Source organism: Magnolia sinica, chromosome 16, assembly GCF_029962835.1.
Source record: "Magnolia sinica isolate HGM2019 chromosome 16, MsV1, whole genome shotgun sequence".
NCBI lineage: Eukaryota > Viridiplantae > Streptophyta > Magnoliopsida > Magnoliales > Magnoliaceae > Magnolia > Magnolia sinica.
The window spans coordinates 35,331,701-35,403,789 of NC_080588.1; the positions used below are offsets into that span (position 1 = coordinate 35,331,701).

Consider the following 72,089-nt stretch of genomic DNA (forward strand, 5'->3'; position numbering starts at 1 on the left):
TAACTACGAATGGCTACTGCATTTGATTTGTAGTGAATGACATAACATCCCAATGCACCCTGGCAGTATAACGAGTGATACATAGGCACTATGAAATTGTACAGGTGACTAGTACAAATCAAGCCATCTATAGTTTTTTGACAAATGGATTTCCAATTATCGTAGTTTTAAGAGTCGTTCAATGAATACAACTTTTGGTCCCTGCAACCTCTCGTGTACAATTTTGGAGGCCTGAATATCTCAATCATCACTCCCCCTTGGTGTATCAAATAACTTTTTGACTTTACAAGAGCCATCACATGATTCCAGATTTGACTTTGATTACACTGTCGATCCTTGTCACAGAGGTGGTCTACTTACAGGAGAAATGGATAGCATGCAGGCTCGTAATGATGATTCCTTATTATAGTCACAGAATGCAGGCTCGTAATGATGATTCCTTATTATAGTCACAGAATGCAGGCTCGTAATGATGATTCCTTTATTGTGGTCACCGCATGCAAGCCATTCTCTCTCTCTCTCCCTCTCTCTCTCTCTCTCTCTCTCTCACACACACACAGCCAATAACCACATGAAAATAAAAATACGAAACTCAAAACAAAAAAGACCAGTAACCCCACTAGCCGCAAGGAAATTTAACATGAAACTTAATTAAAATGACCAGGGGTAACCCCATTAACCACATGAAAATTTTAAAACATGGTACTCAATTGAAATAAACAAAACAGTAACCCCTCACTAACCACATGAAAAGGAAGCACTAAACATCTGACTATCAACTTGCAGCAAAGGTTCCATCTCTTCTTCATGGCTCGATGACAAATAGAGGCTGCATCAGTCAAACAGGAAGAAGAAAAAAAGAGCATAAGAGAATTTCATTTTAAACGATGTGGTGCACCAAGTTTAAAGTATCATCTGAAACCAATAATACCAGTATCACCCCATGAATGATATGGCTGTATTGGCCCAGACAGCCCAATACAGGAGTGATACAGGGTTGCATCGGTGGTGTGCGATACGATACCTGATACACCGATTTAAAACATTGGTGGTGCATCTCCTGAATAGAATTATGATGGAAGCATGGGCCAAGACCCTGCAGCCCACTAATTGGCAGCATCACCACAACTGATAGCTGTTACATCGATATGCCGACACCAAAAGTAGGTGCAGGCATTTCACAATGGATCATCTTTGATGCAATAAGGGAAGCTGATGATGGTCAGATGGCAGCTATGGAAATGCCTCAAACCAACACTTGGTGCAGGATGTGAATTGGAGCATCCATCAAAAGAAAATGCAAAGGTAGGGAACGAAGAGGGAGAAAGAGACGCTCACCATGTCTATGCTAACTGGTTTCCCATCCTCAGCAAGTACCTCAACAATTGTTCCGGATTGATCAGCCTAAAAGAAGATTAAAGATAGACAAGGCGATGGAAAGAATTAGACCAAATATTGCCTCAATTTCACAAGTCAGTCAAATATGAACTCTATCAAATTTGGACTAATCAGATTTGAATAGCTCCCATCATTCATGATTCGAAGAATATAGTTTTCATTCCCTAATTAGTGCTTGTGGTGGCAGGCCGGTTGATTGGTCTATAGAAATAGAATCACTCCCACACCAATCCCTTAGTGCATGGAAGTCATGGAAGTCGACAATAAATCAATACAGGAAAACTCACTCCACTTGATAAAGTTTGATGACTGAACTGAATTTTCTGGAATATCTTATGAATTTCTTTAGTCAAATTTGACTCTCTTTTTTTCTGTTTCAAATTTCATGAAATTGAGAATTTCAGATAACTCAAGCACTCTATATGACTTCAGAGTCAACCAGATTTGAGTTTTAAGACCTTAACGCATGCACCATGCTTCCATCTAATGGGTAGCCGATCATCTTGCAAGAGATGGTACTTATTAGACTGACATCATTAACAATGGAGTACTTTCTCTATATTAGCATTTTGTGCTTCCATCTATGATAAATAGATATGGAAACAACGAAGCATGTGTACAGCTTCTTTAACTAATATTGAAGTATTAGACAGTGGTATCTGGTATGATATGATACGATACGATACTAATAAATTAGCTACATACTAATAAATTAGCTATTTTGAAGTATACATATGCATCATTGTTTTTCATAGAAACAAAGTTGTTATGCACCAGAACATAGAATTACAAAGAGAAACTAACAACAAGAGAGGAGCATAGTCTTACTTCAATCTCATTCATCAGTTTCATGGCCTCAATGATGCAAAGGACCTGGCCTTTCTGGACTTTGTCTCCAACCTGAACAAGCACGGATCCACTAAGTGAAATTAGCAAAAATAACACATGCATAAAGATTTCTCAGACCAAAGTGGTGGGTATAAAGGGAAAATGCCACCCAAAAGCGGCAGCAAAATCCAATGTAATTCCATGACCTGGAGCAAATTTGGTAGGAATGGTATCCTAAGAAAGATTTGTGCAACCATAATCCATGTGCATATATTCACATGTGAACATACATGTATACATGCACAAATAAACCATGTATCCTTCCATACATCCATGCATGCACACATATTTACATACAAGTGCTAGTTTGCCAGTGATGCAATAAACGGTGATTATTCCCCTAACCTATGCAAGTGTTTACATAGTGCCTAGAAGAGTTCGAACATGTTTTAAAGTCAATTTTTACAAAGATACATTACATGAAGATCACTCGCAAAAAACATGAAATACATAACAATCAGTTATGAATTAATCACATTATTGTATATTATTTTTTCTCTCATTAAAAATGAAACTACATTAGTCTGTTCAAAAAAGATGAATCCTGATTTCTTATTTCAAAATGACCTTCTAATATAATTAAGAAATCCAAGTCCAAAATCTCATCTTCTCAATCTAGTTAATAGTTCGGGCCTTCTATATGACTTTTAGAAGGGTTTTGCAGATTCCCACATCAGTAGTAAGGTATTTTTGCAAATACCCACATAAAAATATATGTTTTGCAAATAACCACATTGCTAATTCACCTTTATTGCAAATACCCACATTCTGCTAGTTTTTCATAATTTTTGTTAGCATCCGTTGGAAAACGACAGAAATGACGATATGGAACACACCTCAAGATTCACCTCCATGGGAAGAACATAAACCCATTAATTTTCCTCTATATGAAACATACTACCAAGGGACCTTGTTCGAGTGGTAGATCTCCATATCAGGATCCATCCAGGGCTAGCAGCAAGGTTCGATCGAGAGATCTCTCGTGAGGTTCGAAAAATCCATCAGTTTCAAGAAGTTGAGCCGGCACCTATGGGGGCTCGGAAGATCTGAATGGGGATTTCATACGAGACTACATATCCCATCAGAAGAGACTTTCTGGTTCTTGAAATGGTAAGGAGTTTCAAGGCATTAGCCGAAAAGGGAAGAAGTGGTGGTGGAGGAAGAAGCTTTTGGGGAGGAGTCTAGCTTTGGTACGAACCAATATCATAGCTTGAAATCTCAGGACTGTGGCCTAAGGGAGTTTTGGGAGTTTGAACTCCTCAACGGTTCCAAAGGACAGGTCAAGGTTGGTGCAAGGAAGAAGGTTAGTAAGCCCAAATCCCAGCTTGGTAACATTAATCCATTGAGAGAGCCCCCCCACCCTTTATGGATAGATTTCTTGAAGAATGGATGGAGGTTCATTTCCAAAGGGTTTTTGGGAGATTTGGGAAGTGAGGGAAGTGGTTGTCCCTAGGGAAAGAGGATTATCCTCCATAAGAGGATTTACCTTTTGTGAGGATGAACGATGATGAAGAGCTTCCGAGACTGAGAGCCATTAAAGTTTTGCATGGTCAAAAGTTCTAGGGGAAGGAGATGCGTTTTCATGTGGCTCGCTATGGTCCATAGAAGGTGAATCAAGAGAATAAAGAGCTAGGTCGTAACATTCTTCTCAAATAGCCCTTAAGGTACATTTCTGTAGCTGTGTCAGAGGGTGTTTTAGCCCCTGATGGTTCCTCGATATCCTACAAGGAAGCTCTTCTAGGGTGTGTGGCAGTTGAACCCGCCCTCCCACTAGGAGATCCAGACCCTGATCCTCCCCCTCCTTTAGTTATCCCCCCCCCCCCCCCCGGTTGGAGACTCCTAACATAGAAGTGTCTAGGAAAGCAAGTGAGGCCCCTTCAGTGGTTGTCCCTATTTCTGTGCTCCCGAAAGCTAGGGAGGCTCTCCAATGGAGTCTAGTTGTGACTCTTCATCAAGGTTTTTCCCTTCGCAATCCTTCTATATGGTTTCAGTTTTACAGCTACCTGTGTCTGAGAGATGTTATCTTAAGACACCTTAGTCCTTGGTTGTCTAGGTTTCTCTCCAGTCTTTCTTAGACATCGGCCAGATTGTGTTCACAGGTAACATGCATCAGGTTGGCCCAATGGAGGCAATTTGTAAATGGTCCAACTAGTCATTCTTTAGGACGGTCAATTCCTAGTTCATCTTCCCAGAAGTTCCCTTGGAACTTTGGTTTGAAGAGTTTTGTATCTCATTGGGGTCCTATGTTAGGGAGGTCGTTCTAGTCGATCAGGCAACCAAGCGCTAGGAATAGCTCCACTCAGTTTGGCTTTTGATCTGAGTGAAGAGGACGGCGGCGGTGTCTACCTCTGTGAAGATCGTCGTCAGAGAGGATTCTCTCGAGATTTAAGTGATTGAAGAGAATAGGGGTTCGGTTCAGTCTGTGGATGAAGTCTATAGGAGCTCTCATGGTTGTTTTAGTCACCCTCCTATAGCAGGGGCTCTGGTCGCCATGACTAAAGGAGCTCCTGGACTGGTGTCTCATGGATCACCTTTCCATTCAAGCCCTCCATGTGAACCATGTGTCTCCACCATTTCGTTTCCCACATGCGAGGTGAGGGCTCCCACATGTGTTCCAGTCGATGGACACCCAGTCTCAGCTCTTCAGATATCTGTCCAGGGTGATCTTTTTCCTCCTAGACTTAGCCCCAAGACCCCTTTTGCTCGGGTGATAATATCGTTTCTCGCATCCTGGGAGATAAGTTCAGGAAATGTCGGCTTCGCGTGATGTTTTCTCACATCCTCAAAATATCTTAACTATATTCTCTCCTCCCTTAAATGAGACAGTGGGCTCAAGACTTCCCTCAAGCATCACCCTTGCCACGTGTCGCGAGGAGCATATCCCTGTGCTTGAGGTCATTAGCAGATTGTCAACCAAGGTCGTAAATATCGATCCTCTCTAGATAGATAATATCTCTAGCAGTTAGGAAGTCATTAATGAGGGAGTGACGTGTCCTCATTTTAGCACAGCTGGAGAAGAGTGTGGGACAGTTGTCCCATAATCTTCTGTGGCAGGTGCCGATTCACCTGAAAAGGAAGAGGTTGCTTTGATGTTAGCTGATAAATTGGCCCATTCGACTATTTTTAGAGATGACATGTGTCAGGAGCAGACAGTTCTTGATCCCGCCAAATAAGGAGTCTTTGAATATTCCAGAAGAAGGTTTGGCCCTCTCTTGTCCCTCTGCAGGGGTTGAGAACTCTTCAGACTTAAGCTCGCATTGTTCAGATGATGTCTCGACGAATAGTAGCTTTGAAGAAGACTCCCGGTCCCTTGGAATATCTCTCCTCTGACGTCTTTCCCCTCCGGATGTCCTCTCTTCTCAGATCAGGTCAAGACCAAATGGGAGTGTTCTTTCGGGTTGCTTGATCTCAACCTCCCTTTCTCTTGTTCCAGTTGAGATTTTTCATACTCCTCCCCTCTTCACCTGTTTCTCTGGTTCCCCTCCATTCTATTCTAGTTTTGGTTTATCCCTGCCGGTCACTCTTCTCTTTCGATAGATCATTTGGCCTTGATAGCGATCCCTTAGGAAGCCCTCTCTCCTTATGTTCCTTGTTTACCAGAGGTAGGGGGGTTGGGAGGTTTGGCCTAGGCTTCTTTGGAGGGAGCTTTGGAGGTTCCCCCCCTTACGGCTTCTTTTAGTTTGGATGATCCTAGGAGTTTTCAGGTTTTTGTTCCCCTGTCTACCATTCCGGTGGAGGTTTTAAAGGGGTTAGTTTTGAGCGATCAAGAAAACGTGATGGGTTAAAGATGTTGTGTGCTATGTCGGAAGGTGTGTTGTTTGGAAACCGGGAAGAAGATTATATTGCTCTTTTCAAGTTAGTTGTTGATAGGGACCTTCGTGTTACAGTAGGTGGGGTTCCATCTCTAGGCTCCCCGAGATCTTTCCCCAGCAATAGAGAGCTTTAGAATTTAGGAATGTGTCCAGAAGGCCTTTTGGAAGATATTCCTGGGCAAGAGAGAGGGTAGAGGCGCTAGCATGGTTCTCCGATGAAGATCCTCTCTTGGTGTGAGAGGTTTAGGCTGCTCTCATAAGCGATGTCAGGTTAAGGAGGTGTTCTCACTCTAAAGCCCGCCTGATTATTCTTCAAGAAACTAAATTGCAATCTGTGGACAGAGATATTGTTAACTCTATTTGGAGAAGGAAAGGTAAAGATTGGGTAGTTATGGATGTTGTGGGCTTGGCAGGGGGATTTCTAGTTCTCTGGGATTCCTGCTATTGGGCAAAGGAAGATAGTTGGTTGGGTCTGTACTCAATTAATGTAGTGCTTCACAAAGTTTCTTTTGGGTTTCATTGGGTGTTCTCTAGAGTTTATGGCCCAACCAGACCGTCACCATCTCTGTACAAGGATAAATGGTTCTTACCTGGTTTGTTGGAGGTGATTTTAACGTTGTTCGGTTTATTCATGAAAAACAAAATGGGAATTGGGTTTCCTCTTCTATGAGGGTAATGCAGGACATGAAATTCAAATATAATATGCAAGATTTTCAGACTTTAGATCACACTAGTTCAGAAACAATTATACAAAATTCCATTTCCCACACAAAAGTTTAAGCACTCAATTAAGGGGAATCTATGCAAACCCAGGCCTACACAGGCTAGGGCTGGATCAATCAAAGTTATAGACGAAACAGTAATCAAAGGAGAGTAAATTTATCCACATATGCACAGAAATATTTTCCCAATCCAAGGGATTCACAGGTTTCAAATCGGGGAACCCTAGGATTAGAAAAGATGGACATAAAATTGGGGATTTGAGTAATTTAGGGTTAAAGTTAGGAATTTGGGTCAAAGAGGGGTGAAAGAGAGGAGAGAGACGTACCAGAGAAGCACCACATGCGTGGACAACGCTGAAGGCCCAGATGCACGTGTGCTGGAGGTGTCCCGCACGTGTGTGGGGCCCACAAATCAGAAAACGGTCAACTTGGCCCTGGTCGGCCAGGGGTGGGCCACAAAACCCCCAAGTTTCGCTACGATCCGACGATCGGTCTGTGCGCGGTACTCCGCCAAAGTTTCAGCCCTCCTGCAAGGCTAGATTCCAGAAATTTGTTGTAGAAGAGAAACGTCTGCAAAATACTAATGGATTTGCAAGGAGGATGGCTGTAGGAGGAGAAATATGGAAGGCAAAAGGTGGGGGCGAATCGGGATAAGTGTGGCTTCGCACCACGGTAATCAGCCCTTCGAGGAAGGGAGGGTTTCACACCCAATTGGATTTCCACAACTAAGAAACTCAGAGGAGTAGAAAAAACGCAAAAATTTTATTAATCTTCAATGAATAAAAAGACTACAAGGGGTGCCTATTTATAATAAAACCCCCTACCCCAAAACTCGTGCCATGTACGCAACCTATTACTTGGAGACGAAGTAATAAAAAATAACAATTAATCAAAGCAATCTAGTCCATGATATTCCTAATAACAATAATAAGCAAAACCCAAAGTACTAGATTAATTAGACTAGTGGGATTGGTGATATTTACATGACTATCGGGTCCACTCCAACGAACCAAAACACCGTCCTCTAACTAGGAGGCCCTCCCTGGACATCGTCATCGATCCGGATTGATGGTGGGGGCCTCCTCCTTGCGTACGTGAGTGGAGGGCGTGCGAGTGCGCGTGCGCGTGATGTCCCCATTAATTCTCCCCTACTGCGAAGATTTTGCCACTGGCGAAATAAAACTCCTAAACTACTCCAAGATGTCAGGATCAAGTCTCTAAAGCTCCTCCTCAGTGAGTCACGTACTGCCTGAAGCTGGGTGTGACTTCCACTTAATCAGGTACTTCTGAAACCCGTTGTCCGACATTGATACTATCTGATGGTCCAGAATATCCTCTATTTCCTCTCTGAGTGTGGGGAGGGTAGGTACGAGAGGAAGAGGCCAGGAAGAAGGGTCGAGAAGAGGCCATGGATCAAGGGACAGATCTGGGGAATCGGGACGGCAGGGTGAAAGGCCGGACAAAGTATCAGTGGTCCCCTGAAAAGTAACTAGATCCTCCACATTGAACGTGTAACTAATTCCCATGGAAGGTGGAAGATCTATCATATACGCATTGAGACCGTTTCATTTTATAATTTTGAAGGGTCCAGCGCTACACGCGTGTAATTTACGAACGGCCCCCTAAGGGTATCGCTCGGGCCTAATGCGAACCATCATAGTCCCCCACACTGAATTCCTTAAAACGTTTATGCTGGTCTGCAGAAAGTGTGTAATCTTCATTACTAGTCGTGATCTTCTGCCTGATTTCTTGATGCAATAAATGAATTTAATGCACAAAGGACACTGCATACTCTGATGGCCTATGGAATAGTGACATAAGGACAAGATCAATAGGCTTCCTAGGAACAACATCACACCAAATTGTGGCTTTATATGACCCAAACTAAATAGGAACAACACAACGGCGCCAATCATCAGTATTATTTGCTTGTGTAAAGGGGCGACGCACAACTGCAAGGGTCGCAAACTCTCGTGCTCCCTCTTCCTCGTCACTAGGGGCTTCTACTGGTTCATATTCTTCCTCCTCACTGTCACTCTCTGGGTGCACTATTTCTACTTGCCCATCAATAAGGAACACCTTGGTGCCCTCTCTCGTACCACACTGCTGGGCAAAGTGACCAAACTCCTGACACCTAAAACACCTAGTTGCCTCGCTTCTGCGCAAGCTAGACCCAACAACCTCTTTACCCTTATCATCCTTGGGCCTGGATTGAGAACTGCTAGAAGGTTTGTCTTGGTATCCAGTGCTAGGCTTAGCCCTAGAAGGGTTGGTCTTAGTACTAGAATCGTGAAAATCAAACCGCCTTCCCACAAATGCTTTAAGGTATTGCTCGACCTCCAACACTGCTTAGTACATCTGTTCAAGAGTGTCTATATCCTTGGCGAGCAACTCTCTCCTAATGTCAGAATGGAGGCCCATTTTAAATCGAGCAAGAGTGAGTACGGGATCCTCATCAACTTCACAACGGGTCAAGTACTCTCCGAACTTCTCAACGAATTCCGCCACACTCATGGAACCTTGTCGAAGAGACTGTCATTCCTCAATCAACCGTAAGCAATAAGAGAGAGAGGTACTTCTTAAGAGTTTCTTTCATTTCTCCCCAATGGACTATTTAGGGCTCCCTCGTCCTCTTTCTTTCGCTCGACAGTGGCCCAAAACCTCTTTACTTGGCCCACAAGCTTCATCTTGGCGAATTGGACTCGACGAGTATCCGTCATGTCATACCACTCAAAATAGTGGTCCATATCCGCCAGCCAGTTTAAAAAGGCTTTAGGGTCCAAGTGGTCATCAAACGTAGGGGCATCTACTCAACTCCCTTGATCATGGGTCATATTGATCATGATGTCCCTCGCGGGGTGGTGCACGGGTGTGCGCCCATGACCGGTTTCTTGCCCACCTCCATTCCTTAGTCTAACCTCTTAATCACCTGCCTGAGATTGAGCATCTTCCCCAATGGTGGGGGTTTGCCTGGGCGAAGGTCTCTAGTTGGGTAATGCACACATTAAACTGCTCAAAGCATTGGTCCATATGTTGTTCCAAGCGCTTACCCAAAGACTCAAACTTCTGGGTCAGCTTATTCATTGACTCTTGCAATTGCTCCATGATTAGTGTAGGGTGCAAGCCAAAACCACGACCCGTACGTGTGGGCATACAACTACTAACTCAAGGACCTTCTAATACGACTATATGTGCCTAGATGGGACTAAATGCTCCTATAAGACACTATATGGGGGAAACGACACAATACTACTCAATTTCCAGCAACTTATCTACCCAAAGAATCTGTCAAGAGACTCCAACAAAGAGATATGGGGATTTTCTAATAGCAGAAAATTTAGCAGCTTATATCAGGAATTATGAACCTCTAAACAGCTCTATATGATGATACTTGATGCATAATGGACACAAATAAACTAAACCCTAAACATGCAATGCATTCCCCTAAAAAAATAAACTTGTTCTCTGATACCAAATTTGATGCAGGACATGAAATTCAAATATAATATGCAAGATTTTCAGACTTTAGATCACACTTGTTCAGAAACAATTACACAATTCCATATCCCACACAAAAGTTTAAGCACTCAATCAAGGGGAATCTATGCAAACCCAGGCCTACACATGCTAGGGCTGGATCAATCAAAGTAATAAACCAAACAGTAATTAAATGAGAGTAAATTTATCCACACATGCATAGAAATATTTTCCCAATCCAAGGGATTCACAGGTTTCAAATAGAGGAACACCAAGATTAGAAAAAAAGGACATAAAATTGGAGATTTGAGTAATTTAGGGCTAGAGTTAGGGATTTGGGTGAAAGAGGGGTGAAAGAAAGGAGAGAGACATACCAGAGAAGCACCACATGCGTGGATAGCACTGAAGGCCCAGGCGCACGTGTGCTGGAGGTGTCCCGCACGTGTGTGGGGCCCACAAATCAGAAAACAGCCAGCTTGGCCCTGGTCGGCCAGGGTTAGGCCACAAAACCTCCAAGTTTCGCGATGATCCGACAATCGGTCTGTGCGCGGAGCTCCGCCAAAGTTTCAGCCCTCCTACAGGGCCAAATTCCAGAAATCTGCTGTAGAAGAGAAACGTCTGCAAAATATTGATGGATTTGCAGGGAGGATGGCTGTAGGAGGAGAAATATGGAAGGTAGAAGGTGGGGGCGAATCGGGGTAAGTGTGGCTTCGCACCACGGTAGTCAGCCCTACGAGGAATGGAGAGTTTCACACCCAATTGGATTTCCACAACTCAGAAACTCAGAGTAGGAAAAACGCAGAAATTTTATTAATCTTCAATGAATAAAAAGACTAAAGGGGTGCCTATTTATAATAAAACCCTATACTCCAAAACTCGCGCCATGTGCGCAACCTATTACTTGAAGACGAAGTAATAAAAAATAACAATTAATCAAAGCAATCTAAACCGTCCATGATATTCCTAATAACAATAATAAGCAAAACCCAAAGTACTAGATTAATTAGACTAGTGGACCATGATCATGAGAACCCATGATGGGATTCACATGACTATCGGGTCCACTCCAACGAACCAAAACGGTGTCCTCTAACTAGGAAGCCCTCCCTGGACGTCGTCATTGATCTAGAACGATGGTGGGGGCCTCCTCCTCCTTGCGTACGTGCGTAAGGAGGGCGCGAGTGTGCGCGTGATGTCCCCATCAGAGGGTCTTCTCGAATTGGGTGAGTAAAAAATAAATTGTTAGACCTACCTGTGGGAAATGTCAATTTCACTTGGTCCAACTAGAGTTCGAAATATCAGTATCGTGTTACATATCGCATTCTTGGGATAAGGATATGTATTGGTTATCGCATGAGATATATTCGTTGTATCGTATAATGTATCGCTGTTGTTGGGAACATGGGGAAACATTGGGACATTGGTTGAATTTTTTAATGAAACTTTGGTGATTGTTAAAAAAGATATCAATACACTTAAAAATCAAAACATTACAAAAACCAAGTACACATAATAGATTTTCTTTGTATGGGGTCCTAATTTATGCGTTGTCTAACTGAATTAATGCAAGTAGATTCAATGTCTATTCATATAATTTATAAATGTAAGAAGACATGTGGAAACACAAGCAATACATTCAAAAGCAAAAGAAGAATCACTAGATTAGGTTACATACATGTTTGATTTGATGTTTGACACAGATTGTAAACGATTTGCGAGAAATTGGGAAATTTTGATTCATTTTTTTTCAATTTTTCGCAACTCGGCCCATTTCCTCCGAATCTAGAAATCGAAGCTCTCAATCCATGATTTTTTATGCAAAACATGAAAAATCATGGATTTGTAACAATTTGACACTAATTTAACATGATTTACAGAAAATAAAAGGATCAAAATTCGAAAATGCTCACCAGATCGAACATGTGGGATATATCGCACTACTTGTGCGTTTCATATTGCACTGGTGGGATACAAGATATATCGTGGGATATATCGGCCGATACCGTCGATATTTAAAACATTGGGTCCAACCATCGTACACCCCCTGTTCGCCTTACTAGATAAATTTTTGGTTTCTCCAGATTGGGTCCAACATTTTTTGCTTGCTCGTTAAAGAGGCTTGCCCAAAATAGTTTCTGACCACTATCCTATTCTTTTGGAAGTTGATGAGATCAATTGGGGGCCAAAGCCCTTTAGATTCAAGTTTTCTCAACTCCAAGAGGGTTTCTGCTCTCTAGTTTCGGAATGGTGATCCTCTTTTGATATTGATAGTTTTCTAGGTTTTAAGCTTTTTAAATAGATACAGATATTGAAGATTAAATTGAAAGCTAAGCATCAGGAAATCTTTGGTCAAAGAGAATTTGGGATGTCATCCCTACTCTCTATTATTTATCTATCCAAGCTTTGTATGTCAAGAAGGAGGCGACTCATGGAGGAGGAGATCTCTTCTAGAGCTAAGTTATCCTCAAACTATTGTACTAGATTTAAAGAGGAAATAAAATGGCGTCAGCGATCCCGGGCTATCTGGCTTAAAGAGGGTGATCTTATAACACAGTTCTTCCACAGAATAGCCAGCATTAGGGCACTTGCTAATTCTATTTCCTCTCTGGTTGTGGATGGCAAAGGTATTTCTGACAAGGATAGTATTTGCAATTCTATTGTTAGTTTCTATTCAAATTTATTGTTGTCAGAAAATGTTTCTCGCCCTTGTATTGATGATCTGGTCTTCAATTGTGTTTTTTTTTTTTGTTTTTTTTGGAAAATGTGGCTTTCTGGAAAAGCCCTTCCTGTTTGATGAGATTAAAGGTGATGTTTCGGATTTGGGGAGAGGAATCTCCAATTTCTGATGGCTTCCCCATAGTCCTTCACCAGTCCTTTTAGGACCTGCTAAAGTCAGATTTTTCTAGTTTTGTAGTTGATTTCTTTGAAGCTAATCGACTACCATCTTGAAATGGGAAGCACCTTTTTAGCCCTTATTCCTAAGTTGGAAGGTGCTATCAATCTTAAAGATTTTTGGCCTATCAACCTATTTGGCAGTCCCTAGAATATTTTGGCTAAGATCCTTATTCAGAGATTTAGACTGGTGATCCCTAAGATTCTCTCCCTTTCAAAGTGCTTTTGTGCAAGGTAGGCAGATCTTAGACAGTGTCCTTATTGCCCAAGAATGTCTAAACTCTTGCAATTAGGCCGGTAGGCCGAGAGTGATTTGCAAGCTTGACCTCGAGAAGGCCTATGATCATGTGGGTTGGTCTTTCTTAAACTATGTTAGGCAGGTTGGGTTTGGGGGGTAAATGGAGCGCTTGGATCTGATCCTGTGTTTCCTTAGCTCAGTTCTCGGTCCTCATTAATGAATCTCCCTTTGATTTCTTTAACGCTTCCCAGGGTCTCTATCAGGGAGATCGTTTGACTCCTTTTCTTTTGTGATTCATTGAATCTTCAAGTTGTATGTTATCCAGGGGTCCGAAGGTTTTCTAGGTGGAGAATTACACCCAACATATCTATCACCTTTTGTTTGTTGATGATACCTTGTTGTTTTGTGAAGCTAACAAATCTATGGTGTTTTCTTTGAGCATGTTTATATGTTGGTTTGAAGTGGTCTCAGGTTCGAAGGTGAACTTGTCTAAAAGTGAGTTTTTTTAAGATCAATTTATCCTTAGAGGTTATCTCTAACTTGGTTGAGTCTTCTAGTTGTAAAGTTGGGTCCCTGCCTACTACATATTTGGGCCTTCCTCTTTGTATAGGTAAACCTACTCTATTGTTGTGGGATAAAATCATCAAAAGAATGGAGGGGAAATTATCTCCTTGGAAGAGGCAGTTTCTCTCCCTGGGGCGTAAATTAACCCTGATAAAGGCTTCTCTCTCAAATCCGCATGTTTATTATATGTCATTATTTCATTGCCCCAAGTCAGTTCTCCTCTAGATTGATAAAGTCCATAGGGAGTTCTTGTCGCAGGGAAGCTTTGTCTTGAGGAAAATCCCAATTCTTAACTAGAAGGAGGTTTGCTCCCCTTTATCAAAGGGAGGAGCGAGTATAGACAGGTTAGATTTGGTCAATGAGGCTCTGTTGGGTAAATGGGCCTAGAGGCAATGTTCGAAATATTGGTATCGTGTTACATATCGCACACTTTGGATACGGATACGTATTGATGATCACATGGGATATATCGGTTGTATCGCGTAATGTATCGCTATTGTTGGAAACATGGGGAAACATTGGGAAATTGGTCGAATTTTTCAATGAAACTTCAGTGATAATTAAAAAAGACATCAATACACACTTATAAATCAAAGCATTACAAAAAACAAGTGCACATAATAGGTTTTCTTTGTATGGGGTCCTAATCTATGCGTTGTCTAACTGAATTGATGCAAGTATATTCATATAATTTATACATGTAATAAGACGGGTGGAAACATAAGCAATACATTCAAAAGCAAAAGAAGGATCACTAGATTAGGTTACATACATGTTTAATTTTATGTTTGGACACAATGATTGCAACCGATTTGCGAGAAATTGAGAAATTTTGATTTCTTTTTTCAATTTTCCGCAACTCGGCCCATTTCCTCCAAATTTCAAAATCGAAGTTCTCAATCGATGATTTTTCATGTTTAAATCATGGATTTGTAACAATTTGACATTAATTTAACATGATTTACAAACAAAAAAAAAAAAAAAAAGGATCGAAAATCGAAAATGCCACTGGATCGAATATGTGGGATATATCCCACTACTTGTGCATTTCGTATCACACAGGTAGGATACAAGATACACCATGGGATATATCAGTCGATATCATCGATACTTAAAACACTGCCTTGAGGTTTGGCCAAGAGGAGGATAGCCTTTGGAGATATATTATTTCTGCTAAATAAAAGATGTCTCCTCAAGGCCGGTGGACTAGATCTTCCTCTCTTTATCGAGATTCCTTTTCAGGGAAAGGAATTGCTAAGATCGCCCCTAAAGTTTTTGGAAGACTAACCTTTGCTTTAGGTAATGGTGTGAGGATCAGGTTTTGGTCTAATCTATGGTGTGGCAGTCCCTCCCTCTTAGTTGTTTTCCCTACTCTAGCTATTGTTTGTCCCCTTACAAATATTTCTATGGCAGATTGTTTCTCTGGAGAGGGAGAAGGGGAATTGGCTTTCTCCTTTTAGAAGGAATCTTTCAGATTCCGAAATTCAGGATCTAATGGTGCTTTTATTTGGGAGAGGATTAGGTGAGACCCCAGACTCACCCAAGATGGTGCGACCCTTACCATAGGGCCCACCTATTCTATATCCACGCCATCCATCCATTTTTCCATATTATTTTAGGACATGAACCCAAAAATGAAGTCGATCCAATTCTCAACTGGACCATAACTTAGGAAAATGTGGTGATTGTCCATTAATGGGCCACAAATGTTTTGGATCAAGCTGATATTTGTTTTTTCCTTTCACCCATGTTCATGTGACCTTATAAACAGGTTGGATGACAAATAAATGTTACGGAAACATTACGGTGGACCCTATGAAGTTTTTAATGGCAGGGCCTTCAATCACCAGTGTTTCTTATGGTATGGTCCGCCTGAGTTTTGGATCTACTTCATTTTTTGGATCATGCCCTAAAATAATCTGAAAAAACAGATGGACAGCATGGATGTAGAATATATACATCAAGGTAGAATAGGATGCTTATGGTAGATAATCTGAGGAAAAGAGGCATGATTCTTCCTAATGTGTGCCTGTTATGCCTCGAAGATGTGAAATTTGTGGGTCATCTCTTCCTTCACTGCTCTTCCCCCTCAAAAGTCTAGTGTCATGTTCTTTGATTGGTTGGGGTCTCGTGGGTCATGCCCATCTCTATCGATGACCTCCTTTGTTCTTAGCACACGGATCCAGGAGAGGTAATTGAGAGAAAGAAGTGTAGGACACTTTTAATGGTTGTCCTCTTGTTTTAGAAATTTGAGGGTCTCTTTTTTTTTTGGAGGGGGGGGTGGGGTTTAGTAGGTTTTATTGTTGTTCAAAGATTGCAAGCCTTGAGTCCTTTTAGGGTCTCTCAGGATTTTTCCCCAGACACGGGGCTGGGTTGTTGTATTCGAGTTTTCCTTTCTTGTATCTGTTTTTGTTTCCTGCTTTTCTATTTTTGGCTCTACCTAATAAAATCTTTCATCTTTATATATATATATATATATAAATAATAATTTTAATTGGGTTTTTTTTTTTTTTTTTGGAGTTGGAGAGAGAGGTTTTAGAGTGGGGATAGTTTCATCATTTTTTTTCAAAATGTGCCAAAAACATTAACAACCATTACAAAAACTAACCGAAAGTGGGTATTTGCAATATCCACGAATTAACAATGTGTTTATTTGCAAATATATTATTTTTGTGGGTATTTGCAAATACCTATTATTTAGATAGTTATTTGCAAAAATAAAAACCTTCTAAAAAAACTTTACCTCAAAAAGAAAATGAGAACTTCAAGATTTTTTCCTGAAAATAGAAACAATATTTCTTTTTCTCAGGAAAATATCCTAAAAAACAAGCTTCCCATTTTTTGAGGAACTGTTTCTTGAAAATAGATTGTGTTCCATAGATCTATTTGGAAAACGCATGGTCAAACAAGTCAGTTAAGAAACTATTAGGACCTAAACAGAATCTGGGAGATTGTGGTCTATTATTCTGCAAGACAGAAGGCTAAGGTTTTCTACATAGATTACCTTGACAAATGGTGGCTCCCCAGGTGCAGGACACCGATAAAATGTTCCAGCCATAGGGCATTTTAGAGGTGGATGGGATGACTTGCTCGATTTTGCTGGAGCAGGGAGTGCTGGAGCTGAAGGAGCAGGACCTGGAGGAGAAGGTGGGGCATGAACTGGTGGCAGCTGAGAAGGAAGCATGGCTTGTGGTGAAGAGTGATGCATCATAACAAAGGGCGCCGTGGCTGCTGGCTGTGGCAAAGCTTCTCTCTTCCTTATTATAAGCTCACAACCCTGTTGTTTCAGCTGCAGCTCCATAATATCCCTTGAATCCACTAGCCTGAACAGGAAAAGGGGAATAAAAAGGCATTATTTTAATAACCTCAATGAATATTCTCATAATTGAATCAGATAGTAAAGCGGTAAGAAAGAGGGATTAGAAACAGAACTTTATGTAAGAGAAGAAATCAGAAATTTATTGAATAACTTTTAACAAAAAAATTTATCATTTAAATATAATGGATAAAATAAAAGAGAGGCTTGCTGATGAGCTACTGTCTATTTTGTAACATTCTTTCTAATTACTACACAGATGAATAGTGAAACGAAGTCAATCAGACCATTGATCAGGTCTTCATAATAATGTTCACAACCTCAATCAGACATGCTCATTACATTTCTGAATTTAATTCAGCTGGGACACAGAAAAACTTGCCTGTTCAGAAAAAAAGAAAAAGAAAAAAAAGAAGCCAAATCAAAGTCAACTTACCTCTTTTATAAAACCAAAGCCTGGAGTGAGATGATATACAGGGCTTGTCCAAACCAAGACAACTGAAAGTTCTGAGTGGATCATTGTTCCATGTTTCTTTTTTCGTGTTTTCTTTTGTTTTTTTCTTTTTCTTTTTCTTTTCGAAGGATTAATTGCTCCAGGTATCACTATAGTAATATTCAATGTTTCAAAAACAGGGTGGGAACCAAACTAGCAAACTCAGGAGTTCGATCAGGCAGGCCCAAACTAATTTGCACGTACTAGTTCAACAAAAGTGAATGGAATTTAATTAAATTTAACAAGAAAATAAGAAAGTGTAAGGAATGGATCACACTCCAAATAAATTATCCAATCATCTTGTTCTTGAATTGTATCATCTCTTTAAAATCAACTAACTGGACAAGACTGGCGATAGTTAACCACCTCTTTTTTTCTGGTGCCTTATCACATGTACACGTGGCATGCACTTCAATCTACAGTCCAAAACACAGGACCCATTGTAGATCGAACATAGCCTGAAAATAAGCAATCCTAATTTTTTGGCTGTCTAGTTGTGTCACACTTGTAGCCTGCCTATGATTCGATTTTTTGGGCCAAGCAATCCACATGGTAGAGCTGACCAATGGTCAGGCTGGTCTTGGACATGGGTACCATACTGAAATGTGTCAAGGCATTTAAACGTGTTGGACAACTCAATTTGATTAATGAACCCCTTCAATAATATGCTTTGCTTTTGTTTATTTAAAAAACCTTTGCCAACAGTACTAACAGATAATTTTGTTTTAGTTGAAATACAGGTTGTGAACATGACCGATTTGGTTTCAAGTCGTGTAAATGCATATTTTGCCAAAAAGAAGAATGCAACTGACCAGGCGGTGCAATCAGAATGTTATAATATTTACATTTAAAAAAAAAAAAAAAAACTGGTTTGAGGGAAGAAACCAGGGCGCACAACCCGCCAAGTTCAGCCCCACAAGTCAAAACAGCCAATCCATTCCAGTTTCTAAAACACTGGTTATTTTTCACCTTTCATCATTCAACATAAAAGAACTTCAAAAATCATTTGTGAGTGATTTTCCTATGAGATCCAAATCATTGTAGGGTTTGAACCAGAAATTAAAGAATTTTCAACATCAGCTTTAATTCATAAACTAAGCTAAACAGTTCAACGCCTCTAAAGAGCAACCGGTAACCAAATGCAGTTCAACAAAAGTGATGTGCTTACTTAACCAGGCTTGCCACTTCAGTCATGAATGCAGAGATGGAGGCATCAGAAAGACTGGGTTCAGTTGCTGGCTCAACATCTTTACTGTCAGATGACAGGACTTCCAACTTGATTTGGGGGATTGAGGTGGAATTCGATGATTTCTCCACAGCAACCTTTGATGTAGAAAACAAGCGCAGTAAAGGCCAAGAGCAACATTTCAAATAAAAAATAATGATGACAACAATGAATTGCTTCCAGTAACATACTTCATTAACCTGGGCCTTGCAAACAGTTGACTGATTTCTATAAGGACCCTACAAAACACATGGAAAATTAGATATCAAATAAAGGATTGATTGAGGCATCCTACTCAACATCAAACAGCTGTGTAAGAACAACATGGTTTTCCACATTTTAATGGAACCAAATTTTTCATTTTAAACTCGTGTTAGTGTGAGATCATACAGTTGGCTATTAGAAGCTAACCTGCAACCCCACCTTTTTGGTTTAAGAGAGAACATACTACCATTAACGATACGTACTAGGACCAAGATATTAACATCCAATGATCACACGTGTCGATTTGAGCATGAAAGTGATCATTCCCAACATATGTATAATGTGCCTGAGGGATGTTTTGGTGAATAGCTTTTTTGAGTTTGTTCTGGTGGAAATTTTTAATCTCTTTAGGGCCGACTGGATTATCCCTAGGCCAATGAGTGGCCCTCTCCTTTTTTGTTCTTTTCTTTTTTCATCTTTTGTCCAACTTCATTAGTGGAACCCTGGAGCAACTCGTTCTTGGGTCTTCCCTCTAAAAGAGGGCATACACTCCCAACTCAACTCTCAAATTGGATGTGATCAATGACTCTTTTCAGGCAATGCAGGTAGAGCTGAACATGAGTCGAGCTAGCTCGACAAACTCGCTCGAATCGACTTGGTTGAGCTCGATCCGACTTGACTCGCAATATGGCTCGGGTCAGGCCAAGCGCCAAAAACTGTAGCTCAAATAAAATCGAGTCGAGGTCGAGCTTGGTCAGGCTCAAATCGACTTGAAAGGAAACAGAGCTCAAACCCGACTCGAACTTGACTCGCTCGAAATTTATATTATATTATATTATATAATTTATAATATATAAGTTTTTTCTTTTTCTTTTTTTTTTTTAAAGTAAAAAGTAAAAAACCCTAAACCCGACCCTACCTGGCTACCCCTTCACTTTCCCCTCTTTTCTTTTCGTTTTACCCTACCCAAACCGAGCACGAGCGAGTGGCAGTCCGACAGACCCCACCACCTTCTCTCTCTACTCTCTACTCTCCTTCAATCCTTCAAGCCAGGTAAGAACATTTCTGATTTTTTTTTCCTTACATGATGCAATCGAGTTGGGTTAGGCTTGCATTGGGTTGGGTTAGGGTTTGGGTTGGGTTGCGTCGGGTTAGGTCAGCGTCAGGTTGGGTCAGGGTTTGAGTTGGGGCAGGGTTGGGTCGCGTCAGGTTGGGTCAAGGTTTGAGTTGGGTTGCATCAGGTTGGGTTAGGGTTTGGGTTGGGTTGCGTCGAGCTGGGTCAGTTTCGAGTTAGGTCAGGGTTTGAGTTGGGTTGGGTTGCGACGGGTTGGGTCAGGGTTTGGGTTGGGTCGAGTCGGGTTGGGCCAGCGTCGGGTTAGGTCAGGGTGTGGGTTGGGTTGTGTCGGGTTGGGTCAGCATCGAGTTGGGTCAGGGTGTGGATTGGGTTGCATCAGGTTAGGTCAGTGTCGAGTTGGGTTAGGGTTGGGTTGCATGGGGTTGGATCAGGGTTTGGGTTGAGCCAGGGTTGGGTTGCATCGGGTTGGGACCGTTGGGTCAACGTCGGGTTGGGTCAGGGTTGGGTTGCGTCGGGTTGGGTCAGGGTTGGGTTGCGTGCGGTTGAATTTGAATTCTTGATTACTTGAGAAATACCAAACTTGTGTAGACTTGTATTTGATTCTTAACTTCAAGTAAATTGATTTGTGTTTTATTAAAGTAATTTACTTAGATATGATTCTTAATTACTTGAATAGTTGAATTCGAGATTACTTGAGAAATTCTAAACATGTGTATACTTATATTTGATTACTTGAAATTGATTTATGCTTAATTCAAGTATTCAACTACAAATCATATATTAAATATATGATTTATAGTTGTATACTTCAATTAAACACAAATCAATTAGTATTAGAGAGACTCTACTTGACACCTGATAGATGAATTTAATAATCTACCTACCGTTTAAGAATTCATATACAATAAAGTGTATTTAAATCAATTATTGGTTTGATATTCTTTATATATATGAATTCTTAAATTGTCCAAGTTGGACAGTTTGGTAATATATCATGTACCTTAATGTTGCTTATACAATTTACATAAAGTTCGAGATTCGGTGCATCAACCCAATTTATTCTCCGAATATATGGTTCTCAACTGATTGACTGTCTCCCAACTGTGAATAACAGATAATGGTGATAACACTCAAACAGTAGAGAATTTTTACATATATTTGGAGAATTGTGGGGAGATGCTGCCGAATTTTCGACTCACATGTAAATTGTGTGAGTAGAGTACATGATATATTACTGAATGGGATAAAAAGTGAAATTAAAATTTTAGGAGACGTTAGAAAATGCCTACTTACAAATCACATATTACAATCATACATTCCAACTTCATACATCTTACACGTGCTTTCTTATTTTCATATTTAAGTATGGCTAGTGAGGATGTCCCTAATACCCCTGGTGCTGGTGCATCTGCCACATCCCCTCTAGTTGTTGATGTTAAACGAGGTGAGAGAAACTTAAATTCAAATACGTCTAATAAATGAGGAAAAAAAAAAGCAGTTTGATATGATTTTGAGGAGGTTGAGGTAAAAGAATCTTCGAATCATATTATCAAGGTTAGATGTAAGCATTGCAAGTCAACATTCGCAAAGCATTCTGGGGGATCAACTTCACATTATCGTAGACATAGTATTAATTGTGCTAAGAACTCGAAAATCCCGTGTTCAGGCCAACAATTGCTCTCATTTGCCTCATCTGGAGAAAGCGACTCCAACATACAAGCATGAACTTGGCTCTAGTTCGTCTATAGGTGATGACAATTTTCTCGATGAGTACTTCTTAACCTTATAACAAGATGAAGCGAGTTAGTAAACAAATGAGTTAGAATTAGATGTATATCTCAAGGAGCCAGTCGTGAAGGTCTCCAATCAAGACTTTGACGTTTTAGATTAGTGGAAGACTAGAGCTCGTGAAGAAAAATACCCGACACTATCGTTAATGGCTCGAGATATTTTATCAATTTCGATAACAATAGTGGCATCAGAGTCCGCATTTAGCACCGGTAGTAGGGTGGTGAATAAGTATAGAGGCTCTGTTACACCTAAAACAATTGAAGCGCTCGTTTGTACACAAGATTGATTGTGTCCAGTTTGGGGTGGCAGTTCATTTGATGAAGAGAATGATGAAGAGGAGGAGACTGAGAGTCTAGATGAGACTAGCACTGCACCTTCATATGTTTAAAGTTTAAACGTTGTTTTAAATTTTTTGCACATCTTCATCTTATTACTTGTTCTGTAAGACTTTAATTTCTGTTATTTTTGGAGTAGAGTAATTGACATTGACATTGAAATTTTGAACGTATTATAATTTATTTCTTGTAAATTATATTGGCTTCATGACTTCACCTAAAAATGTTATTCTTTATTTAACAAAAGTCCTTGTGCAGAAATGTCATCTGATGACCGATCCGCCGACATTTGACATCTGGAAGAATGAATATTAAATACTGTTTGTGTGGAGAAAAATTCGTGAACAAAACAAATCGGCTAAGAATACACTTATCTGGTCGGGAAGAAGACGCAAAACCATGTCCTAATGCCTCGCAGGAAGTACGAATTCTATTCCAGGCTCTCTTGAACTCAAATAGGAAAAATCACACCCCCTCCACACCAAATTCAACTAGCCACAACAAATTATCATAACAAGCCTATTATAATATATGAAGATTCAGAAATAGAAAGTGTAATGAATTAGTAAGAAAGAAGAAGAGGAAAATGTCAGATTAAAAGATCTAGAAGAAGAAGAACTGAAACTTGCCTTGAAGATATGTAGGGAATGGGCGGAAGCATCTAGATATCGATGTCCTCCAAGACAACATGATGTCGAGGCAGGGCCAAGCATGGAAACAAAGAAGAGCCACAAAACATCAAAGTTTCTCTCCAGGCTCTCCTCAATTTATAAGATGTTGGGAACTCCTTATAAATCGACTCATAAAGAAGGATTGAAAAAGTTAGCTAGATCTATACAAGAACATGATGGTGAAGTTTCACTACCTTCTGATTCGAAAGAAGTAAACAATTACCTAGGAGAAGATAACACATCTGAATCTGCAAACATATTTCTTGTCGTCAATGAAACTAAAAACGCATCAAGTGGATGGGATGACAAAAGCAATGTTGATGGATCAGGTTCAGATGAAGGTGATAACTATCTTATACACCGGCCAAGAAGGCATTCCTCATATGGACCATATTAACAAGATGTTGATGAATTTTAAGTAAGTTTATGGTTTTCTAGTAACATTCTCATATTGTTATTTGGTAGCTTATAATAACTTGCTATGCACTGCTACTGCACCTGTCTCGGTTCTAACAATCTTGATTTTTATCATTTTAATTATTTTATAATAATTTGTAAAATAATATTAAACAAATCATATAATTTGACTCGACTCGGCTCAAATAGCTCGCTTGACCCGACTCAATCCCAGCTCGACCCAACTTGATCCCAACTCGACTCGACTCGAACTAACGAGCCAAGGTGAGTTAGAGGGGTGAGCTCGAAGACCGAGTCGAGCTAAACTCGAGCTTTGGTCATGGCGGGGTCGAGCTGACTCGAGCTTGGACTAGCTCGACTTGAACTCGACTCGTGTACAGCTCTAAATGCAAGGTGTAAGAGTACAAAGAGGAAGGTCACTAAACTAGAGAAAAGGACAAAAATACCCTCCCTTGTGGTTATCAACTTACCACAAGTGGTATTTTAGTCACTTCGCTTCATTTTAAATAACATAGAATTAAAGCAAACAAAACAACAACTATTCTTATCAACTATATGACCACCAAGTCCACAAGGTGACCATGTTGGGCCCACACATGCAATCATGAAGGGTACACATCTGTCTTCTTGCACAGCACTCATTTAAAGGCTCTTATTGCAACAGCATGCCATGCAATCAAACTTTTTTCCAACATTTTGAGTGCATCTGCCACTAGGAAAAGAAATGGAAATAAAGGCTCCCCATCTCAAACGGCTTGATCCCCCTAAAAACCTTTTTAGCAAACCATTAAAAACTAAGTATATTACCATGCTAACACATTCATGAATCCATCTTCCCAATTTAACACTAACACAATCCAGTTTACATTGAATCCATAATGCACACATTTGCGTAAAAAGAGCAATGAACAACTTCCAAAATCGTCGCAGGATAACCTATATACGTGTCCTTGTAAGCATCCTGGCAACAGGTTAGTGATGGGCAGTGGAAATGACAGATCCGTAGTCAACTTAGCAGGAATTGGGTCAAATTACACAGGAGAACCTCAAGTCTAAGGAAAATTTGAATTAAATTTCACTATCCAATTCAGTATGTAGGAAACCCTCATTATAACTTATTAAAGGAGGAGGTTTGCTTAGACTTTAAGCTAACTTAACCAGTAAGCAAGCCCTTACTTGACCGTGCTAATAAACCCTAATTAAATAATGTTTATCGAAACATTTTATTAAAAAAAAAAACGACAACAACAACAACTAATAACATCTATGGCCCACCGATGGCTTCGATCTTCATGTGGTACTAATCCGCCGTGGATTCCACTTTTTACACAATTTTAGTTCTTGCTATTGGCTACATCAGACTCCTCATTTGGATTTTTTATTTTAAAAAAAGAAAAAAAAAAAAAAAAAAAAAACCATCCTCAAGTCTCAAACTCATGTTGGTACTTTGCTAGATTCGCCTTCGTCTCACTCCTTCATGAGCCTTGGTAGGAGCTGATGATGGAGGCCAACGTGTCTTATCAATATCTCTTGTGTGAGATGGCATTATACATCATGCCATGTCTACTTTCACTCCTTTAATTTCCACATGTTGGGCATCAGCTTCCTTCCACTTTTTATTTCGAAGTGGATTTGCTAGTCTTCAAAATACAGATCATTGATACATAGCGTCTTTCCCTCTTGATCAGCTTCTAAATTTCATAATCTTCAATCTCGTCATTATTCTTCAATTGATGTGCTCTAAGCATTGTTGGGATGGGATCAGTACCCCCACTCATATTCAATGACCTCCTTCGTAGTTGCAGTCCTGAAGATAAGATTGTCAAACTTTCCATCACCCTTGGCATCAATCCCATCATTGGTTTTTCATACGATTAGCTAATCTATTGGTAAGTTCCTCAATTGATCAATCCATGAATACATAAAACAATCCATTAGTGGATTTTACTGTTATCATCATGTATCACAACACTTCCAAGCACATCTTCCTTCACCTCTGTCAAGCTTTCCAAGCAATCTGCATCTTCCTCAAATATCCACTTGAAATTAAGATTTTCAAGGTCTAGATAAACCCATTCGTCCTCATGAAGAATATGAGAATACAACTTTATAACTGAATCACATTGTTTACCTTTTTGTTTATTCTTTCCCCATCCACCATCAAGATATGTATTCGATTGCATCCCTTCCCAGATTTGCAACTCCATGAAAAAATGTGCTCCTGTCCATCCCCCTCTTAAAATTTAAATTTCTGAGGCTTATGCCTTGGTATGCCTCGAGGATTATGCCTTGCCTCAATTATGCCTCAAACCTTTATAAAATTTGTTGAAAACTTCAGAAGTTGATCAATTTTATTTTTGTCATTTGGAAGTAAAACTTGCAGACAACTGACATAAGGTTCAGCTAATTAGTTGACTGGCCTGATTCTTGGGCCAGGACATCAACATAGTGGGGCCCAACTTGGTGGCTCAGATGTTCTGCACATGTGCGAGCTTGGCAAATATGCACTGCACTGCACTTGTGGGATCAGTAAACCTCACATATAGACATCTACACACATTTTGTAACAGTTACTGGGTTTTCTCTGTTTTAGTCTTCCTAAGTTTTAGAAATTGAAGAGATTGAAATTTTTAAAAGAGCACTTAAAATGAGTAATTCTTGGATAGATTGCATATCTCGGGATTTCTAAAAGGAACTTGGATCGCTTAATTGTGCATGGAAAAAAAGTGAAGGAAGAAAAGTTGCTTCTTCTTCTGACAAATAGTCGCAGCAGCAGCGAAAGAACAGACTATTTGGCAACTTCTTCCAACAAGCAACACAAACTCACTTCACTCTTACATGGATATCTCAAGAAACATACAGTGACTAGATGTAGCCAAGTTGACATTGCAACAACATTATTTTCCAAGAAATTCACCAAATTGTAGGCTGCTCTTATTCAAATAGCTAAAATATCAATAAATGGGACCATCAGATAACCTCAACACAAACATAAACAAAGTAAAACAACTCAAATTGTCAAAAGAACCTGGGGCAATCAAGTTGCTGTTGAAATCAAATCAATTATTAGATGATCAATTTAACTCAAACAAAACAATCGCTAAAGCTGTAAATATTGAAGCAATTACAAATATAAGCACCCAATTATTCCTACCATAGCAATCTAATGAAGAAGCATCAAAACCATCAGAACCATCAGAACTTGCTCAATCTCGATTTTCACATGTTACATTAGAAGAAGATGCCCTTACCTGGAACCTTGTAACGGGTGACTGATCTAGTGAAGATCCAGCTACCAACGTAGGCCCTGCCTTTGAATGTGGAAAAAATGAAACCTTTGACTGCTGCTGCTGCTGCAGTGGATTCAGCTCTCGCAAGAAGGAAGAGGCAATGGCGGAGGATTTAGGGCATGGAACTGAGAATGAAGCCATGGATTAAGAAAAGAAACGTCCAGATCTCCAAAAAGAATCCAAAAAAGAAAAAAAAAATGCAGATATTCAAGAAAAATAGGAAAAAGAAAGCAAACGTAGAGGATCTGAAAGGCTTTGATTTGTCAAAACAGAGAAATAGCCCTAGCCCGAGAAAACTCCCGGCAACTAAAAAAAAAAAAAAAAAAACTAAAAATTCTAGTTGAAAATCAGATAAACAAGAAAATGCAGTGGACTTGACACGAGAAAAGACAGAAAATGCCGAATGGAAGGTATTCGAATCGAGAGAAAATCAAGAAAGAAGAGCTAAAAAATGCAGAAAAACCGTGGAATCTGCACGGGATCAGAGGTAGAACAGAAAGAAATCCGACGACTTCGAGAGAAGAAATGAGAAAGAGGGAGAGAGAGAAAGAGAGGGTTTTGTAGGAGGAGAGGGCGATGAAATCGAGGTGTGGTGAGAAGGGACGGGGGTGGAAACTTCTAAAAAGGATAGATGGGATCTTCTTTCTCGTTTAAGAGAGTTCGATGAAAACGAGGGATGGGATTATCAGAAATCATCGCCCCATCACTTTTTTTAGGCCTTCCCTCCAACCATCCAACTGCCGTCAACAACGCTTTTTATAGTTTCATAAATAAATAAATAAATAATTTTATACCCTCTGTCAGACTCTAGTAGATGATGATGATGATGATACGCAGGCATTTCAAAATTACTTAAGTAATTGCACACGTGCCTTGAAGCTAGTAGATGCATCATGAACTTTAAAAAAAAAATAAAAAATAAAAACTCAAGCTTATTTGATCAACTGACCATCGGATTTTGATGGACATTTATTGAACGGTTAAAATGCAAAGATTTCCATTTCATATACAATTGTTCATGAATCAGATGTTAGGATGGTTGAACGAATCTGATATTGACATTTGATATCCTCACACAATCTTTTTATATGAGAGCTAATATCCCAGAAGTGTCCCTCATGGTTGGTTTTAGGTCAGAGCTGCGGCCCAAGTCTGGAGAGAAACTAACATATAAGGGTATCGATGGATATGGGGGGTATATATGTTGTATATCTACACTGTCCATCCATTTTGACAGCTCATTTTAAGGAATGGAGTCCATCTAAATCTTAGGTGGACCACATCACAGGACTAAAAATTTCCGTTCTGGATCAAGGGAATATTTGTGTTTTCCCTTCATCCAAGTCAACAGTCGGGCACCGCAGGAATCACTTGATGTGGGCAACATCCAAACCATCCAACAGGTGCACTCTACTGTGGTGATATGATCAGACAAGCTAAAAATCTTGCCCATCCAATCATCAGCTGAAGGTCATGATAATTTGAAAATTTTGAGTAGTGTAGATTGTTTTGCCAAAGTTGATTTTATCTTATCATCCTTGTTTATATAGCATTTACAAAATAGGGATCCCTATTGAGAATTGGGAAAGCTATGTCTAACATCGAACCCATCAGTAGATGCAAACAACCATTATCATTATATGTACTAAAATTGGGCCATAAAAAGTAATATACCCCACTCAAAACATTCAAATTCAATTGCAATCCATTTGGTGATTTGATCAGCCTCATTATGGGTCCATATGTTGGACAGGTTGGATGTTTCATACATACTATGTGGGCCCCCACAAGCCTCGACTTTCACATTTTTAAAAATACAAATTATAATGGTCCTTACTCTTGCTCGAGTGGTAGACTCTCGGGAGTTTCAACTCCCGATCAAGGGTTCGAGTACCCATAGGTGGTGAAATTCCACTAGCGTGATTGTGTGGGGTGTGTGTACTTGTGTAAAAAAAAAAAAATTTAAAAAGTTAATAATAAAATAAAAATTATAATAATTAGATGAGAGTTTTTTTGTAATTTCCTCTCTAAAAGCACTTTCTTGTAATTTCTACCAATAGAGATACTATTTGGTAAAATGTAGATTCAAGGGGAATTATGTAATAAAAATGCTTCTTCTTCTTTTTTCAACCTCATTTGGTAAGTCATTTTATATTTAAGAGTTAACGGAGAGAAGATCTTCAGCCTCTGTCACCCCGTTGGACCCACACGCAGAGATGGTCTTGATTATTGGAGTTCGTCCGTCTTCCTAGTGCAGTGCTATCATAGAGTTTCAATAATAATACAAGATAATCTGTATCAACCATCTGTGACATCCCAACAGGGTAGCAAGTACCAGTAATCCTCAGTCATATCAGGTAAAACTATCACGTACAAATACTGTGAGGTTAACTTACAAGCCCCACTTTCCTGCCAACCTTTATGTGTAGGCCATTCTACCGACTCATAAAAATGAGTCGCACAATAAACATTACCTGCAGTGAAAATGAAGTTTGTCTACCTTACTATGGCCCGATTCCACCCAAAGTTCCTTTACATAAGCTATTTATACCTCAAATAGCTTATCTTGGTTTTTATTTGTTCAGCAGCCAATAATAAACAACATATTTGTTAGCTAAAAAGTTCAAAAAGTATATTTAGTTTCCACTGTCCATTATACGGGACTAAGCTTTTATATGGAACAATCATTATGTCGAGCTACTTTTGGCCCTATCTTCAATGTCAACTGGCCATTGTGTGAGGCTTACCTTCAATGTAGACCGTCCACCTTATGAAGCCCACCTTCGATGTGGGTTATCCATCATGCAAGGCCCACCTTGGATGTGAGTCATCCATCATGTAGGGCCCACCTTGGATGTGGATCATCCATCATGTCAAACATTGGATTTGAGTCGTCCATAATGAGGGGCCTACCTTTAATGTAGATTGCCCATCATGTAGGGCCCAACTTCAAAGTGAGTCGTCCATGATGCAGGGCCCACCTTACATGTGGGTCATTCATCATTAAGGCCCGATGTTTGATGTGGACCATCCATTATTCGCTGCCCGCATTGATGTGGGTCATTAATCATGTGGAGCCCACCTTCAATATCACTACCCGTCATATGGAGTTGTAACACCCCAAACTTTTCAATACTTACGTATTGAAAGTTCTCGAGTGTTACCGTGAAATTTAACTTATTATGTACACGTGTACGATACCAATCTAGCTATCATAACCTTACATCTATTTTCCAACTCAAATATAACCGTTGAAAATAATCTTCATTCATAGATCAAGTTATCTGACCCTTAATTTTAAGATAAGATCATCACATACTTAAATATTCTCACTTGTCCATCATAACCAACAGCTCAATCAAATATGCACTGCTAGATAGAGACATCTAACCGTCCAGTTTGATTTTGAACCACCCAATTGTAGTAACCTAGCTACTTGATCTCTACATCCGCTCGTACACACATCAAGTTGATATTATAATCCGTTCATCTTTTTTATCACCTATGAATATGCTTAACCCACCATCAGAATTACAATTTGAGAAACTTACACATATGAACAAGACAATCGAATCTAACAATACACACATCCTACCCCCTAATCACTCTAGAAACCCACCTTGTGTTCTTCTGTTTACAAAATTGGTCGTACATATACCTATATATACTGTTAGAGTATGAACCATCAAGTTTTCCTATTTTAAACATGTCATCTGACCATCCATTATGTGATTTGATATATGTACATTCCCTAATTGATTTGGTGAATAACTTTTTATTCACAATGATTTAGATATAAGTTATTTTGTAAGAATTACTTAGAAACGTGCATATAACCATGTAGAACCATTAGATTTCTCAAAACTCTCATATCAGCAATAATTACGAAAATGTCATTAACCTAAACCCTAAATTATAGATCACATCGTTCCGATGATCTGTTTGATGTGAAATTTTATACCATGCCTATGTATCATAAATTAACCATACCTCGTGAGTAGTCATGGTAGGATATTTTTCTTTATATGAATGACTTGTATTGTTTGTATTGTTTATAATATGGACTAAGTGTGAAATATGAAGACCCCACTTTGGTAGGCTTTTCCTTAGGCGCGAACTTATCCTTTCAAAGCCTATCAACTCCTTATAAATCTGGATCTTTTGATTTAACCACTTTCTTCCGTCCATCGCAACTCAAATTTGGACCACACTCTGATTTCATATACCTACGAGGTTATACAAAATTTAGACCCCGATCTATGATCCTATACCATTGAAAGCTGAAGCCAGTTCCTTTCTTTTGATGCAAAACGTGATATTTTAGATCTAGGCCTTTTCTACTATCGATCAACTACCAAATTTTGCCTAACCATTTGCCTATTCTAACTGCACATTTTTCTCAAAATTGGACCATGATCATTAAGTGGGTGCCTTGTATTGACTCTTGCTCGTAAGAGCATAAACGTGAGAGGTTCCTTATGTGGATCCTTGCCCAGTGTGCCTAAAATCGGGTGCTATGTGTTGACCCTTACTCGTGGGAGCATAAACTGTCAGCCTAGCTATAGGTTGTACTGGTTAAAGGTGAACTTGATTTAAAACCTCGGGTTTGAGGTGAACCGTGTGAAACCTCCTTAGTGAAATCTGTTACACTCAAAGGTTGAGTGCGGTTGCCAGGAGTGAAGTAGACAAGTAGTCAAACCACTATAAAAATGACTATATTTGAAATTACTATTGTCTTACATTTGTTTATGTGATTTCCTTAAATACTTTCATATTTGACTATTTGAGATCACACCTCACACACACAGTCATATCTATCATAAACTAATTTGCATATTGTTCATCTCTCAAATAGTTTGTGATTGGATCCTCTACGAGGCTTGGAAGCCAATAGAGTTACTCTTGAGTAATCTTGATGTATGCTTGCTGTTAGGATTAGAGTGATATGATTTTAAATTGTTGTAAAATTTTGTCCTATTCACCCCCTACTCCTTTGGCATATTCCTACTTCAACTAAGGCAATCATTACTGCAATTTCAATTGGTATCAGAGAAGGTCTCTCTTTAAGGTCTTCACTGCCTAGAGAGTGATGTTGACTGAAGTTGGTAATATGGCCAAAGGAGAGGGCTCATCGGTCACTAGACCTCCAGTATTTGATGGATCAAATTATGCATACTGGAAGGCTAAGATGCACTACTTTCTGAGATCTTTGAATCATGATGTTTGAGATATTGTTGAAAGAGGATATGTGCCACCTACTGAACAAGTAGTACTTGAAAATGGCACAACTATCACCAAACCAAAATTCAAAGAAATGTGAACAGCATTCGACAAAGAAAAGCAAACATCTGAAATTAAGGCTATGAATGCTATCTACTATGCTGTGTCCTAAGATATTTTCAATCAAATCAGTATGTGTGGGACAGCTAAAGAAGCATGAGATTTGTTGGAAACAACCCATGAAGGAATAAGCACTGTAAAGAGATCTAAACTACAACTCCTAACATCATAGTTCGAAAGTCTGGAAGAACATGAGACCTTCATGGAGTTTTTCACAAAACTGAATATCATTTGCAGCTCCATGGGTGGATTAGGTGAGAAAGTTTCAGTTCCTAAAATTTGTAGAAAAATTCTAAGATCATTACCGGAAAGATTCAATCCTAAAGTAACAACTATTGAAGAATGTAGAAACATAAATGAAATGAAAGTAGAAGAACTAGTAGGTTTCCTACAAACATTTAAACTACACTTGAAACAAACCTCAAAATCCAAAACTATTATCCTCAAAACTTTAAAGAAAACAACAAATGAGGACACTGAAAGTGAAAGAGAAGATGAAGATGAGGAAGTGGCTTTGTTGGCTCAACGATTCAGAAAGTTCTTTTGGAGAAATCTTGGCCATCCATTTAAAGGAAAAAGGGTGGACAACAGACAGTCTGTTAGTAAATTTGGTAAAAAGACCAAAGAACCACAATGTTATGCCTGTCAGAAGTTTGGACACATGTTTACTGAAAAACTAAAGGTAAGGCAATGGCTGCCACAAGGGATGATACGGAAGAATCAAACTCAGAATCTAGCGACTCAGAGAGCAATGGAGAGTAAAAATTTTTGAAAATTCTTATGGTCTCCTCTACTCTAATCATTCCCAGTGAAACTGAGAACGAGGAAGAGCCGCAAGCCACTGAATCATTTCCATCAGATAATGAGGAAACTGAAAAGGAAGAAGAAGAAGAACAGAATAAACTACAAGATGCTTACAATCAACTTTACATTCATAGCATCAACATTGTTAGAAGACTTGGAATATCTGAAAACAAAAAGGAATTGTTGCAAAAAGATTTGGATAAAACTCTAAAAATTAATACACATCTAATCAATGATTTACAGCAATATCATTTAGATAACGATAAACTTAAGAGAATTAACACATTCTTTAAATTTGAGTCTAAAAAACTAAACAAATAGGTTGAGCAATTACAAGACAAAAACATGCTTCTTCAAAATGAAAAGCATACACTTCTGTTTGATTTAGAAGAATCCAGAAAAATAGCTAAGCTAAACTATAAGTTTTCCCAGAGTGGTGAGAAGTTAGAAAAACTCTTAGGTATGGGAAGACCTGGAAAGACAAGAGTGGCTTAGGATATGAAAAATCTAAAACAAAATCTGGAAAAGTAGCACAAAAGGCTAAAAAATCTGCTGCTTCGGGAAGTAACACTAGAACTAATCCAGGTTGTCATGTAGTGGTGATTCGGGTCATTATAAGTTTGAATGCTTATCACCTAGGAGGACACAATGTTATTCTGGACAAAAATTTAAACCAGACAGGAAAATACAAGACATCAAGTGTCCACCTAGGAATATGAGAAATACACACCCATCACCACCTAGAATAAATGACAGAGTGAAGGAAATATTAAATCAAGTGGCTGAATCTACCACAGTCAAAAATCCTGTCACAAAATGGGTTCCAAAAGAAAAGAAGAATTGTTTGGTTACTCATTCAAACCATATACTAAGCAATGAAACTAAGTGGTACCTAGATAGCGGATGTTCAAGACATGTCACAGGTGACAAATCTCTCCTTACAAATTATTCAAACCTTAATAATGGGATAGTCACCTATGGAGACGGAAGCACCGTTAAGGTAATTGGACAGGGAATCATTAAAGGAATAAATTTGCTCAAAAATGAGAATGCCTTTTACATAAAAGGATTAACACACAATCTTCTACGCACTTCTCAAATATATGACAATGAGCATGTGGTTACATTTAACAAGGAAAAATGTGAAATTCTAGATCTCTCAGGAAAATCAGGGTTGAAGGGTTCTCGCACAAACAACCACTGCTATGTCATCAAAGGTAAAGGAAAGGATGATCCCTATGCATAGAAATATTGAGTATAGAAAAACAAGTCTAGGTTATGCATCGAGATCTGGATATTTGCTAAAATGATGCAACTTTTGCTGAGCTCCTAATGATACATCTGAGGTCTCTCACCTCAATCTTTTTGTATATAAACATTCTAATGTTTATAATTTTGATTTGTACAATGCCTGTACAAAATTTTGATGTGAACACTGCCTAATTCTAAGATATACTACTAAGATATACTAAAATTATGCACAATAGTCTGTCGAAATTCTAAAAAATGCATCTTCAATATGACTGTTGATACATCAAGTGAACATTTCGATAACATCGAACAAGAATCGATACCATCGATGACCTATCGAGAATCTGAATCGTCGAGGCGGTTGGGCTTCCCTCTAATCTTCATTGAAAATATCAAATAAGGTATTCCGATATCATCGAAACTATTTTCGATGATATCGAAGGTTACTGCTCAATTAAAGACGGTAGAACGGAAAAAGAGGCTCACCTGTTGATCTCAGTATCGCATTACATTTCTCAAAACAGTTTTTTTTCTCCCTTCATCTCAAGCAAAAATGTCTAAAGGACTAGTTCTTTCACCACGTTCCTCAACGGAGAGCAAGAAAGGTAAGAAAAATGCAACTGGCTCATCTCCATTTTTCAACTTAAACTTTGTGGTAGAACGAGCAATTCAGAGGAAGTGCATTGAACTTTGGGATCATCGATCTCTTAGAAGTGATTGGGTGGGGGAATGTCGTGAATTTTGGTGGAGGATTTCAGCATTATCTTGTGCATTAGTTTCTGAACTTAATCTACAATGTTGAAAATGTTCCTCCAATCATTTCAGTCGCTGTCATAAATCGAACCAAGCACGTCACTCCTAAATTGGTAAGTCATCTAGTTGGTGTAAAAGTCACTAGGGTACCTGCATCAGAACGAAATACGAATGGTCTTGGTGTGTGGGGAGAAGTTACTCGAGCACTCTGTAACGGTGCTACAATACTCAGAAATGCAAAGAATGTTCTTCATATTAAGCATCTCAATCCTGTATATAAAATTCTTCACAGCATTTTCAGCACTAATGTCTATCCTTGTGAAGTCTCCGGCAACAAGCTTTCTCCATACATTCTCAATATTCTGTATGATGTTCATCTAGGTATCCTAGTGTGTCTACCCACTCTCATCTTACAACAGTTAATCCGTGCATCTACAGAAGAATCCATCACTACACTTCCCTTTACATGTTTAAACTTTCACGTCAATTTGGGCTGCCTCCTACTAATGATCTCCCACATCCGTGTGCCTGGTTCAACTACAAAGACATCTGCAACCTGCATGTCATTGACAACGCGTTTCATGGTGGAAGAATCGATCCATCCTCAGGCAAGGATAATATTGTGCACAACCCCGTCTCTGCTAAGATCATTCAGGCTGTCACAGAACGAGACACTATACAGGATCTTCTTGATAGACAATCTTACATGATAAAACGGCTGGATGACTGTGAAGTCTGTCTTTTGGAGATCAAACACATGGTGGCGGCTCTGCAACATGCTACACAACAAATTCTGGATTCCCTACCTGCGTAGTAAAGGCCGTTGTTGTCTGTAGCACGTTCTTCCTTCATCACACATCTGGAGTCTCCATGGAATGCCTAGGACATAAATATCTTTTTGAATGTCCTTCACTCATATTTGCGTCCGTGTGATGAATTACTAATTTGCATAGGTTGACAAGTTTGTGTGATATCCTCTAAATGAGGATCAAATTTTTTTTGGGTACCCATGGATGGGTTGAATGTTTTTTTTTTTTTTGGGATGAATATACATCTGCCAATCTTGGCCAGTACATGTATACTTTTTGAATATTGCAATGGCAATCTACATATCATTGATCTTTACTGCCATGCTTATGTTTTTAGATCCCCTGGTTTATCTAGTTTATAATATGTGTAATGCATGTGATATTTTGATCCATATATTGTCTGAAATGCATACATGGTTTACATCGATCTATTTTGTGCATATGCTCCCTACCTGATAATTCTACCATATTATCTACTTCAGTCAATATCAACTGTTACATTTACCTTTGCTAATGACTGACAAAAAGGGGGAGAACAAATCAAACACCCCGCAAGAAAATTGTGTGTATCTGCTTGTGATTGGTGTTGCAGGTGTTAGGGGGAGCAGCTGCAAGAAGAAAAGGGGAGTTTGCAGTTAGGGGGAGCAGCTTTTGCATGGTTGTGTATGTGAACTAGATAGCATTGTACAATTGTGTAAAGTTCATGTACACATAATTTAGGATGTCAGTATAGAAGTTGTTTTAGGGTGTTTTGGTATTTTGTCACGTAATTGACAAAGGGGGAGATTGAAAGTGCCCTGGTTTGTCAATTAGCGTGAGTATTGAGTCCGCTAGATAGAGAAGCTCTATAGGAAGATCAATCAATCGTCTGCCTCAACCGGATGTGGGCCCGAACTCGTCACAGGTAAATCTTAGCCTCACATCCCATGTCCCAAAACACCAGGTAATTAAACCCTTAAAATTGATTAGAATATCATAAGGGTTTGTGAGTTAGAAATTTTTTTTTCAAAAATCAGAAAATTTTCTAAGTTTTCTACCTCTGTTGATTTATCGATAGGCTGATCGATATAATCAGAAAGTGCTGTCAATGTCCTCGAAGATCACTCGATAACATCGAATGAGGACATAAGTTGTTCAGCAACCGCATATACTTCTGGATAGAATTATCGATGTATCGATAGCTGTATCGATAACATCAAAATTTGAATCTCGAGTCTATCGAAGTTGACTTGATAAAATCAACAACAGAGATTTTGTGTCCCTGTTTTTTTTTTTTGAAAAATCATAAAGACCTTCGATATATCGAAGTATCCCTCGATATCCTCGGGATTTAACTATCAATGATGTCGGAATGCCTTCGATGATATCGGTCCTGGACACAGTTTACCAATAATATTTTCAGGTGGTTTTATCTTGGCTCGAGGGTCATTCGATAGAATCGATATTCAAATATCGATGATATCGAGGCTGGGTCGATTGCATCGAGAATGGACATAAACCGTCCAACAAGCTTAACTGGAAAATCCTTTGGATTTATCGATGCATTGACCCGACTACCGATATCATCGACATTCAAATTTCGATGATATCGAGTGTACCTCGATCATATCCTTGAACTGAATTATTTCAAAGGCAAGTCTCTCTCATTTTCAAATGTCGAGGAATGGATCCTTATATCGATGAAATTAGAGTTCAAAATTCGATGACATCGATGCGTGTTTCAATTTCCTCAACCAGCTGGCAAAATGTTTCAAAAGCATATGGCATTTGAGTTTTGTCATCAAGCGGCTAGTCGATGCAATCGAGAGTATACACTCGATGATATTGATACTACTCGATGATATCAAACTCTGTCATAAATGTGACCATTTTATATCCGTTGGAACCTTTTGCCTATATATAGAGAGCTTGTCTTTAGTTGCTGGCAGAGAAAGAAGAGAGTGCTTTTGAGTGTTTAACCTTAGATCATGTACCCAAAGCCATTTCTCTCATGAAAGTTTATCCTCCAATTCACTCTCATCATTGACATTCAATAAAGTGGATTGAGGAATAAACTTCTACATTCAAGGATCCTCAAGCTACCACCTTAATGGCAAATCATTAAGCTGGGATACCTTAAATACATAAATGATTGGAATTGCTTTATTTCCCTTATAGGAAAACCTTCAATAGAGTAAGATTCCATTACAACCTTGACCCAACCCTTCGCCATGCATTGGTATATCTTCTGAGTTGCGGTTCAAGGAAGCAGAAGACTCTTCATCAACAAAGGAGGAGATCTTCGACAACGAGCTAAAGGGACTCATCTGTTTATCTGTAAGTTATTAGAGTCTAGAGGACCCTTGTGATCATTCCTTTGTAGGATTAGGTCTAAGGTGTTTCTCACCCATTGCAAGTCCTCTAAGAGGCCTCCGGTGGGAGTGTACGTGGTGGGTGCATTATGTTGACCCTTGCTCTATGGAGAGCATAAACAGTTAGGGTCTTGTAGAAGATCCTTAGCTAGTATACCTAAAAGTGGGTGCCTTGTGTTGACCCTTGCTCATGAGAGGTTCCTTGTGTGGATCTTTGGCCAGTGTGCCTAAAATCGAGTGCTGTGTTGACCCTTGCTCGTGGGAGCATAAACTGTCAGCCTATCTATAGGTTGTACTAGTTAAAGGTGAACCTGATTTAAAACCTCGGGTTTGAGGTGAACCGTGTGAAACCTCTTTAGTGAAATCTGGTACACTCAAGAGTTGAGTGCAGTTGCCAGGAGTGGAGTAGACAAGTAGTCGAGCCACTATAAAAATGACTGTGTTTGAGATTGCTACTGTCTAACATTTGCTTATGTGATTTCCTTAAATACTTTCATATTCAACTATTTGAGATCACACCTCACACACACACAGTCATATCTATTATAAACTAATTTGCATATTGTTCATCTCTCAAATAGTTTGTGATTGGATCCTTTACCGGGCTTGGAAGCCAGTAGAGTTACTCTTGAATAATCCTAATGTATGCTTGTTGTTAGGATTAGAGTGATAGGATTTTAAATTGTTGTAAAATTTTATAAAAGTCCTATTCACCCCCCCTCCTCTAGGACATATTAGCATATTCCTACTTCAACTAAGGCGGTCATTACTGCAATTTTAGGTATCACAACTAGTGATTCAATTATTATATCATGAACGTAATGCGATCTGGGTAGAGACCCTCTTGGTCGACGTGTAATTTCATAGATTTTTGGGTACTGGTGCATAAATCGATGCAAGTAATTCGCAATGCGTGTTACATCACTTATGGGATTGGATGTCGCAAATAGTCGTTCTATGAACAAATCGTGTCACGTAATTCATCCGACTCATGTGTTGTGCCGCCTTGAGGTGTTCACATAAATCCACAGTAGTATTGGACATGCTGACAAATATCCATAGTTATGAGATACGGGTCGAGTCGGGTTTTCTATGAATTACATTCCACATGGTGAAGATCACTACGTATGATGAGCCGCACACACTTTTCTAGGCATTCATCTCATGTAGATTGTTTGCGCATGCTGATACCCCTCATAGTAGTGGAGTACGAGACGTATCAGAACCCTTACATTACTTTTATGAATCTCTTGAATTATTGTTAATCTTAAAGGATAACCATCCCTATGAGTAGGGCGTTGACCCTCTCTAACCATACAGATGATGCAGGTGGTGTACAGATTGAAGACCTAGAAGACCATCTCCATATGGAAGATTATACTGAAAGAATAAGAGGATAGTTTTATGATTTAGTTTTCTACTTCCGCTGCAAACTCGATAAATTTAATAAACTCCCATTTGAGAAGGCATTTGATTATTTACTGAATTCTTTTGCTCTGATGAAATAATCATTATAGTCGATTTTATTCTCATGAATGTTACCTTCATGAATGTAATCTGGATGTGATCTAAATGAAAAAAATATGGTGTGATTTTTAAAGCATCTAATTCATTCAATTATTAACACTCGATTTTCTAGGGCACGAGTATAAACTCTGGCCATGAAAATTCATGATGTTACAGGAGCTTACCTTCAATATATCCATCGTCCATCATATAGAGCCCATTTTCATGTGGTTTGATCAAATACGTTGAACAAAACCGAATCATCTAGTGTAAGAAGAAGTTCCACCATGACAAATTAATTTTTCTCCCTAAACAACTTATCTTTCACCTTTATGGACATTTTTTCTCTTCAATCGTAATTGTACATCATTCATTAACCAATACCATGTTCATCTTTAGCTTTCAACGCATAATTGGATATGACAAACTTCAGCAACTCGAATTTAGTACAACTCAATTCAACCATCTATAACACAATATGAAAATGTCAATATCGATCCATGCTAAAAGGTTTCTCAACCTTTGGTTATGATAACAATTGTTATGGGAAAATGCCCACACATGATTATTGTAGGTGAGGCCAAAACATAAAATAAAATGGCTAAACAAAAAAGGTTAAATGACCAAACCAAAATAAAAGACAAGATCCACGGGAATTTATATGGTTTAACAATATACTTACTCCACGGAACAACAATACGAAGCTTTATTCTTCATTAGAAATAAGAGAAATAAAAATATAAGGCTTATCCCTCTCCTACCTGTACAGGGAATTTTCACACTAAGAAATATTCAAAAAGATGAATTAATGGAATGGAATAGCATCCCTCTCTACATGCGGCCTTTTGTATATAAACCACACACTAGAAGAGAGAATAGCGTGCAAAACAGGAAACTAAGAATCACCGTACATAGCCGTACGGATGTACATTAGTTAAAGATAGAAAGGAAAACACATTTTCCTTTGGGAAACCTTTCCACCACCACAACAAGAATTGCATCATTTTTAGGCTTATGCCCTAAAATGATAGACAAAATGGATGGATAGTATATAGAAAAATGGATGGACGGTGTGGATAAAACCCATACATCATAGTGGCCTCTCAGAGGCCTTGTTCGGTTCTCGCTAAGGACAGGCAAGGGTAGTATCCAACCTTGTCTTTGTAATTCGAGGTTGTATGATATGTTGCTTCCCCCTTCTTAAAAAGATAAAAAATAAAAACTGAATTTCGGATTAGTAATAAAGTGGAATGTTAAGGGCAACTCGAAGGAAAAATTCAAAAAGGCAAGGGATATGTAACATGCGTGTGATAGTCCGAACAGGTGGGGCATGAACATGTCATGTTGCATAAATCAAGTCAACCCTTTGTTGAGATGGGTCGCCCTCGCATGATGAAAATGGATAGTTAGAAGAAACAAAAAATAGTAACCTATATTCATTGTACACATGTGGCTCCCCTAATAAGTGTACTGGCTTATATTATGAGACAGGAAATGTTAATGTCTGCCCTACCTGTCATGCCCCAAACTTGGAAACCGGGCTTACAAAATTTTCGATTACTGAATCCGGCACCAACAGCCTCCGTAATACCCCATTCTCAGCTCCTGGCACCCATATACTAGGATTTTTAACATAAATGTGTTTCATAAGAAGCATAACCATAAGCATAACCCACAAAGAACAACCAACAACATCTTCACATTTCCACTATAATAAAAACTTTGAGTACAATGCATAAAGGGAAATATAATGGCGATATCAAAGGCTCCAAAAACTCAGTGGCACGCTCTTAACTCAATGCTGCTGCGGCGTCCCAGCGTCACCTGCATGCAATGATCATGCATAAGCTTATTAGAAAGCTTAGAGGGTGGTGTAATAGGTACTAGGTATGTGCTAAATATGCAATATCAGAGCAATACGGAAACATGCTGGTAAGTCCATGAATGCTATCAGCTGTACCAAGGCTATGCGATGCAGGGCATGAATGCTATCGGCCATACCAAGGCTATGCGATGCAAGGCATGAATGCTATCGGACATACCAATGCTATGCGATGCAAGGCCTACATGGCCAGTGTCATATGCGAGATGCAACTCAAGCATACCAATCATCATCCGAATTCACATAATAATACAACTCATCTCTAGAATATCACAGGGTCCAGTATACTTAACACCAGCTTGCCACCCCATCTAAGTGCGCAACTGGATAAGTGGAAGAGACTTCACTATTCACCTGCCAATATCAGGCCTGACTCGTCGATAACGGACCCATTCCTTAAGCTGGATCAGACTCAGCCTAGTCATTGCCCCCTCACTCGGGCGGGTAAGGCCACACCCCCTTCCAACCAACTACAACATAGTGGGAGACGCAGCCAACTGGTACTCGGCCCTCATACGCTCATGCATTCACTTGGTCTAGACATTGAAGCATCCTCTTGGTACCATAAGGGTTTGAAAACTTTTACCCTGAGACATCTATGGCGCCCCCGTACTAGAACACGTATTTTCAGTATCCAATCCTGCTATCCACGCTATACTAGCGGAGGCCACAACCCTGATATCATTAAGACATATAGTAATCATATCACACAATATAAGATGCATGAGTCACACCATCCAGTCATGCATCAATCCTTCGCGAACCGTGCGCTTATGTGGGGCAACTCCATTTATCAGGGAGTCTCATAAACAATCCGCCCAATGGCATATGCTATGATCAGTCACTCCTCATATCAAGCATACATATGATACATATGGGCATATATCATGAAGTTATGCTAGCACGTACTCAGTGTGTCCTACCAGGTGAAGTATACTAGCATGGCTATAAACAAATGATCAGCCTATATACATGGCGGTGTCCATAGAAGGACGGTGGATCTAATCCATAACATCAAGATCAGTCCTCAACAGTGGATATACCAAATCTGATATCACAGATCCTTCTATGTATGGTAATGATGTACTCTCCTCATGACAAGGATGGGCCTAGGGACAAGGAGTGGGCTTCCTCGCCCGTTCCAACACGTAGCAAACTGGGTTTCCCAATAGGCCCGATATGCACAAGGTGGACTCTATGACCTTGGACGAATCTACAAGGCATGATGGAAACACCAACAATAATGGGGGCCCAACAGTTTGGGGTAAGCCCAATGAGGTGGATCATGCTAATGTCAATGGGGGCCTAATGAATTGGGATAGCCTAATAAGGTGAGATGGATCGTACCAATAACGGTGGGGTCCAATGGCTTGGGTTAGCCCACTTAGAGGAGATGAGAATGAGCCTCACAACAGGCCCTAAGGATGATTACAATGTGGACATTTAACCACCATTGCTTTTACAATGTGAACATTTAACCATCATTGATCCCAAGGCATGACCCATTTAGAATCTATCCTATAATGGGGGCCCATAGGCCTTATTCTAACTAGGAGATGGATGGGCATCATAATCATTATCACATACATCATGGTGGAATCACACATCACAATTGGGCCTCATCACATAGGCCTCATATGCATCACAATGGGTCTCACACAAGGGCCTCATGTACATCATAATGGGCCTCACACAAGGGCCTCACACATATCATATTGGGCCTCATCACATAGACCTCATATGCACCACAATGGGCCTCACATAAGGGCCTCATATACATCATAATGGGCCTCACACACATCATATTAGGCCTCATCACATAAACCTCATATGCACCACAATGGGCCTCACATAAGGGCCTCATATACATCACAATAGGCCTCACACAAGGGCCTCACACATATCATATTGGGCCCCATCACATGGGCCTCACGTACATCATATTGGGCCTCATCACATGGGCCTCACATACATCACATTGGGCCTCATACAAGGGCCTCACTACATGGGCCTCATATACATCACATTGGGCCTAATGGGGCAGCCCATAATCTAGGAAAAATGGATGGGCAACCTGTATATACAATAAGGTGGGCCCTGCACATATGGTTGGTGAGCCCTGCTCATACAGTAGGTGGGCCCTACTCGTACACAGCAGGTGGGCCCTACACCTAACCGATGGGACGACATGGATGTAGGATACATACATTAGGTGGGTCACATGTCCTAGTGGACTGGACGGTGTTGATACGACACAAACATTAAGGTGGACCCCATCGTCCTGCCCATCTAGATGGTGTGGATATACAACACAATCCTCAAGGTGGGTCTCACCGTCTAGGGATGGATGGTGAGGATGAAACCCATACATCTGCTGGGGTCCACATGGATGGGGCCCACGTCCCATGCACAAGCGGCATGGATACACACATATATCATTGTGGGGTCCATGGACAAATAGTGTGAATACAACACTTACATCATGGTAGGCTCCACCGTCCAGCCTATCTGGATGGTGGATGGCATGGATGAAACATATACATCAGGTGAGTCCACACATGTGGCCCACTAGCTACTTTGAAACAAGCAGATATTTGTATTTTTACTTCGTCCAGGTGTGCTGGACGCCCAGCAGATGGACGGCCTGGATGGGGCACGCCATCAAGGCGGCCTCACGTCTAGCAGATGGACAGATGACCTGGATGAAACACTCGCATCGGGTGGGTCCCATGTGTACGTGGCCCATCAGAGTTTGGATCAGGCTGGTAGTCGTGTTTTCTCTTCGTCCATTCTAACCTGAAAACGGCAGCAAGGGTGGGCCCGATTTTGGACAGTGAGAACGTTTCACTAATGGGACAATGTGGATCACATTCATACATCAAAGTGGGCCATCCATCAACAAAGAGAGAGAGAGAGAAATGACGGCCATGGGAGGGAGGAGCTCTGCCACTATGAGCTCCTCTCTTAACCTTATAACATATACATCAATGGGGCCCAAAATAGGTGGGCCATACATCGGAAAAATCTGGCGGGAAAATCCTATTTCCATCACATAAATCAGGGCCTAGGTGGCCTTCATGCACTTGGAAATCAAATCAAACATCATGGTGGGGTCCATAGAGAATGGCCCCACCATGGATACAAGCATGCTAGCGAAGGTGGCCATTGGCCACACTTAGGGACCAAGATGGGATCTCCACCATTGATTGGTGGGTCCCACTTGCCCCATGCTAAAAAGGATAAGATCCATCTAAGGATATAAAATAAACAAGTGCTAAGAAGCACCCACCTATGATCTTTCCCTTCTTCTTCCGCCTATAGGTTCTAAAGCTTCAAGATGGTTGATTTAATGGTTGAGATGGGTTTTTGATGGTTGGATTGAGAGGGATCTAAGGTGAAAGTGGCTTGATTTTTGGGTTCATGGCTTGGACGTCCATGGCGTCTCTCTTGTTAGGGGAGATGAGAAATGAGGGAGAGAGAGGGATGTAGAGATGGAATCATTACTATGTAAGATAATCATCACACATGTAAGAGGCATGGCTAGCTAGCCATCATTACATGTAAGAAGCATGGGGTGGTGATGTCACCCTAGACTAGCTAGGATGACATCATCATCATGATAGGTTCTAGGGAAATGCACTAGGACACCTCGGGTCCCGCAATCATGAGATCAACGGCCAGAATAATGCGCGGGCCGGATATCTCAATCTAAGCGTCGGATTGACACACGACACGCGGCGTTGGAACCGCGGAGATGACGCGGTCGCAATGGCATAGGTCTTAGGTTGAGTTGACTCGGGTTTACAAGATGTGACTTAAGGTCACGCGCAAATACTATCTACAGGTCGCGGGTCACCGAAATTCGACCGGGAGGACCGCAAGATCCTACGGAACAGAATGGTACTAGGACATAGGCCTGACACTTCCTGATACATGGTCGACATCTCATAGACATGTGCCTCGATGGTATTTACAAAATTTCCCCACAAGAATGGGTTCAGATTTCAGGACTTGTGTCCATCCTGCCGATCAGGTTGGTCTAGAATAATAATGCATTTATCATCAGGAAACATTGCTGCCACTAAGAAAAGGTGGTTGACTAAGCCCACATGCTTGTAGAACCACGGTAAAATACATTTGTGAGATCCTAGCCTTGCATCTTGTTTGATATTCAATCAAACACAAGGCCACACATATTAATGAAGGCCTGTGATTAGGATAGTGCGAGTGTGTTAGAGCTATACTCGACTTAGAGTTCAGTTAAATGTTTGTGACCCCAAGTGCTGAAATGGACCGAATCCACAAAAATCAGTTGCCTACCCAGCCGCCAATTGTTGCAACGATCAAGCGATTTGGAAGGGGAGAGTTAGTCCTTCCGAATGGGAACTTTTTCCCTTACGTTAAGGACTTTTCTTTCGAAGGTGATTATAGACCTTGTATTTCTCAATAATGAAGTAATGGACGAAAATAATAAAACTAAAGGTTGATAATGCCTAATTTGTTGATTTTTTTTATGAAAGCTCAATACAATCAGCAAATAAACAAAATAAGTAGAGAAATAAATAAAAGATAAATAGTACAATCGCCTATAAGGACAAATAATCGAGGCGTATGATCAAAAGTGTCACGCCCCAAACTCGGAAATCGGGCTCACAAAATTTTCGATCGCCGAATCCGGTGTCGACAGCCTCCGTAGAACCCCATTCTCGACTCCCAGCGTCCATTCGCCAGGTTCCGATCCTGGGATGCTACGAGGAGGATTTTCAACATCAGTTTGATTTGTAATAAGCATAACCAAAGGCATAACCCACAAACAACAACCAAAAACTCCATCACATTTCCACTATGATAAAAAACTTTATAAGTACAATGAACATAAAGGGAAATACAATGATGATGAACAAAACTCCAAAATAATCTGCCACGTGCTCAAGCCTCAGCACTGCTGCGATCCAACGTCACCTGCACGCAATGGTCGTGCATAAGCTTATAAAAAGCTTAGAGGGCGGTGAAAGTGTGTGCTCAATGTGGTAATGTAGTTATGCAGTATCAGAGTAATGCAGAACATGCTGATGAAAGACAAGAATACCATAGCCGTACCAAGGCCATGCGGTGCAAAGCATGAATGATGTCGGCCATACCAAGGCCATACAATGTGAAATGCAACTCAAGCATACAAATCCTCATCTAAGTCCATATATCAATACAGCTAAAAATATGAAATATCACCGGGGTCTAGTACACTCCAAGCCAGATTACCGCCCCATCGCGCGCAATAAGGTGAGTGGAAAAGACCTCACTATCCGCCTGCCAATATTGGGCTCGGCTCGTCAATAGTGGACCCATTCCTTGAGCTGGTCAGACTCAGCCTAGCATTGTCCCCTACTCTCGGGTGGGTAAGGCCGCACCCTCTTCCAACTGACCACGACACAGTGAAAAGCGCAACCGTCTGGTAATCGGCACTCGGCGCTCATGCACCCACTCGGTTTAGACGTTGGAGCAACCTCTTGGTACCATAAGGGTTTAGGGACTTTCACTTAGGGATATCTATAACACCCCATGTAGAACAATATTTTCGGTATCCAATCCTGCCAACCACGATACGTCAGTGGAGGCTACGACCCTAATGTCGTTAGGGCGTATAGTAACCATATCACACAATGCGACTGCATGAATCATACTATCCAGTCATACAGCAATCCTGCGCATATCATGCGCTCATGTAGGGCAACACCCCCTAACCGGGAGCTCCTAAATAATCTGCCCGAAAGGCATATGTTATGATCAGTCACTTTTCATATCAAGCATATATATGATGCGTATGATCATGAGTAATGGAGCTATACTACACATGTTATAAAGTAATGCATTATCCTTACAACGTGGATGGCCTAGATGGCCTACACACAACGATTACAGGCCTATCAATGGGCCCTAGGGAGAGTCATAATGTGGATGTTTAACCAACATTTAAATGTGCAATGTGGACATCAAACCAACATTGCTCCCAAGGCACAATTGTCATAAACATCATTACATAAACCATGTTGTGATCACACATTACAATGGACCTTAGGTACATCCCATTGGGCCTTAAATACATCAAATGGGCCAAATCACATGGGCCTTATATTCATCAAGTGGGCTACATCAATGGGCCTTACTAATGGGCCTTATGTACATTGCAATGGGCTATAACCCATGGGCCTTAGAATGCATCAAATGGGCCTAATCTCATGGGTCTTATGTGTATCATATGGGCCACACCAATTGGGCCCTATATGTACATCAAATGGGCCTCAACCCATAGGCCCCAATACATCTAATGGGCCTTAACCCATGGGCCTCTAATACCTCAAATGGGCCTCAACCCATGGGTCGCAATTACATCTAATGGGCCTTTAAAATGGTTGGGTGGATGGGATGCAGCACATGCATCAGGGTGGGTCCCACTGTCATTGGACAATGTGCATAAAACACATGCATCACCATGGGCTCCACCATCCGCTGGACGGTGTGAATAAAATGTATACATCATGGAGGGTCCCACCATCCACAGCCATGGACGGTGTAGCAACACTTACAGTAATGGTGGGTTCCACGTGTATGGCCCACCATAATGTTTTTTCCCCACCATCCAACCTGTTGACAAGGTCACACGGGCCTGAGTGAAAGGAAAAACACAAATTTCATCTTGGTCCAAAACTTCTGTGGCCCACAAAATAGTTTTAATGGTAGAAATTCAATACCACTTTTTCCTGCAGTGTGGGACACCTGAGCTGCCGATGGAGCTGAAATTTGGAGGGCGCCCACTATTAGGAGTGGCCCACCTCATGAACGGGTTGGATGACAAATAAACATCAAGGTGGGGCCCACGGCTAGAGTCGTGGGTCGCTGTACGTTCGCCCGGGCGCTGGTGCGCAGGCAGCGCCTGTTGCCTTTCTGACAGCAGCAGCAGCAGCTGTTGCATCTTTTTTTAAATTTTCTACGGTATTTCACGTGTAGGGCCCGCATTAAGTAAATCCACCCCAGCCATTGGTCTCTACAGACTGTGACAAGTCCATCGAGCCCAATATTGGACATGTCTTGGCGCGTAAGAAATTTTAAGCAAATTTGAAAGGTGAAAATCACCATTTTTAATGCTATGGTCCACCAGATACTCAGATCAACCTCATTTCTTGGCTCAATGCCTAAAATAGTCTTAGGAAAAGGATGGACGACGTGGATTGAACACATGCATCAAGGTGGGGCCTACATGAGTGGGTCACCCATAAGCTTGGAAAACAAGCTGATATTTGTGTTTTCCCTTTTTGTCCAGTGTCGAGGGACATTGGACGGTCTAGCAGTGCACATGCCTTGGGGTGGGCCTTGTTTACGTGGGCCACCAAATGATGGATGGTGTGGGTACTACACATATAAGGTGGGCTCCACTTGAAGATGGTTTGGATAAAATACATGTTTCGGGGTGGGATCCATCCAAGTGGGCCATACAACCATGTTATGATCACATAAAAAAATTGAAATAGAGAGGGAGAGAGAGAGATAGAGAGTGGGACACGCGTAATGGGGGGACCCCGGCACTATGGGCCCTCCTTTGCAACCAAACATACCTCAAGTGGGTCCCATCACATGTGGGCCCATTAAATTGAAATCCAACGGTGGAGATCCCTTCTCCACTAAAATAGACGGTCTAGATGACCCTAAGTATGCAAGGAAAATAAACATCATGATGGGGTCCATAGAGAATGGCCCCATCATGGAATGATCATGATGATCCAAGTTGGCCATCGGCTACATCTTAGGGTCCAAAGTGAGATCCAAACCATTAATCGGTTGGCCTCACTTGACCCATCTTAAAAAAATTAAAACTACCCTATCAAAGCACCCACCGCTTGATCTTCTTGCTCCCTTGACTTCCTTAGCTCCTTGTGCTTCTCTTTGATGGAGGAAGATGAGAAATGGATGGTTAAGATGGGAGATCTAGGGATGGAAAGGTGGGCCACACTAGTTGCTTAGGAAAACTTGGAAAGGCTCATACGTATGGACTTTCTCTTGCTTGGAAAAGTTTGAAAATGAGAGAGAGACTTGTAAAGGGAGAGAGAGAGTGATGGGTGATGGAGTGATGGATATGGTGGGTGATGGGTGTAAGGGACTTTTTGACTTTTGTGGCTAATGGTGTAAGAGAAGTATGGCTTGTGTAAGAACTTTTTGACTTTGGAGCTTGCTTGGGAAATGGTGAAAGGTGATGTGTACTTGACATGATGAGATGGATTGATTGATTGATTGAGGTGACATCTCGTAGATATTTTCTCAAGTTTTGCAACGCGCGGCGTTTTCCTCGCACCGAACGCTGGCCCACATCTCCCGACCAGGGTATCGCTTTGGCGTGGGAGTCACGGCATCGGAACCGCTGCGACGGCACGGTCGTTATGGTACAATTCTTGGGTTGAGTCGACTTAGGTTGACGGCGTGTGAATCAGGGTCGCGCATAAATACCGGTTAAGGGTCGAAGGTTGCCGAAATTCGATTGGGAAGACCGCGAAAGTCTATGGAACGGTACGGTCTAGGATACGGGGCTTACAGCTCTCCTGTCCTAATAAAAATTTCATCCTCGAAATTTACATAATCATCGCAACTAAGCATAACTCATAAGAAAGAAGAAACATACTCATCATCATATAACATCAGAGATAACATACAAAATACAACATAATTAATCATAAAAAAGATGGGGATAACGCTCTCGAATCTTAGCCTCGCGCTCCAAGAAGCCTCCTCGACAGAGTGGTGATCCCACTGAACCTTCACCAACGGAATGACCTTGGTCCGGAGGACCTGCTCCTTCAGATCAAGGATACGGACTGGCTGCTCGATGTAAAAAGCGTCCTCACGAACCTCTAACGGCTGCCAATCGATAACAGGAACGATGTCTGACCCACACTTCCTTAATATGGAGACATGAAAAATGTTGTGGACGCCAGACAACTAAGATGGCAAGGTAAGCCGATAGGCCACGGTGCAAATGCGCCCAGTGATCTCAAAAGGTCCTATGAATCTCAGGGCAAGTTTGCCCTTCTCTCCAAATCGCACTACGCCCTTCATGGGCGAGACCTTAAGATACACATGGTCCCCTCCATCAAACTCCAAGGGACGACGCCGACGATCAGCACAACTCTTCTACCGGCTCTGAGCTACGCGCATCCTCTGCCTGATGATATCAATAGCTTCTGATGTCTCCTGCACAAGCTCGGGACCTAGGAGATGACGCTCTCCAACCTCGGTCCAGCAACTCGGTGATCTGTATGGTCTATCATATAGTGCCTCAAAAGGAGTCATGCCGATGGTCGCCTGATAGCTGTTATTGTATGAGAACTCAACCAATCGCAGATGCTCATCCCAGCTACCCCCGAAATCAATCGCGCAGGCCCGAAGCATATCCTCAAGGATCTGGTTGACCCTCTCGGTCTGGCCATCGGTCTGCGGATGGTACACGATGCTGAGCTGCAAATCAGAATCCATCGCTCTCTGAAAGCTCCCCCAAAACTAAGACATGAACCTCGGGTCTCGGTCAGAAACGATCGAGACTGGAACGCCATGCAGTCTCACAATATCCTCGATGAATAATCTCGCAAGCCGGTCCAATGGCTAAATCGCACGTATCGCAATAAAATGTGCCGACTTCGTCAGACGATCCACAACAACCTAGATGGCGTCGTGACAGCGCTGAGTCTTCGGCAAGCCTATAATAAAATCTGTAGATATGTACTCTCACTTCCACATCGGGACACTCAATGGCTGTAATAGACCAGGGGGTCTCTGATGATCGGCCTTGACATGCTGGCATGTGTCACACTCGGCCACAAAACTGGAGATCTGGCGCTTCATCCCCGCCTAAAAATACTGTCGCCTCATATCGTGGTACATCTTCGTCGAGCCAGGGTGGATAGAAAACCGCGATCGATGTGCCTCAGTCATAAGATCTCTACGTAACTTAGAAATATCCGGGACACATAGTCGGCCTCTAAAGCGAAGTCCACCATTAGAACCAATCTGTCAATCTGCCTGACTCTCAGATGCTGCCTTTACTCGGTAATCCTGTAACGACTCATCTGCTTACTGAGCCTCGATTACCCTTGCGACAAGAGAGGGTTGAATCAACAGGCTCGATCACTGCACAATAGAAGACTACAAGCCAAACTCAAAGTCGTACTCTGCTATATCATCGAGCATCCTCCACTCCTGAATCATCATATGCGCCACCAGGCCTCGTGGCTGACGGTTGAGGGCATCTGCCACCACGTTCGTCTTGCTCGGGTGGTACTGGAGATCGAAATCATAGTCCTTCAGGAGCTCAATCCAGCGCCTCTGCCTCATGTTCAACTCAGACTGCGAGAAGAGGTACTTCAAGCTCTTATGGTCAGAGAAGAGCTCGAACCTGACCCCATAAAGATAGTGTCTCCACACCTTCAGTGCGAAGACGACTGTAGCCAACTCTAAATCATGCGTGGTGTAGTTCAGCTCATGGATCTTGAGCTGGCGAGACGTGAAGGCCACTGGTCTCCCATGCTGCATCAGGATAGCACCCAAACCAATATGCGAGGCATCGGTGAATACAATAAATCTGTCACTCTCAAAGGGAAGAGTGAGGACAGGAGCGGACGTCAGACGGTCCTTTAACTCTATAAATGCTCGCTCGCAGGCGTCACTCCAAATAAACTCTGCGCTCTTCCGGGTCAACCTGGTCAACGAGGCTGCAATACGAGGGAATCCTTCAATGAAACGCCGGTAGTAGCCCGCCAAACTAAGGAAACTGCGGATCTCGGACGCATTCATGGGCTGGCCCCACTGACGCATTGCCTCAACCTTCGAGGGGTCCACTGCGACACCCTCCCTCATCACCACGTGACTAAGAAACTTCACCTCCTCCTGCCAGAACTCGCACTTCTCCAGCTTCGTATACAACTGGTGTGCGCAAAGGGTTTGCAACGTAACCTCCAAATGCTGCTCGTGCTCCTCACCGGTCCTCGAATAGATCAGAATGTCGTCTATGAAGACTATAACAAACTGATCGAGATAAGGGCGAAAGACCTTGTTCATTAACTGCATGAACACTGCGGGCGCATTGGTCAGTCCGAAGGACATGACCTGAAACTCAAAATGACCATAACGTGTCCTGAATGCTGTCTTCGGAATGTCCTCCTCTTGAACCCGAATCTAATGATAACCGGAACGCAAGTCAATCTTTAAAAAGAACTGTGCATCCTGCAGCTGATCAAACAAATCATCAATCCTCGGGAGCAGGTACTTGTTCTTGATTGTGACCTTGTTGAGCTCGCGGTAATCTACGTAGAGCCTTAACGAGCCATCCTTCTTATTCACGAAGAGTACCGGTGCTCCCCACGGTGAACTGCTCGGACGGATAAATCCCAACTCGCGTAACTCGTCCAACTATTTCTGCAGTTCCCGCAACTCCAATGGTGCCATATGATACGGGGTCTTCGAAATAGGTGCGGTACCGGGCACGAGATCAATCTGAAACTCGGTGAGTCGGCTAGGCAGTAATCCCGGAATCTCCTAAAACACATCAAAAAAATCTCAAACCACGAGCAACTGGTCAATGTTCACCGTTATGGGCTCTTCTATGGCACACGACATCATACAAGACAGCGACTCTCCTCTGGGCTCGGCAATGAACTGGAACTGTGGCAAGCCGGGTATACAAAACGTGACTGTCCTCGTGAAGTAATCCAATATGGCATGGTATTCGGCAAGCCAATCTATGCCCAGGATGATGTCGAACTCGGACATCTGTAATGCAAACAGATTGACAGGTAAAAAGATATTCCCAACCAGAACGGGGCAAGACGAGCAAAATCGGCCCAACACTGTAGTCTTTCCCAAGAGAGTCGATACTGTCAACCCCTCACGAGCAGACTCCAATGACAAACCAGTTGATCGACAAAAACTCTCAGCCATAAAAGAATGCGATACACCAGAATCAAACAACACACATGCAATGCATGCAGATACTGGAAGTATACCCTCAACGACTCCTCCTGATGACTGCGGGTCCTGCTGAGCTGCATAAAACCTAGCCTTAGCCGGCTGGGGAGGTGCCTGTCCCCTCTGAGCATGCTGCTGCCGCTCCTGTCGCTGAGGTGGTCGAAACTGCTGCCTCTGCTGCTGCGGTCTTGAAGGCTGGTGCTGATGCTGCTGCTGAGGTGGCCTCGGTGGTGGGGGCTGCTGTCGCTGCTGCTGTGGGGGTCTCTGCTGCTGCTGCAGTGGTGGAGGATGTTGTGGACCTCTCTGCTGCTGTTGTTGCTGCTGGGGGCGAGGACACTCTTACATACGATGCCCCGTCGCACTGCATGTAAAACAAGAGTCGGTGAACTGCCTCAGAGGTGGTGCTGGAGGTGCCGCTAGCGCTTGGAAGGTTAGGCGACCTGTGCGCCTCTGCTGTGGTCGACCCTGCTGGGAATCACTGGAAGGAGCCTGCCTCTTCCGGTCTCTCCTCTGACTGCGATCAGACTTAGAACCGTCCCACTCAACCTTAAAAATCTGGGCCTTTCTTACCACTCCCTCGAAAGTTGGGAGCTTATGCCCAATAACACGGCCTCGAAGACTGTAACGCAAGCCGCCCTCAAATCAGCGGGCTCTCCGCTCCTCATCATCCACTAAGTATGGTGCAAATCTGGATAGTACTACAAAATGAGCGGCATACTGAGCCACTGTCATATCGCCCTACACCAAGGCCTCAAACTCCAACGCTCGCTGTCGTCGGATGTGATCAGGAAAATACTGTCGGTCAAACCGATCTATAAAATCCTCCCAAGTCCATACAAAATCAGCGCCCGCTACTCGGGAGACTGACGTCCACCAGTACTCAGCCTCATCATAGAGAAGAAATACGGCTAATCAAACTCGCCGCTCAGTCATACATCCCATTGTCTCGAATATCTTCTCCACATCGGTGCACTATCTCTCAGCTACCGTCGGGTCTGGCTCACCCTGAAAATGCGGGGGATCGAGTCATCGAAACTCTCGAAGGAGGGCACTCGCGCTCCTGCTCTGCCTGGGCCGGTGAAACAACCGGGTGTCTGCTTTACCCCTGAAGTGCGGCCATCACAGCCTGCAGCATCTGCTGTAACTGGGAAGCACTCAAGGATACGGTCGGATCGCACCGGTCTCTGGTGGAGGAGCTACATCCATAGGCTGGGTAGTGGGAATCTCTGGTGGTGGAGCAGGGATCATAGGTGGTAGGGCGGGAGCCGCAGGTGGTGGAGCTGGAGTCTCAGGTGGTGGTGCGGGAGTTGATCGGGTCACTCTCCTATGCGGCATGTCCTACAGGAAAGAGCGAGGTGCCTATCAACTTAAAGGCTCGCGAAGGCACGCACATTAAGGGTCTGTAATAAAAGATCGTTAGGCTATCCAAACTTAGGACTTAAATCATTTATAGCAGACATGTAATGTTGTTCTTGGTTATTCCCCAGTTATGCTCCGATATCAACTTCTATCAATCCCTAAACTCGTAAATCGGGCTTACAAAATTCTCGATCGCCGAATCCGACGCCGACAGCCTCCGTAGAACCCCATTCTCAACTCCCAGCGCCCATTCGCCAGGTTCCAATCCTAGGATGCTACGAGGAGGATTTTCAACATCAGTTTGATTCGTAATAAGTATAACCAAAGGCATAACTCACAAACAACAATAAAAAACTCTATCACATTTCCACTATGATAAAAAACTTTACAAGTACAATGAGTATAATGGAAAATACAATGATGATGAACAAAACTCCAAAATAATCTGCCACGTGCTCAAGCCTCAGCGCTGCTGCGATCCAACGTCACCTGCACGCAATGGTCGTGTATAAGCTTATAGAAAGCTTAGAAGGTGGTGAAAGTGTGTGCTCAAGGTGGTAATGCAGTTATGCAGTATCAGAGTAATGCGGAACATGCTGATGAAAGCTAAGAATACCATAGCCGTACCAAGGCCATGCGGTGCAAAGCATGAATAATGTCGGTCATACCAAGGCCATGCAATGCGAAATGCAACTCAAGCATACAAATCCTCATCTAAGTTCACATATCAATACAGCTAAAAATCTAGAATATCACCAGGGTCTAGTACACTCCAAGCCAGATTGCCGCCCCATCGCGCGCAATAAGGTGAGTGGAAAAGACCTCACTATCCGCCTGCCAATATCGGGCTCGGCTCGTTAATAGCGGACTCATTCCTCGAGCTGGTCAGACTCAGCCTAACATTGCCCCCTACTCTCGAGCGGGTAAGGCCGCACCCCCTTCCAATCGACCACGACACAATGAAAAACGCAACCGTCTGGTAATCGGCACTCGGCGCTCATGCACCCACTTGGTCTAGATGTTGGAGCAACCTCTTGGTACCATAAGGGTTTAGGGACTTTCACCCAGGGATATCTATAGCACCCCATGTAGAACAATATTTTCGGTATCCAATCCTGCTAACCACGATACGTCAGTGGAGGCTACGGCCCTGATGTCGCTAGGGTGTATAGTAACCATATCACACAATGCGAATGCATGAATCATACTATCCAGTCATACAACAATCCTGCGCGTATCATGCGCTCATGTAGGGCAACACCCCCTAACCGAGAGCCCCTTAACAATCTGCCCGAAGGCATATGCTATGATCAGTCACTTCTCATATTAAGCATACATATGATGCGTATGATCATGAGTTATGGAGTTATACTACACATGTTATAAAGTAATGCATTATCCTTACAACGCAGATGGCCTAGACGACCTACACACAATGAGTACAGGCCTATCAATGAGCCCTAGGGAGAGTCGTAATGTGGACGTTTAACCAACATTTAAATATGCAATGTGGACGTTAAACCAACATTGCTCCCAAGGCACAACTGTCATAAACATCATTACATAAACCATGTTGGGATCACACATTGCAATGGACCTTAGGTACATCCCATTGGGCCTTAAATACATCAAATGGGCCAAATCACATGGGCCTTATATTCATTAAGTGGGCTACATCAATGGGCCTTACCAATGGGCCTTATGTACATTGCAATGGGCTATAACCCGTGGGCCTTAGAATGCATCAAATGGGCCTAATCTCATGGGTCTTATGTGTATCATATGGGCCACACCAATTGGGCCCCATATGTACATCCAATGGGCCTCAACCCATAGGCCCCAATACATCTAATGGGCCTTAACCCATGGGCCTCTAATACCTTAAATGGGCCTCAACCCATGGGCCCCTAATACCTCAAATGGGCCTCAACCCATGGGTCGCAATTACATCGAATGGGCCTTTAAAATGGTTGGGTGGATGGGATGCAGCACATGCATCAGGGTGGGTCCCATTGTCATTGGACAGTGTGCATAAAACACATGTATCACCATGGGCTCCACCGTTCGCTGGACGGTGTGAATAAAACGTATACATCATGGAGGGTCCCACCGTCCACAGCCGTGGACGGTGTAGCAACACTTACAGCAATGGTGGGTTCCACGTGTATGGCCCACCATAATGTTTTTTCCCCACCATCCAACTTGTTGACAAGGTCACACGGGCCTGAGTGAAAGGAAAAACACAAATTTCATCTTGGTCCAAAACTTCTGTGGCCCACAAAATAGTTTCAATGGCAGAAATTCAATACCACTTTTTCCTGCAGTGTGGGCCACCTGAGCTGCCGATGGAGCTGAAATTTGGAGGGGGCCCACTGCTGGGAGTGGCCCACCTCATGAACGGGTTGGATGACAAATAAACATCAAGGTGGGGCCCACGGCTAGAGCCGTGGGTCGCTGTCCGTCCGCCCGTCCGCCAGGGCGCTGGTGCGCAGGCAGCGCCTGCTGCCTTTCTGACAGCAGCAGCAGCAGCTGCTGCATCTTTTTTTTTTAAAATTTTCTACGGTATTTCACGTGTGGGTCCCACATTAAGTAAATCCACCCCGGCCATTGGTTTCTACAGACTGTGACAAGTCCATCGAGCCCAATATTAGACATGTCTTGGTGTGTAAGAAATTTTAAGTAAATTTGAAAGGTGAAAATCACCATTTTTAATGCTATGGTCCACCAGATACTCAGATCAACCTCATTTATTGGCTCAACGCCTAAAATAGTCTGAGGAAAAGGATGGACGGTGTGGATTGAACACATGCATCAAGGTGGGGCCTACATGAGTGGGTCACCCATAAGCTTGGAAAACAAGCTGATATTTGTGTTTTCCCTTTTTGTCCAGCGTCCAGGGACGCTGGACGGTCTGGCAGTGCACATGCCTTGGGGCAAGCCCTGTTTACGGGGGCCACAAAATGATGGATGGTGTGGGTACTACACATATAAGGTGGGCTCCACTTGAAGATGGTTAGTTAAAATACATGATTCAGGGTGGGATCCATCCAAGTGGGCCATACAACCATGTTATGATCACATAAAAAAATTGAAATAGAGAGGGGGAGAGAGAGAGATAGAGAGTGGGACACGCGTAATGGGGGGACCTCGGCACTATGGGCCCTCCCTTGCAACCAAACATACATCAAGTGGGTCCCATTACATGTGGGCCCATTAAATTGAAATCCAAAGGTGGAGATCCCTTCTTCACTAAAATGCAGGTCTAGATGACCCTAAGTATGAAGGGAAAATAAACATCATGATGGGGTCTATGGAGAATGGCCCCATCATGGAATGATCATGATGATCCAAGTGGGCCATCGGCCATATCTTAGGGTCCAAAGTGAGATCCAAACCATTGATCGGTTGGCCTCACTTGGCCCATCTTAAAAAAATTAAAACTACCCTATCAAAGCACCCACCGCTTGATCTTCTTGCTCCCTTGACTTCCTTAGCTCCCTGTGCTTCTCTTTGATAGAGGAAGATGAGAAATGGATGGCTAGGATGGGAGATCTAGGGATGGAAAGTTGGGCCACACTAGTTGCTTAGGAAAACTTGGAGAGGCTCATACGTATGGACTTTCTCTTGCTTGGGAAAGTTTGAAAATGAGAGAGAGACTTGTAAAGGGAGAGAGAGTGATGGGTGATGGATGTGGTGGGTGATGGGTGTAAGGGACTTTTTGACTTTTGTGGCTAATGGTGTAAGAGAAGTATGGTTTGTGTAAGAACTTTTTGACTTTGGGGCTTGCTTGGGAAAGGGTGAAAGGTGATGTGTACTTGACATGATGGGATGGATTGATTGATTGATTGAGGTGACATCTCGTAGAGATTCTCTCAGGTTTTGCAACGCGCGGCGTTTTCCTCGCACCGAACGCTGGCCCACATCTCCCGACCAGGGTATCGCCTCGGCGCGCGAGTCGTGGCATCGGAACCGCGGCGACGGCGCGGTCGCTATGGTACAATTCTTGGGTTGAGTAGACTCGGGTTGACGGTGTGTGAATCAGGGTCGCATGTAAATACCGGTTAAGGGTCGAAGGTTGCCGGAATTCGACTCGGAAGACCGCGGAAGTCTATGGAACGGTACGGTCTAGGATACGGGGCTTACAAAAAGGATGTGATCAAGGTGTGATCCTCTATTCACAACCTTAAGTGTAGGGTTGCGATGTACTAATAACTCGTGAGAACGAGGTCAAATCCACAGGGACTAAACTTGTACATATTCTGAAAAGAATTAGAATTAGAACTAGAAGAAGATCTAAATTTGAATTTTGGATAAAAGAGAGTAATTGTGAATAATGTTTAAACTATCAATTAAAGGTGAGAACTAGGGTGTCAAGGATCCACTTGTAGCTATCAAGATGCTACCTTACTTGATTCAAGGAACACAATTAGAATTGGAGTCCTATCCTATCCAATTGGAAGATAGAGCAATTTAAATTAAATATGAACTTTTCATTGACTTAATCCTCAATGGAGGAGAATTGTGAAGATTAGAAAGGATTTCATCACCCTACCATGCTCAGGAGACGATGGTGAACAACAAGAATTACCAATCTCACAATCTCAAAATAGGAAAAGAAGATATCCAAAGCTATCATAACATCTATTATAATTTGAGTCAGAATAAATCATAGAAAACTGAAAATATTCCTTTACTATCAAACTAGAAATCAATGAGCTTCAATAAAAACAAAAATCAAAGCAAAATAAACTTCCAAACACACTACATGCTTCACGTCTTAGCCCTAGCTAAGAGATTTAGCCAACCATAGACATGATTGAAACCAAATCTCTTAAACAAAGCATGAAAAATAAATTAGGGAAGAAGAAAAACTCTTTGACGGCATCTCCATCTTTTGTATGCTCCTTGAGACCTTTTCAAACCCTAGAAGATGCTTTGGAGCATCCTAGGGAGTCCTATTTATAGTTGTGGAACTCCAACTTTTGCACCAAGTTGGAAAAATCTATAAACCGCCTCAAATTTATGCACTTTATGCAATTTCTCAAAATATGCTCGGAGTTTAAAGCACCTCAAATTTATGCACTTTGCACTGTTTTCAAAAATAGATTTTCAAAATATGCTTTTTTAGGACAATTTTAGGAATATGTTTATTTTCAGGACAATTTAAGGATTCCTTTTCTTCACTTCAAATATTTGATTCTCTTCATTTCTCACTTGGTTTTCTTGGATTTTTGGCATGTGAATTCTTCATTAATGACTTCTAAATCTCCAGATCTTCATTTAGTAATCTTTTGAGCATAAATCTTCCATTTGACATCAATTTCACCTTAAGCTCTCAAAATCACCTTGCACATGAAAACATGCATAATTAAATCAATTAAGCACTATCATGTTTATAAAACCAATGCATAAATAGGGGGAAATATGTAATATTTCACACTTAACATCCTCCAAGTAAGGACTCGGTTGATTGGGAATTCAACGATGGTAGGTCCTAGATATTTTTACTACTATTATGCATACTATAGCAATGACGTTGTACAACGATGATCTAAAACTATCCCAAGTTCTAGACTTTTTGTAGTGTGGCTGGACAGAAGTGGAGATTCTAAAGCTAACTTAGGAAAATGACATAGGGAAGGATGTGTTGAGGTCGAGCACCGTCTTCCTCAGAGGGATAACTACTCTGAATCCACGGAGCTTCTCTGGACCCCTCATAAAGATATACCTCAAATCCATGAGGAAAATAAGAAAATAGAATAATTTTTAGAAATTTGTAATAAATTGATTGATCATGTAAAACAAGCCTACAACCTCTTAAATAGTAACATAAACCCTAGGAAGAAGTTCTGGAATCATATTATAACTAAAAATCTTAGAAATCGTGACTTACTATAAATAGTAAACTTACTATTTATATACAGTCATGATTTCCACTAGATCTCATGATTTTTGGGCAAAAATAGTGTCTTGTTTGTGTAACACCCCACACCTATGGTACACGGGTGTTAACACTTAAACCTACATCAATGGAATCCAGAAACAACTAACCAAATAACTTGAACTCAACATATGCAGGATGGGGCTCCCAGGCATCGTTAAAACCATCTATCAAGGCCCTAGGAGCTGAGTTACATCCTACCTCAGTCAGGAAGGTAACCTTGATTAAACATATTAAGTTAAAGCAGCTTTTAAATCAACTAATCTTGAAGAAACCGGACGACACTCTAGTAATCGACCTTCAAGGACTAGTGGGTAGTTAACCAAGCATCCAATGACTCTAAAATTCGTATTTAACCGTTGGAATCAAGTATCAAATCAATCCATCCATTAGATCAATTGTATTGGCCATAAAAAAGGTCCGGAACGTGTGATACAGCCCACCTGGGCCTCAGTTCCACCCCAAACTGGGCCAGGAACCTTAAATGGGAATTGTGAGAGGAATGAACGGAGTGGATTTATCACAAACATCACAGTGGACCCCACACGAAGTGCATGTGCACCCTGTGCACCCGTGCATGACGTGCACTGGACGAACCAGTTAGGTCAAACAAGCGCTGACCCAGCCAAACCGCAAAAAGCGGATTTCTCCCGCCAAACGGCCATTTTGAATATGATGGACTTTAGCTTCCAAAGTGGCCCACCCTGGGCACTGTAAGATGATCTGAGCCGTTCGTCAGACTCTTGGAGCCCTTCTGACCATAACCGTATAGGCTTTCGAGCCCATGCAAAGGAACGACAGTTTTGGGATGGAATCGATCAAAACCTCACGTGCAGCTGGGATCCAGAAAAGTGGGCCAATCTGCGACCGTATGGGCAGCCCACGATCGTTCTGATCAACCTATCCCAGCCATCCATTTTCCAGCTGAGAGACACGCTCTCCCATTTCCGAGAATGGTCAAGCAACGGCTGCACCAAGAAAAGTGAAAAAGGAGTCTTTACTTTATGAGAAACAGGTGCTGGCATGTTTCCAACCGTTCCCTAGGCACCTGGGCCAATACTAGCCCTTCCCTGCGAGGTAGTACAAGATGAGGGAGAAAAACACCACATCTCATGAGAAAGTGACGAGAATTGGATTTTCTCGTGAGATGAACCGAAACTCACGTTATAGGCCCAAAAAGTGGACCCCACGCTGATCAGAGGCTCCATCTGGTCCGCCCAAACAGACCAGATCACGTCGAAGTACCCTGAGGAGTGATCTGCCATTAACGGTCAGGTCATCTTCCCCGTTAACCCATCCGAGCAAGATCACGAGATGGGTCCCACCAGGGCTAAAAACCTGCTTTTCCGGTGGGCCAGGGCAGCAGAAATCCATCCCCAGGATTAGATGGACCCCATGCATTACCGTTTTTTGAAGATGGCCCATGAAAGTGTAGTTTCTTTCTTAGCCATTAGAGCTCTCTCTCCCACGCCTATAAAAGGGCACTGTTTCTGCTCTCGGGATTCGTACCAGAGAGAGAGAGAGAGAGAGAGAGAGAGAGAGAGAGAGAGAGAGAGAGAGAGAGAGAGAGAGAGAGAGAGAGAGAGAGAGAGAGAGAGAGAAGAGTGAAAGTGAGGGCTGGTGCGTGTATTCCCTTCCAAGTCCGACTCAAGCTCGACCAAGTTCGCAGAACTCAGGTAGCATTCGAGTCAATCACAGGTAAATCCCCACCACCTTACACTCCCATTTTCATTCAGCCAAGGCCACCACGGCTAGGGACATTGTCATTCTCCAGGCCGTGGCAGCAAGTGCCAAGTCCAAGACGGAACTCGGTGGTGGGCCACACCAATGGATTGCAGCTGGGCCACATCTGAGTTAAACTCAGAGGGCTACAACTGCTGGACTGAATTGATGACCCAGCCACAACCGTGGGCCACATCTGAGTTTAGGTCTCAGTGGGCCACGCCCTGCGCCTGTATCGTAAGACCGAAACAAGCCTTCATCAGGCCTTGTAAAGGAGCTAAGAACAGCCCTCAATTGGGCCTCGATTTGAGCTGCAAATGTTTCACCAGCAAGGCCTTGAATCAATCTGAAAAACAGGCTAAGGTCAGGCCATAAAATGGGTTGGATAGTGGGCCGAAACTAGACTGAAAATAGGGCTTCATAAGGCCATACAAAGGGCTAAAAACAAACCCTTACTTAGGCCCTGCAATAAGCTGAAAATGGCCCCAGTTGGGCCATGAATGAAGCTGGAAACGGGCCTTCGATTGGGCCAGAAACTGAGCAGAAAACAGTATGTAAATGGCCAGGATTTGAGGCTGAATAATGCCTTCAGCTGGGCCATCCATTGGTTGGGTTACAGTCACCAATCAGCCCTTGAAAATGGGCCGAAACCAACCCATATTCTGGGCTGAAATCGGTCCAGAGAATGAGCAGTGAGGTGGGCTCAAAACGGATCTCAGGTGGGCCACGGAAACACGCTGCATGATGGAATGATATCAGCCCTGAATCTGGGCCGAAACCAGACCCAGAAATAGGCCAAGATCGGCCCAAATACATGCCAGGAAACTCAGTGGGCCGCATTATACACCACATGTATCAGTGGGCCTCGTTGAGTGCAGCCCGATGGACCGCACCTTAGTCCAAAAAGTTTTGGTGGGCCGCACCCTGTAATACAGGTGGGCCGCACCACGTCAAATCACAGGTGGGCCGCACCCCATTAAGGCTGTGGGGCCCTGTGCATTTCAGATAGGCCACACCACAAATGGTGGGCCTCACCTTAGATCCCTATGGCCGAACCAGGCCCAAATTTGGGCCACAATCTGGGCCGCGATTGGGTCACACAACTGGGCCGAAGTACGCCCAGTTCGGCCCTTAGTAAAGAGTAATTTTGAGCCCCGATTTGGGCACTTGTTGGAAATAAGTCTATTGGGCCCGGTCACCCTAGTGCAGGCCCAAATAACCCTATTTATGGGACCCTTCAAACTTATGCAACTTCAATACATTAACCTTGAGAATATTTGGCTATAACCTTAGGAGGTCATTTGCATGACTTTGGGCCACTAGCTACACGCGGGAATTCGGATCAAGGGCAGGACTACAACAACTCAGGTGATAATTTTCTTCCCCTTGGGCTTTCCATCCCTAAGCTAAGCTAAAGGTAGCCTTTATGGTAACTATGAATGATAACCCAGAGATGGAAAATCATTCGGCTAGTTACTTGGACTTATGCCTTATAAGTAGGTTGATGTTTTGGTTAGTTCACTCAAACTCATGATTTAGAATTTATTTGAATACTTGTAGAGTCTAACTCATGCCTTAGAACTGATTAGAATATTTGATTAGTTAACTTATCACATGTCTTAGAAATGATTAAACTACTTAATTAGTTTACTTAACAATTAGTAGTATGTTTGATTAACTTAATCGAATGTCTTAAAATTAATTGGAAACACTTGACTAGTTTAACTTAAAAGTATGCCTTGGATTTATCAGAACACTCGTTTAGTTTACATGAGATACATGCTTTAGAATTTGATAAGTTATGAATATGTGACTCTTGAATTATTTGTGTACGTGAATTTTACTTCGAATATCAAAGCATGCCTAAATCTCCATAAGATTGGATCGGTTGTAAGTCACACATTATTTGAAATCTCTCTATGAAAACTTCTATTTAAAGAGAGTCCGTGCTTAGGGTGTAACGGGACGGATTACGATGAGAATAGACCCTCAACATGGATGTTATGATTAGTGGCAATTAATTTATGGGGCTTACCATCTATGGAGTGATTCCACTTACCTAACTATGGAATGAACCTTGCAAGCCTTTATTACTACTGCTGTTTACTTGTATTTGAATCATACATAACGTCTCATTTAGTTGATGCATTAAATGATTTCAATAGTTCATTCCTTGTAAGCATGCGGTGGTAGTTCCCTTGTATTGAAAATTAATTGGCTAAGTGTTGATGGGTTCTATACACACCCTAAGGCGGTGGACTCATGGGCCGGGGATGGTGGTTATGAGACATTATGCCTGAGCCGTCAGCCTACGCTAGTGACAAGCCCCCGTAGTGACCTTGAGTCTATTTAAATTGACTGATTGTAACTGGACTAATAATGGTTTGGCTAATCATGCATACAACAGACCAGCGTCTATCGCTCATGTACGTGATGTATGATAGACAGTCGTTATGCGGTACATAATGTACGCACGTGATGTGCTTCGCTAACGGCCAGCCTTTACATGGGTGACGAACCTAACTTCCGAACGGATGAGCATCCCTGAGTCGATGATGCATTCACACATCCATGCATATAATAAGACCGCATTTACTATGTTTTGGTTGCATGGATGTTTTTATGTTATTTCTTTTATAGGGTGCGATGTGTAATCTTGAGGGAAAATCACACTGAGCTAGCCACTCATTCATCAATGTTCAACCGTACCGAGGATACCGATATAGAGATAGACGACTATGTAGCGGATCTCGGGACGGCTACCAGCACAACAGAGGAAGAGCCATACTTGTCATAGAGAGTCGTACTAGGAAGGGGCTGCTTACTTTGGACTAAATCAGTAGACTAGTTACTTATGTTTATTTCAGTACACTTTGGAACTTAAGTTTTTTTTTTTTGTGTATGGGCCCCAGCTGAGTGGCCCAGGATATTGTTATCATTTGGGCTACATTTATACCACGCTTGGTTTCCGTTAATCGCACTTTGATCTCGTTTGATTATCTGCTAACATCTCGTTTTCAAGAAACAAGTTGTATACTCGGGTCCCGAAAATCGGGGCATTACAGTTTGGCTCAACCATGCTATTCTCCTAATTATTCTAAGCACTTTTCATGTTGGACACAACTCATATAGCCTAATGGATGAAGAGTTATAATCAAACTAATACTTATTATAAATAGTAAAAATGAAAATAAAATAGAAATTTAACTGTCGATTTGATGGAATCTCACAAAATTATATATGGCATGTTGTATAACTCATTTCTGTTTGCGAGATACGCCAATTTTAAGGTTCTGACGATTTGGATCACTTCTGCCTCCGATCAGGCCTTTTTTGACCCATCTTGGCCATGAAATTGTACGCGGCCCACTCTACATCAGATAAGTAGAGTTGCACTATATAGAGAGATTATGTTTGGCATAGGCCCTGAGCTCTTCATCGCGTACTCCTTATATAGCTTAGGAGGTAGAAAACTCTTTTCGAGTTTCCTTGTTGGTCTAAGATCCTTGACGATTATGGGGTGAAACCATTTTCAGATCTCCTCACCAGCGTGGCTACAGAGATCCTTGAATGTTACGATATCAGTCTCGTTGGACTCAGATTCCTCACTGCATCTTTCGATTTCCTTCCATTTTAAGAGGAATTCATTTCTTAAACCTTCTTAATATCTGTGAAATCATCGATCGTCTCTAGAAAGTTTTTCTATTTTGGACGGATTGTGTAAGATAGGATTTCTATCTCAACAGGTCTTTATAAACGTAACAAGCACGCTGCTTCAACCGCACGTGCCACTCGTGCTAGGGTTACGTTTCACCCGTCGCAGTGTCTTATCTATAGATGTGTGCACGATTATGTGTCTTTATGCTTTTAGCAGGTGACATGCCATCGAAGGATGTGGGGCAAAAGATATCCTTGTTAAACGAGTAGGATTTCATCCCTCATTCATATATAATGTTGACATATGATGACATTTCATTGGTCCACATGGACCTACCAGGACGTGTGTAAACAATGCTCCCTATGTTACTTTACATCAAAAGGATGTGATGAGACGTTTGACATTGTGAATTCGGTTATTGCTCCGACACTTCCGACACATGACACGTGGCAGCAGGGGGTCGCGCTCGACTAACGCGTGCAATAATGCTACGTTCGAAATCTCATGTCTTAAATGTCAAGGGGAGGCTTTGACAATAGTGATTGTTTATAAATAAATATCGTTGTCATGTTAGCTCGTCACCGTAATTCTTCCACCATCCTCTTGTCAGTCGACCATGGTGCTCCTTGCTCTGCCGGTTTAGGTGTCAGCAACTTTATTGAAAAACGACGCTCTCTATGGGTGAAGGCCAAAGTATAAAGATTTAATCACAATTGGTCAAAGACCCTTTTATTTTGTTTTTCACTCTTTTCTCTACATATGCATATCTATGTGAGAGAAATTTTGTAATTAGTCTCTATGAGTGACCAATAATAATAAAAGTTATTATTATTATTTTTCCTTTTATTCTTCACTACAATTTTAGTTTGGAGAAAATTGTCAGAAATGAACAATCAATTTTTATTTGAATAAGAAGTTGCCTTACATTTTAAAGGCGTCGACTAGTCCTTATTGCCCATCCTTCATTTGTTTTATAATTTTCAAAAAATATTTGTCCTTCTCATGAAGCTCAAGTATCATTTCAAAACCTATTACCTCAGTAGTGAAGATTCCAAAGAGAGTGACCTTCCTACTAAGCGCATCTGCCATTTTATTTTATGAGCCAAACTTATGCCATAAAATAAATGTGAATTCTTGTAAATAGGCTACCCATTTCACATATTTACTATTTAGTTTTTTTTTTTTTTTTTTTAGCATTTAAAATTTTGAGGGTTTCATGGTATGAGAATATAATAAACTCCTTTTGAATGAGGTAATAACATCAAAATCACAATGCTTGGACTATGGCATATAACTCCAAATTGTATGTCAAGTACAAAGCCTTTGCATCATTGAGCTTTTGGCTAAAGAAAGCCGTGGTCTTATTTCTTGGTTTAGGACATCTCCAATGCCAATCTTAAATGCATCACAATGGACTTCAAAAAAATATATATTCAAAGTTTAGAATGGCTAAGATGGAGCTTTGGTCATGAGTTTCTTTATAAATTAGAAGCTTTCTTCAAGTTCTTTTGTCCACGCAAACTCAACTTTCTTCGAGCAATTGGTGATGGTGAGGGCCAACCTTGCTTTTATCTACTTGAATATCTATGTGAGACACTACAAAACCTAAGAACACAAGCTGTACTACAATGAATGAACAATTCTTGAAGTTAACAAATAACTTCTCCACCTTAAGGATTTGAAGTAGTTATCGAAGGTGTTCAAGATGTTGCTTCATATCAGTACAATAAATGAGAATATCGTTAAAATAAATAACCATAATTTACTGATCAAACACCATTAGGATTGGTTCATCACCCTCATGAATATGCTCGGGGCTCTGAACAGTCTAAATGACATCACAAATATTCATAAAGTCCTTCTCGTGTCTTAAAAGTGGTCTTCCATTCATCACTCGATCACATTCTTATTTAATGGTATCCACTCCGAAGGTATATTTTGGAAAAGATTTTCAAGCCCGTCAATATGTCTAACATGCCACCGAGTCCAGGGATACTTGATGGCAATCCAATTGATAGCCCAACTATCAATACAAATTCCCCATGTTCTATCCATTTGGAGTGTTAAGAGGGCTAGGACAACACAAGGACTTAGGCTTTCATAGATCAAGCCTTTTTGTCCAATAACTCTTGGACTTGTTAGTTTAGTTCTTCGCATTCTCTTAGATTCATCCAGTAATATGGCAAATTTGGAAGGCTCGAACCATGAGTAAACTTAATTTGGTGTTGAATATCTCTTAGTGGAGGTAATCCACCAGGTAGCTCATCTTGAATCAAATAATCAAACTCTCTTAAGAGAGATTCAACCAACTTTGGAATAGGGGTGGGGCTAATTCATCTTTTACTACTACAACATACACAACATCATCTTCTTTACTTTCTTTTACAAATTGTGTCATGGTAAGAACCTTTGAGCCTTCTTCTTTATTTTGGTTTGATTTAACATCTTGATTCAATGAACGAAGAATTAACTTCTTTTTGCCAAGTTGAATTGTGTAAGTGTTTTGTTGACCATCATAGATCACCTTCCGATCAAATTGTCAAGGCCTTCCCAATAGAATGTGACAAGCATCTATTGGGAGGTCCTCACACCATGTATACTCTTTATAGTTATTTCCAATTAAAAAATTAACCAAGGATCATGTTCCAACTAAAGTCTCGTTGCCTTTTGAACTAAGAAACACTATTAGGTTTGAATACTTTTTTATTTTTAATTTCAACTTGTTGACCATCATTTTAAAAACAAAATTAATGCAGCTACCACTATCAAGATTAGTGCAACTACCAACTTGTCGACCATCTGTGTAGGCATATATACTCACTTAAGCACACACACAATTGTACATTGTTCACAACCCTAAGCGCAGGGTCACGAGTAGTAATAACTTGGTGAGATCGAGGTTGAATCCATAGGGACTAAACTTGTATGTAATCTGAAAATAACTAGAACTAGAACTAGAAAAAGATCTAAATTGAAATCTGGAATAGTTGAGAATAATTGTGAATGAATTATCAATAATAAAAAGGGAACTAGAGCACCAAGGATCCACTTGTAGCTATCAGGATACTATCTCACTTGATTCAATAAACACAACTGGAATTGAAGTCCCATCCTATCAAGTTGGAAGATAAGCAATTAAAGCACAATCTGAACTTTACATTGAATTAGTTCATACATGAAGGAGTATTGTGATGATTGGAAGGGATTTCATCATCCTACCATGCCCAGGAGACGATGGTGAACAACAAGATTTACTAATCTCACAATCTCATAATGGAAAAGAAGATATTTAAAGCTACTGCAGCGTCTATTGTAATTTGAGTCACAACAAACCATAGAAAACTAAAAATATTTCTTAAATTCAAACTAGAAATCAATGAAGTTCAACATAAACAAGAATCAAATCAAAGAAAGCATCAAAATAAACCACAGCTTCACCTCTTAGCCCTAGCTAAGATATTAACTAGTTATAGCTAACTCAAAAGTAAAAGAAAAAGTAAAAGATATATTAGAATCCATGAAGAAATCGAAGTGAAAGAACATTGTTAGTGCTCTGCCTAGGCCTTCTCTCCCTTTCTAAATCCTAGAAGATGCTTTGGCGCATCCTAGGGAGTCCTATTTATAGTTGTGAAACTCCAACTCTTGCATCGAGTTAGAAAAATCTAGAAACCACTTTAAATTTACACACTCTGCGCAGTTTTCAAAATAGACTTTCAGAACTTTCATTTTTTAGACTCGAGTTTCAGAATATATTTTTCAGGAATATGTTTTTTAGGACAATTTTCAGGATTCCTTTTCTTTTTCTTCACTTCAAATCTTCGATTCTCTTCATTCCTCTCTTGGTTTCCTTAGATCTTTGGCATGTGAATTCTTCATTAATGACTTCCAAATCTCCAAATCTTCATTTAGTAATCTTTTGAGGATAAATCTTTCTTTTGGCATCAATTTTACCTTAAGCTCTTGAAATCACCTCATACATGAAAACATGCAGAATTAAATTGATTAAGCAGTATCATGTTTAGAAAACCAAGGTATAAATAGGGAGAAATATGCAATATTTCATACTCAACATACATCATGTGGAACATGTTAAACACTTAGACACACTATAGATTAGATATGAGTATCATCATTCATTCACTTAGTAGTTACACATGAATTTCGAGAAAGAAATTCTTTTAAGGGGGGTAGAATGTAATGAGATGAATTTTGGTGTGCATCCACGCACACACACATACATGTGCATATGCTTTCATCTAAGCATACATGCATAGATCCATCCATTCATCCACGCATGCGTGTATACATGTATCCATATATCGGTGGAAGGTGTGACCGTTGATATGTGTGATTTATATAATTGGTAATCATAGGATTTTGTTTGCGTGTGTACATCATGTGAGACCGTGGATGAGAGGGAGCAATTAAATTTTCATTTTGGCCACCATCAAGGATCATAGGTCAATTTTGGATTCGTTGGATAGAGCACATTAAGCTATGGCTGAGCATCAAATCTCATCTTGATTGGACGGTGTAAATGAGGCCCATGTTTGTTTATTCTTTTTTTTTTTTTTTCCAAACATAAAAGAGAGGGGTAAAAGAGAAAGATGTATCTGAATGTCTCTAACGTCTTAGTTGGGAATGACTTTAAAAAAAATGATATGTAATTAAAAGCAAGGGGGGGGGGGGGAGGGGGTGCACGAGAGATTCAGCAGTGCACGCTTCTAAGGATAACCATCATCGGACCTCTTTGAAGAGGCATTAGGGACGTTGTGCGTATGTGGTTCACCAATCCGGATCGTCCAAACCAGATTTCTCCATCCATTCAATAAGGCCATCAAATTAAATCCATTATTGATCAAAGACCCACATGTAAATGCTTTTTAAAAATGATCGTGAAATTGAGACCCTTCATCTGCAACCACTCAAAAACATCAGTCTCATCATGTCACACCCCAAACTTGGGAACCAGACTCACAAAATTTTTGGTCACCGAATCCGGTGCTGACAGCCTCCGTAGTACCCCATTTTTGGCTCCCACCTCCCATGCACCAGGTTCCGATCCTGGGATCCTACAAGGAGGATTTTCAGGGTTTTTTTTTCTGTATTATTCTTAAAGGAGCATATCCACAAGTCTACCCAAGTTACAAAACATCATCACCATATATCCACTAATATAATCTTTGAGTACATTGCTGAAAGGAAAATACATGATATAACAAAACTTCAAAAGATCGGGCACATGCTCCTACCTCAATGCTGCTACAGTTTAGCATAACATGCATGTAACAAATGTGCATAAGCTTACTATGAAGCTTAGAGAGTGCGTGTGTGTGTCCGCAATGCATGTACCAAGCATACAAATATCAGAGTAAGCAGAAAGATGGAGGCCAAACTGACAAGTCCATAAATACCATCAACCCTATCCAGGCTATGCGATACAAAGACATACTAAGCCAAATGTCATATGCTAAGGATGCAATGTAGTATGCAAATCTTGACAAGTCCATAAATACCATCAACCTTTTGTAGACTATGCGATGTAAAGACATAGTAAGCCAAATGTCATATGCTGAGGATGCAATTTAATATGCAAATCCTGACAAGTCTATAAATACCATTAGCTATATCCAGGCTATGTGATGCAAAAAGAATGACAAAACTAATGTGTGTAGTCGGGATGATAGTACGTGGTATTGCAAGCTGTGGAGTTCATCATAAGGGACTTCTATACAAACCAGTCCCATACCTGATTTGGATAGGTAGACTCAATGTGGTAAACACCTGATCTCAGGTTAGTCGCGTATCTAACCGAAATCATGGCCATCGTGAAGGTGCACATAATGATTTATTTGTGCACCACCAGCCTAAGTGGATAGTGAATGAATGAATGAATGAGTTA

The 72,089-nt window shown here is 41.4% G+C and overlaps 1 protein-coding gene across 2 annotated transcripts; it reads right to left on the reverse strand.

Annotated features, from left to right (window-relative positions):
- Nucleotides 1-630: 630 nt before the first annotated feature.
- LOC131229885 (biotin carboxyl carrier protein of acetyl-CoA carboxylase, chloroplastic-like) lies at nucleotides 631-27,557 on the reverse strand. 2 transcript variants are annotated; one of them, XM_058225942.1, is made up of 7 exons: nucleotides 26,770-27,556; nucleotides 19,217-19,264; nucleotides 18,969-19,123; nucleotides 16,996-17,314; nucleotides 2,227-2,298; nucleotides 1,339-1,404; nucleotides 631-829 (listed from the first exon to the last, which is right to left on the reverse strand). In XM_058225942.1, the coding sequence occupies exons 1-7, from the start codon at nucleotides 26,947-26,949 to the stop codon at nucleotides 806-808; spliced, it is 864 nt and encodes a 287-aa protein (XP_058081925.1). In that variant the 5' UTR covers nucleotides 26,950-27,556; the 3' UTR covers nucleotides 631-805. The 2 variants fall into 2 exon arrangements, with proteins under 2 accessions (XP_058081925.1, XP_058081926.1); XM_058225943.1 differs by lacking the exon at nucleotides 19,217-19,264 and having other exon boundaries at nucleotides 26,770-27,557.
- Between the last annotated feature and the right edge of the window lie 44,532 nt (nucleotides 27,558-72,089).

Excerpts from the sequence above, each read along its gene's own strand:
- LOC131229885 (XM_058225942.1), bottom strand. The coding sequence starts at position 26,949 with ATGGCTTCATTCTCAGTTCCATGCCCTAAATCCTCCGCCATTGCCTCT. Across the intron at positions 19,265-26,769 it reads CACCCGTTACAAGGTTCCAG|GGTCCTTATAGAAATCAGTC; the intron begins GTAAGGGCATCT and ends TGTGTTTTGTAG. Across the intron at positions 2,299-16,995 it reads GGGAGCCACCATTTGTCAAG|GTTGGAGACAAAGTCCAGAA; the intron begins GTAATCTATGTA and ends GTGCTTGTTCAG.